This window comes from Mesoplodon mirus, assembly GCF_964341445.2.
Source record: "Mesoplodon mirus genome assembly, contig: HAP1_SCAFFOLD_816, whole genome shotgun sequence".
Taxonomy (NCBI): Eukaryota; Metazoa; Chordata; class Mammalia; order Artiodactyla; family Ziphiidae; genus Mesoplodon; species Mesoplodon mirus.
In genome coordinates, this window is record NW_028295221.1 from 43,367 (window position 1) to 115,455 (window position 72,089).

The 72,089-nt window shown below is 45.7% G+C and overlaps 1 long non-coding RNA gene across 1 annotated transcript; it reads left to right on the forward strand.

Annotated features, from left to right (window-relative positions):
* The first annotated feature begins 28,517 nt into the window (after positions 1 to 28,517).
* LOC309797641 lies at positions 28,518 to 37,935 on the forward strand. The gene is made up of 3 exons (XR_014292743.1): positions 28,518 to 28,674; positions 30,108 to 30,286; positions 37,614 to 37,935. It is a non-coding gene; the product is annotated as an uncharacterized lncRNA (long non-coding RNA).
* Positions 37,936 to 72,089: the final 34,154 nt, after the last annotated feature.

The following is a 72,089-nucleotide window of genomic DNA, read 5'->3' on the forward strand; positions in this document are numbered from 1 at the left end:
AAATTGTATCACAGCATATCTATTCCATCTTGAGAGTGGGGTTGGGGGGTTACGAATGGGGGGCTTTTACTGTGCTTTTATACACTGTACCCTTGAAACTAATTCAATATTTTAAAATTAATTAATTTATTTTGGGCTGCATTGGGTCTTTGTTGCTGCTAGCGGGCGTTCTCTAGTTGCAGTGAGCGGGGGCTACTCTTGGCTGTGGTGCACGGGCTTCTCATTGCAGTGGCTTCTCTTGTTGCGGAGCATGGGCTCTAGGCAGGCAGGCTTCCGTAGTTGTGGCACGTGGGCTCGGTAGATGTGGCACACGGGCTGTAGAGCGCAGGCTCAGTAGTTGTGGCGCGCGGGCTTAGTTACTCCGTGGCACGTGGGATCTTCCCAGACCAGGGCTCGAACCCATGTCCCCTGCATTCGCAGGCATATTCTTAACCACTGCTCCACCAGGGAAGCCCAATAATTCAGTTTTTTATAAAGAGAAGATTCCTAATATTATTCCAAAATTTTAAAAATATGTAGTTGGATAACACTATGAAAAATTAACTGATACATTCTTTTATTATTTCTCTTTGCTCCCTGGATTTTTTTTTCCCCATCCAGTCAGCTAGGCACTGTGAGTTCACTGCATTAGGAAGGTAAAGACTCAGCAGAAATGAGGGAGAAAAAAAGAAAATTCTCAGCTTTGGAATGTTCACGACGGAGGCCACAGTAGAACAGGTGAGAATTCTGTGAACAAAAGATAAATGTCGTCTCAAATGTCAAAAAGTATTCTCTGCACTGGGAGGCAGGAGAGGGAGGGAGGGAAGGACTGAAGGAGAGAGATCAGTGTGGCCAGGGACATGGAGACTGTGCTTGAGGACGATAGGCCCAGGAAGAGAATCAGAATCTGGAGAAGAGTCAGCCTGCACGTGATCATTGCCTCCAGCCAGCACCCTCATCTGAGACCTCGGGAAATTCAGAGAGAGAGTGGGAGTACGTCAGGAGGGCCACGCGCATAGTCTGTGTGGCAGGGGTTGTGGCCATTCCCTGTTTGTGAGGAGTCCCCAGCAATTTGCAGGCCTCTTCTGGAAAATGCTGGCGGACGTCTCTAGTGCTTATGTGAAAGCTTGTTCACAAACCGTGAAAGATACAGATGTAGATGACAGATAGATGCATAGATAGAACAATGTAATTAAATAAAACCTCCAGGAAAGGTTTGGAAAATGCCCTTTATTGCATAGGACGTTTCTATTGTCATATGATGTTAGACTGAGTGCCGGTCCCTTCATCCTCCTTCAGACCACGGCATTCTGTCTGCTACTCTCCCGAGGGTCCTTTCTTCTCCCTGGAAGGGATAAAACAAATGAGGTAGAACAGGAAGAGACAAGAAGCACTCCAAGCTCTGCTGGTCAGGGTTACCCTCCAGCGTTGCCTTAATGCTCAGAGCCACACACACCACAGTGAGCTTGGCTCCAGATCAACTGCCACGCAACGAAGGTTCTGGAACATTTCCATATCTCGGGGGACCTCACTTCCACGTGACTCTCTTTCATATTCCCCTTTGTCACAGAAGGCTAGGTCCAGTGGTCAGGGTGAGACCTCGGCTCAGGCCCAAGGCTCTCAGACCTCAAAGTTGTGGTCCTGCAAGGGCCCCTGTCCTCTCTTCAGACCACTCCTGGCTCTCTCTGCCGAGAAGGAGCTGCTGGCAGTACGTCCTCTAAGAGTTGAGGTCCATCGTGCAGACCCTGAGAAAACTCCTCGGAAAAGGCTCCACCTTCTTGATTAAGTCAACAGAGCTCAGTTCCTTTGGTAGTGCTGGGCGTGTCCCAAGCGGATGCAACTGCAGAGCCATGAGGTCAACCAGCACATGTGTGCGGCCCCTTCCCTTAGACTCCTCTGGGCCCTCGTGACATAGGCTCAGAAGACTGCCAGCCTCAAGCCTTACCTCTTCCAAGGGACGGCCACACCGTCTTCCAGGACTTCTGTCCCATGAATCTCAGTTGCTGTGTGGAAATCAAAAGAGAGAAAAGACCCTACCTGCGGGGTCTCTTCGGGCTGGGGCCTTCCCCCGTGGGCTGCTCTCCCTCATTCTCCTTTTCTTCTTGCTTCTCTTCCTCCTCCTCCTCCTCCTCCTCCTCTTCCTCGGGGGTGCTCTGGATTCCACATTGCCCATCAGCTTGGCCATGGTGAGATGAAAGACACGGCAGCTGAAGCCCTCCAGGACGCCGAAGTTCACGTGCTGTTGGAGGATCTCCAAGGTGGGGAAGACCCGGCAGCAAGCCATGCACCTGAAGCCGGTCTCCATGGTCACCATCCAGTCCGCTGTCTTGGCGCTGGGTCTCTCCTCGACGGCAGGTGACCCTGATGGGCTGCCTGGCTCTGCCCTTTCCTCATACTCTTTCTCCTCCCCAGTGGGCTCACTGTCAGACAGGAGGCTTTCGGTGGACACATCAGAAGAGGGGTCAGTGGCTACTGCGCACACATCCTCAGGAAGGGTCACTTCTTCTATCCTCAGCTGCTTTTCAGGCAACTCCAAGGGTTTCTTTGTCTTCCAGGAGACAGCGACACCCTTGTTGACTTGTACCTGCATGTAGTATATTTTCATGCCCCTTTCCTCTTTGTCTGGGTGCAGATAGTTCTTACAGGGTGAAGAGGGTGAGGAGGAGACACAGTATGATGGGGAAGCGGTCTCTCCTTCTTCCTGATCCTGGGCTAGGGGTGGTCTAGGCTGGGCAGTGTCTCGACGAAACCTCCGGATTCCTGAAAAAGGAAATTAAAAACATAATAACATGCATGGGCCATGCCGGAAGCTGAGGGAGCAGGTGTGGTAGACGAGAGAGGGACATTTGCACGACATGGCTATGTCGTGAGCTTGGTGTCTGTTGGCCGTAGGACGGAGTGGTGTATCTGGTGTCATCTGTGGGCTTTTCGTGTGCGTGGGGGGGATACTGGAGCGGTGTCTGTATACAGGGGTGTGGAGTATGGTGGTGAGGGCTGTGGTATGGGAGGGATGCGGCTGGATGCGTGTACGACGAGGAGTGTGAGTTTGGGAATATCGGTGGTGCATTCCTTGTGGAATGGGGCTGTGGTGCAGGAGAGGAGCATTGTGGATCACGTGCTTGGGGTTTATGTGTGCACTGAGAAGGGCTGTGCCTGGAGGGCGCATGTATGTGTGAGCTGTGTGGACCTGAGCTGGATGGTCCTGCTCTGAGCCTGGAGGTCTATGATGCAGAACTCTGTCCTTCTCTGGAAGCAAAGGCAAAGACAAAGCCTACATTTTCCTCTGAAGATGCTTAATCTGGTCCCTCTTCCCTCCACCTCAAGCCCAGACCTTTCCGGCCCCTGCTCCTTGACTTCCCCACCATGGTAGTAGCAGTATTCACACACACACACACACACACACTCAGCTGGCACCCACGCCCTCGTAACAGCTCAGCCATCCTGCCCAGGCTCTTCCACAGAGCCCTCATCACCTCTGATGACCCTGGATTTCCTCTCAGCCTCCGTGGGATCTGTGTGCCTCCTGCCTCACAGCCAAGCACCCCCTCACCCGAGGAGCCCCGCGCCCTTACCAGCGTAGATGAGCTTGCGTGGAGTAGAAGTACAGAAGAAGTATTTAGAGGCAGAGGAGACCTCCCCTGCCCCTGGGCTGCAGCCTTGGGCCACCACAGTGGATCCAAGCCGAGGGGGATCCTCTTGTGACTTCGAGATTCCTGAGGGAGGAATGAAAGGCTCAGGGTGGGTTCATCAGTCCTCTGTCCACAAATATTTACTGAGTGTGTGACACGTGTCAGGTGCAGTGAATACACACAGTTGAGAGTGTGGTTCCCAGTGGATACTCCAGGATTTAATTCCAATCAATACTTATTCTCTCACTGTCTTGTTGGTAATGTAGGCGTCGGTGGTGACTGTGAGTGTGTGGGAAGAGTGAGTGATGTGTATCAGTTATGTCTGTGGTGAGTGTGGGGTTGGCGTGGGGAGCACAGTGCAGATGTGTCTATCTGTGTCTGTGGCCTTTGTGTGCATGGTTTCTGTTCACAAGTCAGGAATTCTGGGACATGTAACTTTTCCTCATTACACGGTGTGGCTTGTATTTATGGTGTGTGTTGATTCATTCATTCACCAAGATTCAGTGAGCAGCTAGTCCTGTGTATCCGGCACTCTTCCATTGTTGTAGTCTCTGGTAATGCTGCACATTCTAGTAGGGGAAGACACACACTAAACAAAACTACAGTAAATATATAATACATCAGCTGGTGGTAGGTTTATAAGGGTTGCCAGACTTAGCGAACAAAAATACAGGGCACCCAGTTAAATTTCAGTTTCAGATAAACCCAGAATAATTTTTTAGTGTAAGTATTCCCATGCAGTATTTGGTCTGACTTATTTTGAGTGTAAGTATGGCCCATACAATATTTGGGACATCCTGATACTGAAACATTACTTGTTGTTTATCTGGAATTCAAATTGAACTGGATAGCCCATATTTTCTCTGGCAACCCTGACATGGGTTAGTGAGACTGTGGTTTACTGTGGTTGGTACAAAGCGGGTCTGGCATTACTCAAGAATGTGTTATAAGTGTGGTGTGTATGACACGTGACTGGTTTTTATAGAGGTATTTAGAGATGGCTGAAGTTAGCTGTGTTTGTGCGAGAGTTGAGATACATATATATATAGTGTGTGTGTGTGTGTGTGTGTGTCATATATAGATAGTGTGTGTGTCTATATACATATCTCATCTCCAGCGTTTGGTGTTGGAGGAAAGGATTGTGATACAGGTGGGTTGTATGAGAACGTAGTACAAGAGGGATGCGTGTATATACCTCCATGTGCTGTGTGTGGTTTAATAAGGAAGTTATATGTGGGGTGTGTGATATTTTTGCTGTATCAGAGTGTACATGGGTGTATGAGTTACTGTCTCATAAAACACCCCTAACAAGAATTCTGTGTACACTCTTACGTACACCGAGTGTCAGCCAGGTCCAGGCAGGGTGACAAGAACTTTACCACGCAGACTTTCTATCTGGTAAGCACTCTACCCCCATTCATCCCGCTCTTCTCTGCAATACCACAAACACACAGACACACACTCACACACACACACACACACACACACACATTCACACACCCACACACACAGAGGAACATAGAGCAAAATATTCTGAATGGTCAGGGGCAGTCATTGCCTTCCCCAGCCTGTCCCAGCCACTGCCTGAAAATCTGCCTGCTGTCTAGAGCTCCATTCCCAGGGCCCATCCTACAGTCTCCAGGGCCCTGGGCCTGGTAGGAGCTACTGGGCTCTAATGTGGGGCAGAGGCCTCTAGCTGGAGCTCTGGGGTGACCACCCCTCTCCCAGGGCAAGCTACTCGCCTACATTTAATGCACGCAGGCACCCCGTGGCCCGTGGCTCTCAGAGCTCCCTGCAGGACCCTGAGGCCATTTCTCACCCCCGCCCACGCGGTCTCAGTCTCTGGAAAACCCTTCCCTTCCCTTGATCTCCTTTGGGAAATTCTTCCTGTTGAAGGAATAAAACCTCCTTGCTTTCAATATGACACCATCCCTAGACAAACAATCTTCTTCCGAAGTGCATTCCACTTGTCAAGATATTTTTCAACAGGGCCTTCAACTCATGGGGCTTCTCTTTCCACTTTGGTAAAAGAGGCCAAGCAACTCCTGGGTCTCTCTCAGCATCCTTGCATCCTTCACATCCCCACCTCTTGACCCCAGGGAAAGATCCAAGAGAATAAGAGAGAAATCGGGGACTGAGAAAAGCTGCACCTCTAGGTCTGTGCAAGCGGGATGCAGCCTGCTGTGAGTCCGACAAAGCTCCAGGCCCGGCTGCCCCAGGAGAGAGTCCTCAGACCAGCGGAGCTGACCTCCCATCTCCCAGGGGCCATCTGGCCGTTCTGTGCCATCTCACACCACAGGGACCCTCCGGATGGATACGGCAGCATCAGTGAGACAAGGTCTCTCGCTCCCTGCTTCACAGGTGACACGTTCTCAGTCCCCCGCTTCCTAGAGAAGGTTCAGTTTGGCAGAAACCCATGTGCCCCAGACAAGTTGCCCCCCACATACCTCCTCTGTTCTCGGCAGTTTCCTGGGACTCTTCATTTTCCAGATGTTTCCTCTTTTGTCGCCGTTCCATCGTACCAACTAGAAGTCTCCCTTAGAAGATGCCTCAAGAGATGTCCAACTCCTCCTCTTCCCTACAGGTTGGCCCTTGTTGGCTCTTGGGCAATCCGTTGAAATGATTCAGTACAAATAAAAATAGTCAAGTCTCCTAAATGGCTGAAAAACTTGTACCACTGAGTGAACCAGCAGTACTGCCTAGTGCTCACCAGGGCTGTTATGTTTGCAAGGTTGCCAGGCGCACAGCGGAATTCTGTGACCTCAGTGATGACATCAGAGCATTCGGTGGACCTAGGTTGAGCACAGTGTCTGCAATAGCACAGGCCCCATTTTCAAGAACAATTCCTTTTTCCCAGCCGAACCTTTCCCGTGAAAGGGAAAGGTTCATACCATATCTATTATAAATTGTATCATACCATGTCTATTATAAAATGAACAGTTTGATTGGAGATCTTTTTTATTTTTAGTTTCTGCTTTATAACAAAGTGAATCAGTCATACATATACATCTGTTCCCACATCCCTTCCCTCATGCATCTCCCTCCCTCCCACCCTCCCCATCCCACCCCTCCAGGTGGTCACAAAGCACCGAGCTGATCTCCCTGTGCTCTGCGGCTGCTTCCCACTATCTATCTACCTTACGTTTGGTAGTGTATATATGTCCATGCCTCTCTTTCGTTTTGTCACAGCTTACCCTTCCCCCTCCCCATATCCTCAAGTCCATTCTCAAGTAGGTCTGTGTCTGTATTCCCGTTTTACCCCTAGGTTCTTCATGACTTTTTTTTAAATTCCATATATATGTGTTAGCATACGGTATTTGTCTTTCTCTTTCTGACTTAACTTCACTCTGTATGGCAGACTCTAGGTCTATCCACCTCATTACAAATAGCTCAGTTTCATTTCTTTTTATGGCTGAGTAATATTCCATTGTATATATGTGCCACATCTTCTTTATCCATTCATCCGATGATGGACACTTAGGTTGTTTCCAGCTCCGGGCTATTGTGAATAGAGCTGCAATGAACATTTTGGTCCATGTCTCTTTTTGAATTATGGTTTTCTCAGGGTATATGCCTAGTAGTGGGATTGCTGGATCATATGGTAGTTCTATTTGTAGTTTTTTAAGGAACCTCCATACTGTTCTCCACAGTGGCTGTACCAATTCACATTCCCACCAGCAGTGCAAGAGTGTTCCCTTTTCTCCACACCCTCTCCAGTATTTATTGTTTCTAGATTTCTTGATGATGGCCATTCTGACTGGTGTGAGATGATATCTCATTGTAGTTTTGATTTGCATTTCTCTAATGATTAATGATGTTGAACATTCTTTCATGTGTTTGTTGGTAGTCTGTATATCTTCTTTGGAGAAATGCCTATTTAAGTCTTCTGCCCATTTTTGGATTGGGTTGTTTGTTTTTTAGCTATTGAGCTGCATGAGCTGTTTATAAATTTTGGAGATTAATCCTTTGTCAGTTGCTTCATTTGCAAATATTTTCTCCCATTCTGAGGGTTGTCTTTTGGTCTTGTTTATGGTTTCCTTTGCTGTGCAAAAGCTTTGAAGTTTCTTTGGGTCCCATTTGTTTATCTTTGTTTTTATTTCCATTTCTCTAGGAGGTGGGTCCAAAAGGATCTTGCTGTGATTTATGTCATAGAGTGTTCTGCCTATGTTTTCCTCTAAGAGTTTGATAGTTTCTGGCCTTACATTTAGGTCTTTAATCCATTTTGAGCTTATTTTTGTGTATGGTGTTAGGGAATGATGTAATCTCATACTTTTACATGTCCCTGTCCAGTTTTCCCAGCACCACTTATTGAAGAGGCTGTCCTTTCTCCACTGTACATTCCTGCCTCCTTTATCAAAGATAAGTTGACCATATGTGCGTGGGTTTATCTCTGGGCTTTCTATCCTGTTCCATTGATCTATCTTTCTGTTTTTGTGCCAGTACCACACTGTCTTGATTACTGTAGCTTTGTAGTATAGTCTGAAGTCAGGGAGCCTGATTCCTCCAGCTCCGTTTTTCGTTCTCAAGATTGCTTTGGCTATTCGGGGTCTTTTGTTTCTCCAAACAAATGTTGAAATTTTTTGTTCTAGTTCTGTGGAAAATGCCAGTGGTAGTTTGATAGGGATTGCATTGAATCTGTAGATTGCTTTGGGTAGTAGAGTCGTTTTCACAATATTGATTCTTCCAATCCAGGAGCATGGTATATCTCTCCATCTATTTGTATCATCTTTAATTTCTTTCATCAGTGTCTTATAATTCTCTGCATACAGGTCTTTTGTCTCCTTAGGTAGGTTTATTCCTAGATAGTTTATTGTTTTTGTTGCAATGGTAAATGGGAGTGTTTTCTTGATTTCATTTTCAGATTTTTCATCATTAGTGTACAGGAATGCCAGAGATTTCTGTGCATTAATTTTGTATCCTGCTACTTTACCAAATTCATTGATTAGCTCTAGTAGTTTTCTGGTAGCATCTTTAGGATTCTCTATGTATAGTATCATGTCATCAGCAAACAGTGACAGCTTTACTTCTTCTGGAGATCTTTTAATGTCTTTTCTAGAGAGATTTAATCTGAATATTTTAAATGGTCTCCAGTTTCCCTGTGGATTGTTGACATTTTAAACTCTGCACTGCAATTTTCCCTCCATACATGTAATTTTGTCACGGCTATTTCTGTACTTAAAGATGAAGAACTATATAATTGATTTCTTCATTTTTTTCCCATCTCTTTCCAAGGTACTGAATTTGATTGTGTCTTACGAATGAGTGAAAAATGTTAGTCCTTGAGTCAGGACATTGGGCCCTTTACCAAGTAACTCAACCTATCTGGGCTTCAGCTTCTGTATGTGCAATCAAGAGGCTTGGACTAGCTGACTTTTCAAATGCTGTGTTTCTTTGATTCACTCTCACTTACTGATCTGCTCCTTAAGAAGAGGGTCTGTTCTCATAAAGTAACAACAGTCTTTTCCTAACCTTGGGTTGGGCGGAGTTTCACTGGTCGTACTCAGTTTGTTAGTTCTATTTCCTTCTACGTATGCTTAGCTCTAAATAATTTATATAGCTCTTGTGACTATTTTTAGATCTTATTTTTTCCTTATTTTCTTTTACAGTTTCTAATTTGTTATCGCCAGTGTAGAGGAGCCTGATTGATTTTTAACATTTATTGATCTTGTATGTGTGTGCCTTGTTGAACCGTCTTATTAGTTCCTGCTAGTTTATCTGTGGGTTCTTTTGGGTCTCGTAGATAAATGAGCATATTAAATGTAAATAATGTGTTCTTTGGATCAAGTTTATTTTCTTGCATCTATATATATAGAAGCAATATGTTGAATTGATTTAAATATTTCAATACTTACATACCTGTTATCACAATCTAACGTTCTTGATCTTCTTTTCTTTCGATCAATATTACGTTTTCAAGATTTCTCCACGTGAATCCATATAGATCTAGGTCTTTGATTTTTGACCGTTTGCTATTATTTCATCACATGCGTATAGCATCATTTATTTTCCATTCAAGCATTATTGGACAATTGGATTGTTTCCCTCCCTTCTCTAGAACAAACAACGTTTCCTAGAATATCCCTGAAGATGTCTGACAGTCGAGAAGGGCCAGGCTGCCCGAAGGATTGCTACTTGCTTTTAGCCACCTTCCAACAGGCCATCTCCAGCCAGCCATTTGAAGCACAGCGGAAATGAAAACTCCCCCAAATGTGGAGATCTCAGGAGCTTCCTAGAAGGTGGGAGGTTAATGATAGGCATCCTGCTGGGATCCCAGGGGAGTCTGAGCTGGCCTGAAGCTCATCTTCCTGCTCCACCTCTCAAGAGAAATGTGGAGGAAAGAAGACTTCAAAAACTGTGAGTAGGTAGAGGGAGAGATATTGGGGGCCAAAGCTGTGACTGAGGTCTTGGAGTGGGCTGTGAGCACGCAGAGCCTCTAGAGAGCCAGGCTCTGCCTTCTGAGAACTTCTCCCCTAAGGCTGCTCCTAATTCAGGTGATACCAGCCATATAGAGCCGACTTGGCCCACACTGTCACAGAAAGCCTTATCAGAATCTCTTCTTCTTCATACACTCTTGTGTCTGTGACTTGGTTATTGCCTTTGGTGCTCCAGTGATGTGAACCACAGTCGCTCGGGGATGGAGGACACTAGTGACCCATCTTGCTCTGTGGCCTCAGTCCACAGCTTGCGGGTAAGGGAAGAGGCCAAATGAAGGTCAAGAAGGAAAGATGGAGTTTGAAGAGAAGACCTGAGTTAAGGGTGTCTTCTCAAGTCTTGATGAATGACATGTAGATCCAGTACCTGAAGTCCTGCTTGTTCTCAAGGCTGACCACGGGGCTGGGTGCACTCAGTGAAGGAGCCGTATACACTTAGTATTTCCTTGCTTGCTCACACTTGCCCTCCTCTGATAGACCCTCTGCAAGACGGATCTTCCCCTGAAACAACTTTCCACCTGCTGCTGTCATCTCATGAACATTTGCTTCCCCTTCCTAGTGTCCCCCTAGAATGCCATTGCAGCCAATGCATAATGTGATAATCATGCTTCTTACCATATTCTCAGCAACTTCTGATAAATTTTATTCACTTTATTCCATAGTCTTCACACATCAGTAATCTTCCTTAACTTCCTAGCTGCAGGTTAACCCATTCGGAATCATTTCTTTTTCCTTCTCTCCTTTGGCAAATCCTTTCTATCTTTTAAGGTCTTTTTCTTGTCTCTCTACCATCCTGCCTTCCTGAACTTCTTTTTTTTTCCGTTTAAGTAACCTTTCAATCTCCTTCCCCAATTTCCTCATAAACATTTAGAGTTTATTCCTCACACGTTAGACAGCGGTTTACGAATGGCCAGGCATAATGGACTCAGAATGAGTTGGCACCCCCGAGGTACCTGTCTTGCTGGGGAGCCACAGGTGAAGGGCTGGCTGCTGGACACATGTTTGTATGGAGTCAGGCTGAGTGGCCTCAGGGTGTTTGCTGTGCACTTGTGTGTGTTTCTCGCTAGTTGGTTTCCTCGTCCAGCCACCTGTGACCTCCCTCCATCCAGCCCAGGGAATCCTTCTCATCACAGGGGTAGGATGTTTGTCTCATTTTCCATCACATCCTTTCCCCAGAGTTTGGTTGTGAGTTGTTCCCATTCCAAAGACCTTTCCTCTTTGAAGAGAAAAGAGAAAATCTTGTCTCACCTTTTCTCTCACTTCACTTCTGCTCTATTATCTCCTCCGTCCAGAATGGCCCACTGACTCAAATGGGTGTAGATCCGAAGATGGCAAGAAATGCCAGCAATTCTGAGCTAATAATACGGATGGATCAGGAAAACTTGAAAACCTTTATCCCGCCACATTAAATAAAATTGCACGTCCAGTGTATTCAGAGTCTCAGTGTAGACACACAAATGATATAGAAATTGAAGTACACTCTACTCCTTTCCTGATTTATTCTAATCCTCAAAGTTAACATGATGAACTATTTGTTAGGTAAAGTTTCAGACATTTTCTACACATGCACACTTTTCTTTTTCTCACACAAGAGTGTGAACTAGGTCACTTTCAACATGCTGTGATTCTGTGATTCACTGTCTCCCACCGAGTCATCCACTGATAAAGTAATCTGTTTCATGGAGAAATATTTCCAATAGGTAATAGCCAATGTCTGTGGAGTGCTTACTCTGTGTCGGTTTCTTGTAACTACTTTAGAGATCTTTTGTACAACGTACCCATGGACCAGGTACAGTTATAACCCCCAGGTGCCAGATAAGTGCAGATAAGTACAAATAAATACAGAGGCCAAGTGACTTGCCCAAGACACTGGAGCAAATCAAAATCCATGCCTCTGTAATCATTTTGCTCTATTGCCTCTGTCTGGGAGGCTTGATGAGTTGGCAACTAAAACCTTAAATATCCTGTTCCATTTTTACATCTGTGACACAAGCGTGGGGCTGTGATACGGGGTAACTAACCTGACTACTTTTGAAAACCCTTATGCACCTGGATGAAAGTAAGCCAGGGACTGCAAGCTATAGATTGAAGGTTTCCTACCGACTTTTAAAAATAGCTTCTTGAATGCAATTTATGTAACGTCAAGTCTAGGATGTAGTCCAAATAGTAACAGAAAAATGGAGCTATGTAGAAAAATACTTAAAAGTTGACAAGTATTGGGAGTGTAGTATTTTTGGGGCCAGCGTGTAGACCACAGGAAAACTTGCTGTTTCCATCCCAAAGGGAAGAGCCCTATGTTGCAACTGCCAAGGTCCCTGGGGCAGCAAGTGTGCTCACTGCTTAGTAAAGAAGCATCCTGAGTTTGATAGAATCATATGGGAGCCTTACATTTGGTTAGCAGTTCTACATTCTTGATGTAATAATATTTTCAGGGTGTGGGAGGGTATCAAGCTCTGAAAATACCCTTGGAGAGATTTGCTTATTAAGTTTGGCTTTTTCAATCTCCCTACGACTTCTTTACTAAACACCAGGCGGTTTCCTTCACTTTTCAGAACCATGTTGTTTTTCCCTTGTCTAATGAACTTTGAAATACTTTTGGATGAGCTATTAAGTTTGGAAAAAAATAAACCTCTCTTTAAAATAAGGAAGGTAATAACAATGACAAGTAGAAAAAGCTCTAAAACAGAGAATATCCTCCATTCTAGCCAATGCCTGGGAGTGGAAGGTTCGTGCTCGCTGTCCAGGACGTAGAAATAAAAGCTGAGGAGGCGCTGAGGCGTCTCCTGGATCTCTATAAGCCTCCATCATTTCTGCTGAGTAGGGTTGACAGATAAAATATAGGCTGTTTAGTTAAATATGAATGTCAGAAAAACAACGAGTACATTTTGAAGATAAGTATGCCCCAAATAGTACATAGGATCTACTTATAGTAAAAATAATGACTTATTATTCATGTGAAGTTCAAGTTTAACTGGGTATCCTGTATTTTTATTTACTAAATCTGCCAGCCCTACTGATGATCCACAATGGAGGCAGTTCAGGAGCGGTACATGCTGGCTCTCGGACAGTCAGAAATTGCTTCAGCAGATCGAGGTACAGTATGAAATTCTTTTTGGATGTAGCTCAGAAGCCATGGCCAGCCCTTGACTGCAAGTACTGCCTCGGGTTTCCCTGAGGTGGGGTAAACCTTCCTCTTAATGGCCTTTTGGTAAGTCTGGAAGACCATATCCAAGGGGAGCCCCAAAGTCAGTTTCCTCCTCACAACCATGTTTCCAATTCCTGGAATTGGCTGCATGTGACTCACAAGAGATGAGGAGGTGTGTGGAAATTGGGAGTGTCATGGCTTGAACCCTTTGTAGGTAAAGTTTTGCTGTTCTGAGAGTTTGAACAGGAGCAATGTGAAAGACTCCAGGTCCCCAGGTAGATAGAACTAATCCTGTTCTACTTCTGTGTATGTGACAAGTCTCTAATAGTTCAGAGAGCAAGTATCTGGTCTTAGAAAGACTGATCCAAGCTTGGATGTTTCTGGTGACAAGGCAAGGTCCTGAGTTTCAAGTTCACCTTTTATGGTTGAGGAGACAATAAGGTGGTCAGAAGGGAAATCATGGAGGAGACCTTGGCTTCATCCATTGTGCAGGCTTGTATATGTGGTTCTATGTAGATTGTGTTTCAAAGGTGGAGCTTGTTTACAACTATGAACATTCTCCGATGTGCTTTTTGGACCTTCATTCCCAGAGCGAGAGCAGTGCCGAGGCTCTAGAGATGCCATGGATATTCTGAGCTGTCAGTGGCATTTCCCAGGTACTGTTCCCTTGGTGCCGCTCCTTGAAATGTCCAAAGGGATTATCATCTGTCTTGTGGCGGGTCCTAGCATTGTGAAAGGAAGCTGCTGCACCTGGCTCAGAGGATTTCGGATGTGGTGGGAGGAGGAGTAGTACTACGACTCTAAATTGTATCACAGCATATCTATTCCATCTTGAGAGTGGGGTTGGGGGGTTACGAATGGGGGGCTTTTACTGTGCTTTTATACACTGTACCCTTGAAACTAATTCAATATTTTAAAATTAATTAATTTATTTTGGGCTGCATTGGGTCTTTGTTGCTGCTAGCGGGCGTTCTCTAGTTGCAGTGAGCGGGGGCTACTCTTGGCTGTGGTGCACGGGCTTCTCATTGCAGTGGCTTCTCTTGTTGCGGAGCATGGGCTCTAGGCAGGCAGGCTTCCGTAGTTGTGGCACGTGGGCTCGGTAGATGTGGCACACGGGCTGTAGAGCGCAGGCTCAGTAGTTGTGGCGCGCGGGCTTAGTTACTCCGTGGCACGTGGGATCTTCCCAGACCAGGGCTCGAACCCATGTCCCCTGCATTCGCAGGCATATTCTTAACCACTGCTCCACCAGGGAAGCCCAATAATTCAGTTTTTTATAAAGAGAAGATTCCTAATATTATTCCAAAATTTTAAAAATATGTAGTTGGATAACACTATGAAAAATTAACTGATACATTCTTTTATTATTTCTCTTTGCTCCCTGGATTTTTTTTTCCCCATCCAGTCAGCTAGGCACTGTGAGTTCACTGCATTAGGAAGGTAAAGACTCAGCAGAAATGAGGGAGAAAAAAAGAAAATTCTCAGCTTTGGAATGTTCACAACGGAGGCCACAGTAGAACAGGTGAGAATTCTGTGAACAAAAGATAAATGTCGTCTCAAATGTCAAAAAGTATTCTCTGCACTGGGAGGCAGGAGAGGGAGGGAGGGAAGGACTGAAGGAGAGAGATCAGTGTGGCCAGGGACATGGAGACTGTGCTTGAGGACGATAGGCCCAGGAAGAGAATCAGAATCTGGAGAAGAGTCAGCCTGCACGTGATCATTGCCTCCAGCCAGCACCCTCATCTGAGACCTCGGGAAATTCAGAGAGAGAGTGGGAGTACGTCAGGAGGGCCACGCGCATAGTCTGTGTGGCAGGGGTTGTGGCCATTCCCTATTTGTGAGGAGTCCCCAGCAATTTGCAGGCCTCTTCTGGAAAATGCTGGCGGACGTCTCTAGTGCTTATGTGAAAGCTTGTTCACAAACCGTGAAAGATACAGATGTAGATGACAGATAGATGCATAGATAGAACAATGTAATTAAATAAAACCTCCAGGAAAGGTTTGGAAAATGCCCTTTATTGCATAGGACGTTTCTATTGTCATATGATGTTAGACTGAGTGCCGGTCCCTTCATCCTCCTTCAGACCACGGCATTCTGTCTGCTACTCTCCCGAGGGTCCTTTCTTCTCCCTGGAAGGGATAAAACAAATGAGGTAGAACAGGAAGAGACAAGAAGCACTCCAAGCTCTGCTGGTCAGGGTTACCCTCCAGCGTTGCCTTAATGCTCAGAGCCACACACACCACAGTGAGCTTGGCTCCAGATCAACTGCCACGCAACGAAGGTTCTGGAACATTTCCATATCTCGGGGGACCTCACTTCCACGTGACTCTCTTTCATATTCCCCTTTGTCACAGAAGGCTAGGTCCAGTGGTCAGGGTGAGACCTCGGCTCAGGCCCAAGGCTCTCAGACCTCAAAGTTGTGGTCCTGCAAGGGCCCCTGTCCTCTCTTCACACCACACCTGGCTCTCTCTGCCGAGAAGGAGCTGCTGGCAGTACGTCCTCTAAGAGTTGAGGTCCATCGTGCAGACCCTGAGAAAACTCCTCGGAAAAGGCTCCAGCTTCTTGATTAAGTCAACAGAGCTCAGTTCCTTTGGTAGTGCTGGGCGTGTCCCAAGCGGATGCAACTGCAGAGCCATGAGGTCAACCAGCACATGTGTGCGGCCCCTTGGACTCCTCTGGGCCCTCGTGACATAGGCTCAGAAGACTGCCAGCCTCAAGCCTTACCTCTTCCAAGGGACGGCCACACCGTCTTCCAGGACTTCTGTCCCATGAATCTCAGTTGCTGTGTGGAAATCAAAAGAGAGAAAAGACCCTACCTGCGGGGTCTCTTCGGGCTGGGGCCTTCCCCCGTGGGCTGCTCTCCCTCATTCTCCTTTTCTTCTTGCTTCTCTTCCTCCTCCTCCTCCTCCTCCTCCTCTTCCTCGGGGGTGCTCTGGATTCCACATTGCCCATCAGCTTGGCCATGGTGAGATGAAAGACACGGCAGCTGAAGCCCTCCAGGACGCCGAAGTTCACGTGCTGTTGGAGGATCTCCAAGGTGGGGAAGACCCGGCAGCAAGCCATGCACCTGAAGCCGGTCTCCATGGTCACCATCCAGTCCGCTGTCTTGGCGCTGGGTCTCTCCTCGACGGCAGGTGACCCTGATGGGCTGCCTGGCTCTGCCCTTTCCTCATACTCTTTCTCCTCCCCAGTGGGCTCACTGTCAGACAGGAGGCTTTCGGTGGACACATCAGAAGAGGGGTCAGTGGCTACTGCGCACACATCCTCAGGAAGGGTCACTTCTTCTATCCTCAGCTGCTTTTCAGGCAACTCCAAGGGTTTCTTTGTCTTCCAGGAGACAGCGACACCCTTGTTGACTTGTACCTGCATGTAGTATATTTTCATGCCCCTTTCCTCTTTGTCTGGGTGCAGATAGTTCTTACAGGGTGAAGAGGGTGAGGAGGAGACACAGTATGATGGGGAAGCGGTCTCTCCTTCTTCCTGATCCTGGGCTAGGGGTGGTCTAGGCTGGGCAGTGTCTCGATGAAACCTCCGGATTCCTGAAAAAGGAAATTAAAAACATAATAACATGCATGGGCCATGCCGGAAGCTGAGGGAGCAGGTGTGGTAGACGAGAGAGGGACATTTGCACGACATGGCTATGTCGTGAGCTTGGTGTCTGTTGGCCGTAGGACGGAGTGGTGTATCTGGTGTCATCTGTGGGCTTTTCGTGTGCGTGGGGGGGATACTGGAGCGGTGTCTGTATACAGGGGTGTGGAGTATGGTGGTGAGGGCTGTGGTATGGGAGGGATGCGGCTGGATGCGTATACGACGAGGAGTGTGAGTTTGGGAATATCGGTGGTGCATTCCTTGTGGAATGGGGCTGTGGTGCAGGAGAGGAGCATTGTGGATCACGTGCTTGGGGTTTATGTGTGCACTGAGAAGGGCTGTGCCTGGAGGGCGCATGTATGTGTGAGCTGTGTGGACCTGAGCTGGATGGTCCTGCTCTGAGCCTGGAGGTCTATGATGCAGAACTCTGTCCTTCTCTGGAAGCAAAGGCAAAGACAAAGCCTACATTTTCCTCTGAAGATGCTTAATCTGGTCCCTCTTCCCTCCACCTCAAGCCCAGACCTTTCCGGCCCCTGCTCCTTGACTTCCCCACCATGGTAGTAGCAGTATTCACACACACACACACCCCCACACTCAGCTGGCACCCACGCCCTCGTAACAGCTCAGCCATCCTGCCCAGGCTCTTCCACAGAGCCCTCATCACCTCTGATGACCCTGGATTTCCTCTCAGCCTCCGTGGGATCTGTGTGCCTCCTGCCTCACAGCCAAGCACCCCCTCACCCGAGGAGCCCCGCGCCCTTACCAGCGTAGATGAGCTTGCGTGGAGTAGAAGTACAGAAGAAGTATTTAGAGGCAGAGGAGACCTCCCCTGCCCCTGGGCTGCAGCCTTGGGCCACCACAGTGGATCCAAGCCGAGGGGGATCCTCTTGTGACTTCGAGATTCCTGAGGGAGGAATGAAAGGCTCAGGGTGGGTTCATCAGTCCTCTGTCCACAAATATTTACTGAGTGTGTGACACGTGTCAGGTGCAGTGAATACACACAGTTGAGAGTGTGGTTCCCAGTGGATACTCCAGGATTTAATTCCAATCAATACTTATTCTCTCACTGTCTTGTTGGTAATGTAGGCGTCGGTGGTGACTGTGAGTGTGTGGGAAGAGTGAGTGATGTGTATCAGTTATGTCTGTGGTGAGTGTGGGGTTGGCGTGGGGAGCACAGTGCAGATGTGTCTATCTGTGTCTGTGGCCTTTGTGTGCATGGTTTCTGTTCACAAGTCAGGAATTCTGGGACATGTAACTTTTCCTCATTACACGGTGTGGCTTGTATTTATGGTGTGTGTTGATTCATTCATTCACCAAGATTCAGTGAGCAGCTAGTCCTGTGTATCCGGCACTCTTCCATTGTTGTAGTCTCTGGTAATGCTGCACATTCTAGTAGGGGAAGACACACACTAAACAAAACTACAGTAAATATATAATACATCAGCTGGTGGTAGGTTTATAAGGGTTGCCAGACTTAGCGAACAAAAATACAGGGCACCCAGTTAAATTTCAGTTTCAGATAAACCCAGAATAATTTTTTAGTGTAAGTATTCCCATGCAGTATTTGGTCTGACTTATTTTGAGTGTAAGTATGGCCCATACAATATTTGGGACATCCTGATACTGAAACATTACTTGTTGTTTATCTGGAATTCAAATTGAACTGGATAGCCCATATTTTCTCTGGCAACCCTGACATGGGTTAGTGAGACTGTGGTTTACTGTGGTTTGTACAAAGCGGGTCTGGCATTACTCAAGAATGTGTTATAAGTGTGGTGTGTATGACACGTGACTGGTTTTTATAGAGGTATTTAGAGATGGCTGAAGTTAGCTGTGTTTGTGCGAGAGTTGAGATACATATATATATAGTGTGTGTGTGTGTGTGTGTGTCATATATAGATAGTGTGTGTGTCTATATACATATCTCATCTCCAGCGTTTGGTGTTGGAGGAAAGGATTGTGATACAGGTGGGTTGTATGAGAACGTAGTACAAGAGGGATGCGTGTATATACCTCCATGTGCTGTGTGTGGTTTAATAAGGAAGTTATATGTGGGGTGTGTGATATTTTTGCTGTATCAGAGTGTACATGGGTGTATGAGTTACTGTCTCATAAAACACCCCTAACAAGAATTCTGTATACACTCTTACGTACACCGAGTGTCAGCCAGGTCCAGGCAGGGTGACAAGAACTTTACCACGCAGACTTTCTATCTGGTAAGCACTCTACCCCCATTCATCCCGCTCTTCTCTGCAATACCACAAACACACAGACACACACTCACACACACACACACACACACACACATTCACACACCCACACACACAGAGGAACATAGAGCAAAATATTCTGAATGGTCAGGGGCAGTCATTGCCTTCCCCAGCCTGTCCCAGCCACTGCCTGAAAATCTGCCTGCTGTCTAGAGCTCCATTCCCAGGGCCCATCCTACAGTCTCCAGGGCCCTGGGCCTGGTAGGAGCTACTGGGCTCTAATGTGGGGCAGAGGCCTCTAGCTGGAGCTCTGGGGTGACCACCCCTCTCCCAGGGCAAGCTACTCGCCTACATTTAATGCACGCAGGCACCCCGTGGCCCGTGGCTCTCAGAGCTCCCTGCAGGACCCTGAGGCCATTTCTCACCCCCGCCCACGCGGTCTCAGTCTCTGGAAAACCCTTCCCTTCCCTTGATCTCCTTTGGGAAATTCTTCCTGTTGAAGGAATAAAACCTCCTTGCTTTCAATATGACACCATCCCTAGACAAACAATCTTCTTCCGAAGTGCATTCCACTTGTCAAGATATTTTTCAACAGGGCCTTCAACTCATGGGGCTTCTCTTTCCACTTTGGTAAAAGAGGCCAAGCAACTCCTGGGTCTCTCTCAGCATCCTTGCATCCTTCACATCCCCACCTCTTGACCCCAGGGAAAGATCCAAGAGAATAAGAGAGAAATCGGGGACTGAGAAAAGCTGCACCTCTAGGTCTGTGCAAGCAGGATGCAGCCTGCTGTGAGTCCGACAAAGCTCCAGGCCCGGCTGCCCCAGGAGAGAGTCCTCAGACCATCGGAGCTGACCTCCCATCTCCCAGGGGCCATCTGGCCGTTCTGTGCCATCTCACACCACAGGGACCCTCCGGATGGATACGGCAGCATCAGTGAGACAAGGTCTCTCGCTCCCTGCTTCACAGGTGACACGTTCTCAGTCCCCCGCTTCCTAGAGAAGGTTCAGTTTGGCAGAAACCCATGTGCCCCAGACAAGTTGCCCCCCACATACCTCCTCTGTTCTCGGCAGTTTCCTGGGACTCTTCATTTTCCAGATGTTTCCTCTTTTGTCGCCGTTCCATCGTACCAACTAGAAGTCTCCCTTAGAAGATGCCTCAAGAGATGTCCAACTCCTCCTCTTCCCTACAGGTTGGCCCTTGTTGGCTCTTGGGCAATCCGTTGAAATGATTCAGTACAAATAAAAATAGTCAAGTCTCCTAAATGGCTGAAAAACTTGTACCACTGAGTGAACCAGCAGTACTGCCTAGTGCTCACCAGGGCTGTTATGTTTGCAAGGTTGCCAGGCGCACAGCGGAATTCTGTGACCTCAGTGATGACATCAGAGCATTCGGTGGACCTAGGTTGAGCACAGTGTCTGCAATAGCACAGGCCCCATTTTCAAGAACAATTCCTTTTTCCCAGCCGAACCTTTCCCGTGAAAGGGAAAGGTTCATACCATATCTATTATAAATTGTATCATACCATGTCTATTATAAAATGAACAGTTTGATTGGAGATCTTTTTTATTTTTAGTTTCTGCTTTATAACAAAGTGAATCAGTCATACATATACATCTGTTCCCACATCCCTTCCCTCATGCATCTCCCTCCCTCCCACCCTCCCCATCCCACCCCTCCAGGTGGTCACAAAGCACCGAGCTGATCTCCCTGTGCTCTGCGGCTGCTTCCCACTATCTATCTACCTTACGTTTGGTAGTGTATATATGTCCATGCCTCTCTTTCGTTTTGTCACAGCTTACCCTTCCCCCTCCCCATATCCTCAAGTCCATTCTCAAGTAGGTCTGTGTCTGTATTCCCGTTTTACCCCTAGGTTCTTCATGACTTTTTTTTAAATTCCATATATATGTGTTAGCATACGGTATTTGTCTTTCTCTTTCTGACTTAACTTCACTCTGTATGGCAGACTCTAGGTCTATCCACCTCATTACAAATAGCTCAGTTTCATTTCTTTTTATGGCTGAGTAATATTCCATTGTATATATGTGCCACATCTTCTTTATCCATTCATCCGATGATGGACACTTAGGTTGTTTCCAGCTCCGGGCTATTGTGAATAGAGCTGCAATGAACATTTTGGTCCATGTCTCTTTTTGAATTATGGTTTTCTCAGGGTATATGCCTAGTAGTGGGATTGCTGGATCATATGGTAGTTCTATTTGTAGTTTTTTAAGGAACCTCCATACTGTTCTCCACAGTGGCTGTACCAATTCACATTCCCACCAGCAGTGCAAGAGTGTTCCCTTTTCTCCACACCCTCTCCAGTATTTATTGTTTCTAGATTTCTTGATGATGGCCATTCTGACTGGTGTGAGATGGTATCTCATTGTAGTTTTGATTTGCATTTCTCTAATGATTAATGATGTTGAACATTCTTTCATGTGTTTGTTGGTAGTCTGTATATCTTCTTTGGAGAAATGCCTATTTAAGTCTTCTGCCCATTTTTGGATTGGGTTGTTTGTTTTTTAGCTATTGAGCTGCATGAGCTGTTTATAAATTTTGGAGATTAATCCTTTGTCAGTTGCTTCATTTGCAAATATTTTCTCCCATTCTGAGGGTTGTCTTTTGGTCTTGTTTATGGTTTCCTTTGCTGTGCAAAAGCTTTGAAGTTTCTTTGGGTCCCATTTGTTTATCTTTGTTTTTATTTCCATTTCTCTAGGAGGTGGGTCCAAAAGGATCTTGCTGTGATTTATGTCATAGAGTGTTCTGCCTATGTTTTCCTCTAAGAGTTTGATAGTTTCTGGCCTTACATTTAGGTCTTTAATCCATTTTGAGCTTATTTTTGTGTATGGTGTTAGGGAATGATGTAATCTCATACTTTTACATGTCCCTGTCCAGTTTTCCCAGCACCACTTATTGAAGAGGCTGTCCTTTCTCCACTGTACATTCCTGCCTCCTTTATCAAAGATAAGTTGACCATATGTGCGTGGGTTTATCTCTGGGCTTTCTATCCTGTTCCATTGATCTATCTTTCTGTTTTTGTGCCAGTACCACACTGTCTTGATTACTGTAGCTTTGTAGTATAGTCTGAAGTCAGGGAGCCTGATTCCTCCAGCTCCGTTTTTCGTTCTCAAGATTGCTTTGGCTATTCGGGGTCTTTTGTTTCTCCAAACAAATGTTGAAATTTTTTGTTCTAGTTCTGTGGAAAATGCCAGTGGTAGTTTGATAGGGATTGCATTGAATCTGTAGATTGCTTTGGGTAGTAGAGTCGTTTTCACAATATTGATTCTTCCAATCCAGGAGCATGGTATATCTCTCCATCTATTTGTATCATCTTTAATTTCTTTCATCAGTGTCTTATAATTCTCTGCATACAGGTCTTTTGTCTCCTTAGGTAGGTTTATTCCTAGATAGTTTATTGTTTTTGTTGCAATGGTAAATGGGAGTGTTTTCTTGATTTCATTTTCAGATTTTTCATCATTAGTGTACAGGAATGCCAGAGATTTCTGTGCATTAATTTTGTATCCTGCTACTTTACCAAATTCATTGATTAGCTCTAGTAGTTTTCTGGTAGCATCTTTAGGATTCTCTATGTATAGTATCATGTCATCAGCAAACAGTGACAGCTTTACTTCTTCTGGAGATCTTTTAATGTCTTTTCTAGAGAGATTTAATCTGAATATTTTAAATGGTCTCCAGTTTCCCTGTGGATTGTTGACATTTTAAACTCTGCACTGCAATTTTCCCTCCATACATGTAATTTTGTCACGGCTATTTCTGTACTTAAAGATGAAGAACTATATAATTGATTTCTTCATTTTTTTCCCATCTCCAAGGTACTGAATTTGATTGTGTCTTACGAATGAGTGAAAAATGTTAGTCCTTGAGTCAGGACATTGGGCCCTTTACCAAGTAACTCAACCTATCTGGGCTTCAGCTTCTGTATGTGCAATCAAGAGGCTTGGACTAGCTGACTTTTCAAATGCTGTGTTTCTTTGATTCACTCTCACTTACTGATCTGCTCCTTAAGAAGAGGGTCTGTTCTCATAAAGTAACAACAGTCTTTTCCTAACCTTGGGTTGGGCGGAGTTTCACTGGTCGTACTCAGTTTGTTAGTTCTATTTCCTTCTACGTATGCTTAGCTCTAAATAATTTATATAGCTCTTGTGACTATTTTTAGATCTTATTTTTTCCTTATTTTCTTTTACAGTTTCTAATTTGTTATCGCCAGTGTAGAGGAGCCTGATTGATTTTTAACATTTATTGATCTTGTATGTGTGTGCCTTGTTGAACCGTCTTATTAGTTCCTGCTAGTTTATCTGTGGGTTCTTTTGGGTCTCGTAGATAAATGAGCATATTAAATGTAAATAATGTGTTCTTTGGATCAAGTTTATTTTCTTGCATCTATATATATAGAAGCAATATGTTGAATTGATTTAAATATTTCAATACTTACATACCTGTTATCACAATCTAACGTTCTTGATCTTCTTTTCTTTCGATCAATATTACGTTTTCAAGATTTCTCCACGTGAATCCATATAGATCTAGGTCTTTGATTTTTGACCGTTTGCTATTATTTCATCACATGCGTATAGCATCATTTATTTTCCATTCAAGCATTATTGGACAATTGGATTGTTTCTCTCCCTTCTCTAGAACAAACAACGTTTCCTAGAATATCCCTGAAGATGTCTGACAGTCGAGAAGGGCCAGGCTGCCCGAAGGATTGCTACTTGCTTTTAGCCACCTTCCAACAGGCCATCTCCAGCCAGCCATTTGAAGCACAGCGGAAATGAAAACTCCCCCAAATGTGGAGATCTCAGGAGCTTCCTAGAAGGTGGGAGGTTAATGATAGGCATCCTGCTGGGATCCCAGGGGAGTCTGAGCTGGCCTGAAGCTCATCTTCCTGCTCCACCTCTCAAGAGAAATGTGGAGGAAAGAAGACTTCAAAAACTGTGAGTAGGTAGAGGGAGAGATATTGGGGGCCAAAGCTGTGACTGAGGTCTTGGAGTGGGCTGTGAGCACGCAGAGCCTCTAGAGAGCCAGGCTCTGCCTTCTGAGAACTTCTCCCCTAAGGCTGCTCCTAATTCAGGTGATACCAGCCATATAGAGCCGACTTGGCCCACACTGTCACAGAAAGCCTTATCAGAATCTCTTCTTCTTCATACACTCTTGTGTCTGTGACTTGGTTATTGCCTTTGGTGCTCCAGTGATGTGAACCACAGTCGCTCGGGGATGGAGGACACTAGTGACCCATCTTGCTCTGTGGCCTCAGTCCACAGCTTGCGGGTAAGGGAAGAGGCCAAATGAAGGTCAAGAAGGGAAGATGGAGTTTGAAGAGAAGACCTGAGTTAAGGGTGTCTTCTCAAGTCTTGATGAATGACATGTAGATCCAGTACCTGAAGTCCTGCTTGTTCTCAAGGCTGACCACGGGGCTGGGTGCACTCAGTGAAGGAGCCGTATACACTTAGTATTTCCTTGCTTGCTCACACTTGCCCTCCTCTGATACACCCTCTGCAAGACGGATCTTCCCCTGAAACAACTTTCCACCTGCTGCTGTCATCTCATGAACATTTGCTTCCCCTTCCTAGTGTCCCCCTAGAATGCCATTGCAGCCAATGCATAATGTGATAATCATGCTTCTTACCATATTCTCAGCAACTTCTGATAAATTTTATTCACTTTATTCCATAGTCTTCACACATCAGTAATCTTCCTTAACTTCCTAGCTGCAGGTTAACCCATTCGGAATCATTTCTTTTTCCTTCTCTCCTTTGGCAAATCCTTTCTATCTTTTAAGGTCTTTTTCTTGTCTCTCTACCATCCTGCCTTCCTGAACTTCTTTTTTTTTCCGTTTAAGTAACCTTTCAATCTCCTTCCCCAATTTCCTCATAAACATTTAGAGTTTATTCCTCACACGTTAGACAGCGGTTTACGAATGGCCAGGCATAATGGACTCAGAATGAGTTGGCACCCCCGAGGTACCTGTCTTGCTGGGGAGCCACAGGTGAAGGGCTGGCTGCTGGACACATGTTTGTATGGAGTCAGGCTGAGTGGCCTCAGGGTGTTTGCTGTGCACTTGTGTGTGTTTCTCGCTAGTTGGTTTCCTCGTCCAGCCACCTGTGACCTCCCTCCATCCAGCCCAGGGAATCCTTCTCATCACAGGGGTAGGATGTTTGTCTCATTTTCCATCACATCCTTTCCCCAGAGTTTGGTTGTGAGTTGTTCCCATTCCAAAGACCTTTCCTCTTTGAAGAGAAAAGAGAAAATCTTGTCTCACCTTTTCTCTCACTTCACTTCTGCTCTATTATCTCCTCCGTCCAGAATGGCCCACTGACTCAAATGGGTGTAGATCCGAAGATGGCAAGAAATGCCAGCAATTCTGAGCTAATAATACGGATGGATCAGGAAAACTTGAAAACCTTTATCCCGCCACATTAAATAAAATTGCACGTCCAGTGTATTCAGAGTCTCAGTGTAGACACACAAATGATATAGAAATTGAAGTACACTCTACTCCTTTCCTGATTTATTCTAATCCTCAAAGTTAACATGATGAACTATTTGTTAGGTAAAGTTTCAGACATTTTCTACACATGCACACTTTTCTTTTTCTCACACAAGAGTGTGAACTAGGTCACTTTCAACATGCTGTGATTCTGTGATTCACTGTCTCCCACCGAGTCATCCACTGATAAAGTAATCTGTTTCATGGAGAAATATTTCCAATAGGTAATAGCCAATGTCTGTGGAGTGCTTACTCTGTGTCGGTTTCTTGTAACTACTTTAGAGATCTTTTGTACAACGTACCCATGGACCAGGTACAGTTATAACCCCCAGGTGCCAGATAAGTGCAGATAAGTACAAATAAATACAGAGGCCAAGTGACTTGCCCAAGACACTGGAGCAAATCAAAATCCATGCCTCTGTAATCATTTTGCTCTATTGCCTCTGTCTGGGAGGCTTGATGAGTTGGCAACTAAAACCTTAAATATCCTGTTCCATTTTTACATCTGTGACACAAGCGTGGGGCTGTGATACGGGGTAACTAACCTGACTACTTTTGAAAACCCTTATGCACCTGGATGAAAGTAAGCCAGGGACTGCAAGCTATAGATTGAAGGTTTCCTACCGACTTTTAAAAATAGCTTCTTGAATGCAATTTATGTAACGTCAAGTCTAGGATGTAGTCCAAATAGTAACAGAAAAATGGAGCTATGTAGAAAAATACTTAAAAGTTGACAAGTATTGGGAGTGTAGTATTTTTGGGGCCAGCGTGTAGACCACAGGAAAACTTGCTGTTTCCATCCCAAAGGGAAGAGCCCTATGTTGCAACTGCCAAGGTCCCTGGGGCAGCAAGTGTGCTCACTGCTTAGTAAAGAAGCATCCTGAGTTTGATAGAATCATATGGGAGCCTTACATTTGGTTAGCAGTTCTACATTCTTGATGTAACAATATTTTCAGGGTGTGGGAGGGTATCAAGCTCTGAAAATACCCTTGGAGAGATTTGCTTATTAAGTTTGGCTTTTTCAATCTCCCTACGACTTCTTTACTAAACACCAGGCGGTTTCCTTCACTTTTCAGAACCATGTTGTTTTTCCCTTGTCTAATGAACTTTGAAATACTTTTGGATGAGCTATTAAGTTTGGAAAAAAATAAACCTCTCTTTAAAATAAGGAAGGTAATAACAATGACAAGTAGAAAAAGCTCTAAAACAGAGAATATCCTCCATTCTAGCCAATGCCTGGGAGTGGAAGGTTCGTGCTCGCTGTCCAGGAGGTAGAAATAAAAGCTGAGGAGGCGCTGAGGCGTCTCCTGGATCTCTATAAGCCTCCATCATTTCTGCTGAGTAGGGTTGACAGATAAAATATAGGCTGTTTAGTTAAATATGAATGTCAGAAAAACAACGAGTACATTTTGAAGATAAGTATGCCCCAAATAGTACATAGGATCTACTTATAGTAAAAATAATGACTTATTATTCATGTGAAGTTCAAGTTTAACTGGGTATCCTGTATTTTTATTTACTAAATCTGCCAGCCCTACTGATGATCCACAATGGAGGCAGTTCAGGAGCGGTACATGCTGGCTCTCGGACAGTCAGAAATTGCTTCAGCAGATCGAGGTACAGTATGAAATTCTTTTTGGATGTAGCTCAGAAGCCATGGCCAGCCCTTGACTGCAAGTACTGCCTCGGGTTTCCCTGAGGTGGGGTAAACCTTCCTCTTAATGGCCTTTTGGTAAGTCTGGAAGACCATATCCAAGGGGAGCCCCAAAGTCAGTTTCCTCCTCACAACCATGTTTCCAATTCCTGGAATTGGCTGCATGTGACTCACAAGAGATGAGGAGGTGTGTGGAAATTGGGAGTGTCATGGCTTGAACCCTTTGTAGGTAAAGTTTTGCTGTTCTGAGAGTTTGAACAGGAGCAATGTGAAAGACTCCAGGTCCCCAGGTAGATAGAACTAATCCTGTTCTACTTCTGTGTATGTGACAAGTCTCTAATAGTTCAGAGAGCAAGTATCTGGTCTTAGAAAGACTGATCCAAGCTTGGATGTTTCTGGTGACAAGGCAAGGTCCTGAGTTTCAAGTTCACCTTTTATGGTTGAGGAGACAATAAGGTGGTCAGAAGGGAAATCATGGAGGAGACCTTGGCTTCATCCATTGTGCAGGCTTGTATATGTGGTTCTATGTAGATTGTGTTTCAAAGGTGGAGCTTGTTTACAACTATGAACATTCTCCGATGTGCTTTTTGGACCTTCATTCCCAGAGCGAGAGCAGTGCCGAGGCTCTAGAGATGCCATGGATATTCTGAGCTGTCAGTGGCATTTCCCAGGTACTGTTCCCTTGGTGCCGCTCCTTGAAATGTCCAAAGGGATTATCATCTGTCTTGTGGCGGGTCCTAGCATTGTGAAAGGAAGCTGCTGCACCTGGCTCAGAGGATTTCGGATGTGGTGGGAGGAGGAGGAGTACTACGACTCTAAATTGTATCACAGCATATCTATTCCATCTTGAGAGTGGGGTTGGGGGGTTACGAATGGGGGGCTTTTACTGTGCTTTTATACACTGTACCCTTGAAACTAATTCAATATTTTAAAATTAATTAATTTATTTTGGGCTGCATTGGGTCTTTGTTGCTGCTAGCGGGCGTTCTCTAGTTGCAGTGAGCGGGGGCTACTCTTGGCTGTGGTGCACGGGCTTCTCATTGCAGTGGCTTCTCTTGTTGCGGAGCATGGGCTCTAGGCAGGCAGGCTTCCGTAGTTGTGGCACGTGGGCTCGGTAGATGTGGCACACGGGCTGTAGAGCGCAGGCTCAGTAGTTGTGGCGCGCGGGCTTAGTTACTCCGTGGCACGTGGGATCTTCCCAGACCAGGGCTCGAACCCATGTCCCCTGCATTCGCAGGCATATTCTTAACCACTGCTCCACCAGGGAAGCCCAATAATTCAGTTTTTTATAAAGAGAAGATTCCTAATATTATTCCAAAGTTTTAAAAATATGTAGTTGGATAACACTATGAAAAATTAGCTGATACATTCTTTTATTATTTCTCTTTGCTCCCTGGATTTTTTTCCCCATCCAGTCAGCTAGGCACTGTGAGTTCACTGCATTAGGAAGGTAAAGACTCAGCAGAAATGAGGGAGAAAAAAAGAAAATTCTCAGCTTTGGAATGTTCACAACGGAGGCCACAGTAGAACAGGTGAGAATTCTGTGAACAAAAGATAAATGTCGTCTCAAATGTCAAAAAGTATTCTCTGCACTGGGAGGCAGGAGAGGGAGGGAGGGAAGGACTGAAGGAGAGAGATCAGTGTGGCCAGGGACATGGAGACTGTGCTTGAGGACGATAGGCCCAGGAAGAGAATCAGAATCTGGAGAAGAGTCAGCCTGCACGTGATCATTGCCTCCAGCCAGCACCCTCATCTGAGACCTCGGGAAATTCAGAGAGAGAGTGGGAGTACGTCAGGAGGGCCACGCGCATAGTCTGTGTGGCAGGGGTTGTGGCCATTCCCTATTTGTGAGGAGTCCCCAGCAATTTGCAGGCCTCTTCTGGAAAATGCTGGCGGACGTCTCTAGTGCTTATGTGAAAGCTTGTTCACAAACCGTGAAAGATACAGATGTAGATGACAGATAGATGCATAGATAGAACAATGTAATTAAATAAAACCTCCAGGAAAGGTTTGGAAAATGCCCTTTATTGCATAGGACGTTTCTATTGTCATATGATGTTAGACTGAGTGCCGGTCCCTTCATCCTCCTTCAGACCACGGCATTCTGTCTGCTACTCTCCCGAGGGTCCTTTCTTCTCCCTGGAAGGGATAAAACAAATGAGGTAGAACAGGAAGAGACAAGAAGCACTCCAAGCTCTGCTGGTCAGGGTTACCCTCCAGCGTTGCCTTAATGCTCAGAGCCACACACACCACAGTGAGCTTGGCTCCAGATCAACTGCCACGCAACGAAGGTTCTGGAACATTTCCATATCTCGGGGGACCTCACTTCCACGTGACTCTCTTTCATATTCCCCTTTGTCACAGAAGGCTAGGTCCAGTGGTCAGGGTGAGACCTCGGCTCAGGCCCAAGGCTCTCAGACCTCAAAGTTGTGGTCCTGCAAGGGCCCCTGTCCTCTCTTCACACCACACCTGGCTCTCTCTGCCGAGAAGGAGCTGCTGGCAGTACGTCCTCTAAGAGTTGAGGTCCATCGTGCAGACCCTGAGAAAACTCCTAGGAAAAGGCTCCACCTTCTTGATTAAGTCAACAGAGCTCAGTTCCTTTGGTAGTGCTGGGCGTGTCCCAAGCGGATGCAACTGCAGAGCCATGAGGTCAACCAGCACATGTGTGCGGCCCCTTGGACTCCTCTGGGCCCTCGTGACATAGGCTCAGAAGACTGCCAGCCTCAAGCCTTACCTCTTCCAAGGGACGGCCACACCGTCTTCCAGGACTTCTGTCCCATGAATCTCAGTTGCTGTGTGGAAATCAAAAGAGAGAAAAGACCCTACCTGCGGGGTCTCTTCGGGCTGGGGCCTTCCCCCGTGGGCTGCTCTCCCTCATTCTCCTTTTCTTCTTGCTTCTCTTCCTCCTCCTCCTCCTCCTCCTCCTCTTCCTCGGGGGTGCTCTGGATTCCACATTGCCCATCAGCTTGGCCATGGTGAGATGAAAGACACGGCAGCTGAAGCCCTCCAGGACGCCGAAGTTCACGTGCTGTTGGAGGATCTCCAAGGTGGGGAAGACCCGGCAGCAAGCCATGCACCTGAAGCCGGTCTCCATGGTCACCATCCAGTCCGCTGTCTTGGCGCTGGGTCTCTCCTCGACGGCAGGTGACCCTGATGGGCTGCCTGGCTCTGCCCTTTCCTCATACTCTTTCTCCTCCCCAGTGGGCTCACTGTCAGACAGGAGGCTTTCGGTGGACACATCAGAAGAGGGGTCAGTGGCTACTGCGCACACATCCTCAGGAAGGGTCACTTCTTCTATCCTCAGCTGCTTTTCAGGCAACTCCAAGGGTTTCTTTGTCTTCCAGGAGACAGCGACACCCTTGTTGACTTGTACCTGCATGTAGTATATTTTCATGCCCCTTTCCTCTTTGTCTGGGTGCAGATAGTTCTTACAGGGTGAAGAGGGTGAGGAGGAGACACAGTATGATGGGGAAGCGGTCTCTCCTTCTTCCTGATCCTGGGCTAGGGGTGGTCTAGGCTGGGCAGTGTCTCGATGAAACCTCCGGATTCCTGAAAAAGGAAATTAAAAACATAATAACATGCATGGGCCATGCCGGAAGCTGAGGGAGCAGGTGTGGTAGACGAGAGAGGGACATTTGCACGACATGGCTATGTCGTGAGCTTGGTGTCTGTTGGCCGTAGGACGGAGTGGTGTATCTGGTGTCATCTGTGGGCTTTTCGTGTGCGTGGGGGGGATACTGGAGCGGTGTCTGTATACAGGGGTGTGGAGTATGGTGGTGAGGGCTGTGGTATGGGAGGGATGCGGCTGGATGCGTATACGACGAGGAGTGTGAGTTTGGGAATATCGGTGGTGCATTCCTTGTGGAATGGGGCTGTGGTGCAGGAGAGGAGCATTGTGGATCACGTGCTTGGGGTTTATGTGTGCACTGAGAAGGGCTGTGCCTGGAGGGCGCATGTATGTGTGAGCTGTGTGGACCTGAGCTGGATGGTCCTGCTCTGAGCCTGGAGGTCTATGATGCAGAACTCTGTCCTTCTCTGGAAGCAAAGGCAAAGACAAAGCCTACATTTTCCTCTGAAGATGCTTAATCTGGTCCCTCTTCCCTCCACCTCAAGCCCAGACCTTTCCGGCCCCTGCTCCTTGACTTCCCCACCATGGTAGTAGCAGTATTCACACACACACACACCCCCACACTCAGCTGGCACCCACGCCCTCGTAACAGCTCAGCCATCCTGCCCAGGCTCTTCCACAGAGCCCTCATCACCTCTGATGACCCTGGATTTCCTCTCAGCCTCCGTGGGATCTGTGTGCCTCCTGCCTCACAGCCAAGCACCCCCTCACCCGAGGAGCCCCGCGCCCTTACCAGCGTAGATGAGCTTGCGTGGAGTAGAAGTACAGAAGAAGTATTTAGAGGCAGAGGAGACCTCCCCTGCCCCTGGGCTGCAGCCTTGGGCCACCACAGTGGATCCAAGCCGAGGGGGATCCTCTTGTGACTTCGAGATTCCTGAGGGAGGAATGAAAGGCTCAGGGTGGGTTCATCAGTCCTCTGTCCACAAATATTTACTGAGTGTGTGACACGTGTCAGGTGCAGTGAATACACACAGTTGAGAGTGTGGTTCCCAGTGGATACTCCAGGATTTAATTCCAATCAATACTTATTCTCTCACTGTCTTGTTGGTAATGTAGGCGTCGGTGGTGACTGTGAGTGTGTGGGAAGAGTGAGTGATGTGTATCAGTTATGTCTGTGGTGAGTGTGGGGTTGGCGTGGGGAGCACAGTGCAGATGTGTCTATCTGTGTCTGTGGCCTTTGTGTGCATGGTTTCTGTTCACAAGTCAGGAATTCTGGGACATGTAACTTTTCCTCATTACACGGTGTGGCTTGTATTTATGGTGTGTGTTGATTCATTCATTCACCAAGATTCAGTGAGCAGCTAGTCCTGTGTATCTGGCACTCTTCCATTGTTGTAGTCTCTGGTAATGCTGCACATTCTAGTAGGGGAAGACACACACTAAACAAAACTACAGTAAATATATAATACATCAGCTGGTGGTAGGTTTATAAGGGTTGCCAGACTTAGCGAACAAAAATACAGGGCACCCAGTTAAATTTCAGTTTCAGATAAACCCAGAATAATTTTTTAGTGTAAGTATTCCCATGCAGTATTTGGTCTGACTTATTTTGAGTGTAAGTATGGCCCATACAATATTTGGGACATCCTGATACTGAAACATTACTTGTTGTTTATCTGGAATTCAAATTGAACTGGATAGCCCATATTTTCTCTGGCAACCCTGACATGGGTTAGTGAGACTGTGGTTTACTGTGGTTGGTACAAAGCGGGTCTGGCATTACTCAAGAATGTGTTATAAGTGTGGTGTGTATGACACGTGACTGGTTTTTATAGAGGTATTTAGAGATGGCTGAAGTTAGCTGTGTTTGTGCGAGAGTTGAGATACATATATATATAGTGTGTGTGTGTGTGTGTGTGTCATATATAGATAGTGTGTGTGTCTATATACATATCTCATCTCCAGCGTTTGGTGTTGGAGGAAAGGATTGTGATACAGGTGGGTTGTATGAGAACGTAGTACAAGAGGGATGCGTGTATATACCTCCATGTGCTGTGTGTGGTTTAATAAGGAAGTTATATGTGGGGTGTGTGATATTTTTGCTGTATCAGAGTGTACATGGGTGTATGAGTTACTGTCTCATAAAACACCCCTAACAAGAATTCTGTATACACTCTTACGTACACCGAGTGTCAGCCAGGTCCAGGCAGGGTGACAAGAACTTTACCACGCAGACTTTCTATCTGGTAAGCACTCTACCCCCATTCATCCCGCTCTTCTCTGCAATACCACAAACACACAGACACACACTCACACACACACACACACACACACACACATTCACACACCCACACACACAGAGGAACATAGAGCAAAATATTCTGAATGGTCAGGGGCAGTCATTGCCTTCCCCAGCCTGTCCCAGCCACTGCCTGAAAATCTGCCTGCTGTCTAGAGCTCCATTCCCAGGGCCCATCCTACAGTCTCCAGGGCCCTGGGCCTGGTAGGAGCTACTGGGCTCTAATGTGGGGCAGAGGCCTCTAGCTGGAGCTCTGGGGTGACCACCCCTCTCCCAGGGCAAGCTACTCGCCTACATTTAATGCACGCAGGCACCCCGTGGCCCGTGGCTCTCAGAGCTCCCTGCAGGACCCTGAGGCCATTTCTCACCCCCGCCCACGCGGTCTCAGTCTCTGGAAAACCCTTCCCTTCCCTTGATCTCCTTTGGGAAATTCTTCCTGTTGAAGGAATAAAACCTCCTTGCTTTCAATATGACACCATCCCTAGACAAACAATCTTCTTCCGAAGTGCATTCCACTTGTCAAGATATTTTTCAACAGGGCCTTCAACTCATGGGGCTTCTCTTTCCACTTTGGTAAAAGAGGCCAAGCAACTCCTGGGTCTCTCTCAGCATCCTTGCATCCTTCACATCCCCACCTCTTGACCCCAGGGAAAGATCCAAGAGAATAAGAGAGAAATCGGGGACTGAGAAAAGCTGCACCTCTAGGTCTGTGCAAGCAGGATGCAGCCTGCTGTGAGTCCGACAAAGCTCCAGGCCCGGCTGCCCCAGGAGAGAGTCCTCAGACCATCGGAGCTGACCTCCCATCTCCCAGGGGCCATCTGGCCGTTCTGTGCCATCTCACACCACAGGGACCCTCCGGATGGATACGGCAGCATCAGTGAGACAAGGTCTCTCACTCCCTGCTTCACAGGTGACACGTTCTCAGTCCCCCGCTTCCTAGAGAAGGTTCAGTTTGGCAGAAACCCATGTGCCCCAGACAAGTTGCCCCCCACATACCTCCTCTGTTCTCGGCAGTTTCCTGGGACTCTTCATTTTCCAGATGTTTCCTCTTTTGTCGCCGTTCCATCGTACCAACTAGAAGTCTCCCTTAGAAGATGCCTCAAGAGATGTCCAACTCCTCCTCTTCCCTACAGGTTGGCCCTTGTTGGCTCTTGGGCAATCCGTTGAAATGATTCAGTACAAATAAAAATAGTCAAGTCTCCTAAATGGCTGAAAAACTTGTACCACTGAGTGAACCAGCAGTACTGCCTAGTGCTCACCAGGGCTGTTATGTTTGCAAGGTTGCCAGGCGCACAGCGGAATTCTGTGACCTCAGTGATGACATCAGAGCATTCGGTGGACCTAGGTTGAGCACAGTGTCTGCAATAGCACAGGCCCCATTTTCAAGAACAATTCCTTTTTCCCAGCCGAACCTTTCCCGTGAAAGGGAAAGGTTCATACCATATCTATTATAAATTGTATCATACCATGTCTATTATAAAATGAACAGTTTGATTGGAGATCTTTTTTATTTTTAGTTTCTGCTTTATAACAAAGTGAATCAGTCATACATATACATCTGTTCCCACATCCCTTCCCTCATGCATCTCCCTCCCTCCCACCCTCCCCATCCCACCCCTCCAGGTGGTCACAAAGCACCGAGCTGATCTCCCTGTGCTCTGCGGCTGCTTCCCACTATCTATCTACCTTACGTTTGGTAGTGTATATATGTCCATGCCTCTCTTTCGTTTTGTCACAGCTTACCCTTCCCCCTCCCCATATCCTCAAGTCCATTCTCAAGTAGGTCTGTGTCTGTATTCCCGTTTTACCCCTAGGTTCTTCATGACTTTTTTTTAAATTCCATATATATGTGTTAGCATACGGTATTTGTCTTTCTCTTTCTGACTTAACTTCACTCTGTATGGCAGACTCTAGGTCTATCCACCTCATTACAAATAGCTCAGTTTCATTTCTTTTTATGGCTGAGTAATATTCCATTGTATATATGTGCCACATCTTCTTTATCCATTCATCCGATGATGGACACTTAGGTTGTTTCCAGCTCCGGGCTATTGTGAATAGAGCTGCAATGAACATTTTGGTCCATGTCTCTTTTTGAATTATGGTTTTCTCAGGGTATATGCCTAGTAGTGGGATTGCTGGATCATATGGTAGTTCTATTTGTAGTTTTTTAAGGAACCTCCATACTGTTCTCCACAGTGGCTGTACCAATTCACATTCCCACCAGCAGTGCAAGAGTGTTCCCTTTTCTCCACACCCTCTCCAGTATTTATTGTTTCTAGATTTCTTGATGATGGCCATTCTGACTGGTGTGAGATGGTATCTCATTGTAGTTTTGATTTGCATTTCTCTAATGATTAATGATGTTGAACATTCTTTCATGTGTTTGTTGGTAGTCTGTATATCTTCTTTGGAGAAATGCCTATTTAAGTCTTCTGCCCATTTTTGGATTGGGTTGTTTGTTTTTTAGCTATTGAGCTGCATGAGCTGTTTATAAATTTTGGAGATTAATCCTTTGTCAGTTGCTTCATTTGCAAATATTTTCTCCCATTCTGAGGGTTGTCTTTTGGTCTTGTTTATGGTTTCCTTTGCTGTGCAAAAGCTTTGAAGTTTCTTTGGGTCCCATTTGTTTATCTTTGTTTTTATTTCCATTTCTCTAGGAGGTGGGTCCAAAAGGATCTTGCTGTGATTTATGTCATAGAGTGTTCTGCCTATGTTTTCCTCTAAGAGTTTGATAGTTTCTGGCCTTACATTTAGGTCTTTAATCCATTTTGAGCTTATTTTTGTGTATGGTGTTAGGGAATGATGTAATCTCATACTTTTACATGTCCCTGTCCAGTTTTCCCAGCACCACTTATTGAAGAGGCTGTCCTTTCTCCACTGTACATTCCTGCCTCCTTTATCAAAGATAAGTTGACCATATGTGCGTGGGTTTATCTCTGGGCTTTCTATCCTGTTCCATTGATCTATCTTTCTGTTTTTGTGCCAGTACCACACTGTCTTGATTACTGTAGCTTTGTAGTATAGTCTGAAGTCAGGGAGCCTGATTCCTCCAGCTCCGTTTTTCGTTCTCAAGATTGCTTTGGCTATTCGGGGTCTTTTGTTTCTCCAAACAAATGTTGAAATTTTTTGTTCTAGTTCTGTGGAAAATGCCAGTGGTAGTTTGATAGGGATTGCATTGAATCTGTAGATTGCTTTGGGTAGTAGAGTCGTTTTCACAATATTGATTCTTCCAATCCAGGAGCATGGTATATCTCTCCATCTATTTGTATCATCTTTAATTTCTTTCATCAGTGTCTTATAATTCTCTGCATACAGGTCTTTTGTCTCCTTAGGTAGGTTTATTCCTAGATAGTTTATTGTTTTTGTTGCAATGGTAAATGGGAGTGTTTTCTTGATTTCATTTTCAGATTTTTCATCATTAGTGTACAGGAATGCCAGAGATTTCTGTGCATTAATTTTGTATCCTGCTACTTTACCAAATTCATTGATTAGCTCTAGTAGTTTTCTGGTAGCATCTTTAGGATTCTCTATGTATAGTATCATGTCATCAGCAAACAGTGACAGCTTTACTTCTTCTGGAGATCTTTTAATGTCTTTTCTAGAGAGATTTAATCTGAATATTTTAAATGGTCTCCAGTTTCCCTGTGGATTGTTGACATTTTAAACTCTGCACTGCAATTTTCCCTCCATACATGTAATTTTGTCACGGCTATTTCTGTACTTAAAGATGAAGAACTATATAATTGATTTCTTCATTTTTTTCCCATCTCTTTCCAAGGTACTGAATTTGATTGTGTCTTACGAATGAGTGAAAAATGTTAGTCCTTGAGTCAGGACATTGGGCCCTTTACCAAGTAACTCAACCTATCTGGGCTTCAGCTTCTGTATGTGCAATCAAGAGGCTTGGACTAGCTGACTTTTCAAATGCTGTGTTTCTTTGATTCACTCTCACTTACTGATCTGCTCCTTAAGAAGAGGGTCTGTTCTCATAAAGTAACAACAGTCTTTTCCTAACCTTGGGTTGGGCGGAGTTTCACTGGTCGTACTCAGTTTGTTAGTTCTATTTCCTTCTACGTATGCTTAGCTCTAAATAATTTATATAGCTCTTGTGACTATTTTTAGATCTTATTTTTTCCTTATTTTCTTTTACAGTTTCTAATTTGTTATCGCCAGTGTAGAGGAGCCTGATTGATTTTTAACATTTATTGATCTTGTATGTGTGTGCCTTGTTGAACCGTCTTATTAGTTCCTGCTAGTTTATCTGTGGGTTCTTTTGGGTCTCGTAGATAAATGAGCATATTAAATGTAAATAATGTGTTCTTTGGATCAAGTTTATTTTCTTGCATCTATATATATAGAAGCAATATGTTGAATTGATTTAAATATTTCAATACTTACATACCTGTTATCACAATCTAACGTTCTTGATCTTCTTTTCTTTCGATCAATATTACGTTTTCAAGATTTCTCCACGTGAATCCATATAGATCTAGGTCTTTGATTTTTGACCGTTTGCTATTATTTCATCACATGCGTATAGCATCATTTATTTTCCATTCAAGCATTATTGGACAATTGGATTGTTTCCCTCCCTTCTCTAGAACAAACAACGTTTCCTAGAATATCCCTGAAGATGTCTGACAGTCGAGAAGGGCCAGGCTGCCCGAAGGATTGCTACTTGCTTTTAGCCACCTTCCAACAGGCCATCTCCAGCCAGCCATTTGAAGCACAGCGGAAATGAAAACTCCCCCAAATGTGGAGATCTCAGGAGCTTCCTAGAAGGTGGGAGGTTAATGATAGGCATCCTGCTGGGATCCCAGGGGAGTCTGAGCTGGCCTGAAGCTCATCTTCCTGCTCCACCTCTCAAGAGAAATGTGGAGGAAAGAAGACTTCAAAAACTGTGAGTAGGTAGAGGGAGAGATATTGGGGGCCAAAGCTGTGACTGAGGTCTTGGAGTGGGCTGTGAGCACGCAGAGCCTCTAGAGAGCCAGGCTCTGCCTTCTGAGAACTTCTCCCCTAAGGCTGCTCCTAATTCAGGTGATACCAGCCATATAGAGCCGACTTGGCCCACACTGTCACAGAAAGCCTTATCAGAATCTCTTCTTCTTCATACACTCTTGTGTCTGTGACTTGGTTATTGCCTTTGGTGCTCCAGTGATGTGAACCACAGTCGCTCGGGGATGGAGGACACTAGTGACCCATCTTGCTCTGTGGCCTCAGTCCACAGCTTGTGGGTAAGGGAAGAGGCCAAATGAAGGTCAAGAAGGGAAGATGGAGTTTGAAGAGAAGACCTGAGTTAAGGGTGTCTTCTCAAGTCTTGATGAATGAAATGTAGCTCCAGTACCTGAAGTCCTGCTTGTTCTCAAGGCTGACCACGGGGCTGGGTGCACTCAGTGAAGGAGCCGTATACACTTAGTATTTCCTTGCTTGCTCACACTTGCCCTCCTCTGATACACCCTCTGCAAGACGGATCTTCCCCTGAAACAACTTTCCACCTGCTGCTGTCATCTCATGAACATTTGCTTCCCCTTCCTAGTGTCCCCCTAGAATGCCATTGCAGCCAATTCATAATGTGATAATCATGCTTCTTACCATATTCTCAGCAACTTCTGATAAATTTTATTCACTTTATTCCATAGTCTTCACACATCAGTAATCTTCCTTAACTTCCTAGCTGCAGGTTAACCCATTCGGAATCATTTCTTTTTCCTTCTCTCCTTTGGCAAATCCTTTCTATCTTTTAAGGTCTTTTTCTTGTCTCTCTACCATCCTGCCTTCCTGAACTTCTTTTTTTTTCCGTTTAAGTAACCTTTCAATCTCCTTCCCCAATTTCCTCATAAACATTTAGAGTTTATTCCTCACACGTTAGACAGCGGTTTACGAATGGCCAGGCATAATGGACTCAGAATGAGTTGGCACCCCCGAGGTACCTGTCTTGCTGGGGAGCCACAGGTGAAGGGCTGGCTGCTGGACACATGTTTGTATGGAGTCAGGCTGAGTGGCCTCAGGGTGTTTGCTGTGCACTTGTGTGTGTTTCTCGCTAGTTGGTTTCCTCGTCCAGCCACCTGTGACCTCCCTCCATCCAGCCCAGGGAATCCTTCTCATCACAGGGGTAGGATGTTTGTCTCATTTTCCATCACATCCTTTCCCCAGAGTTTGGTTGTGAGTTGTTCCCATTCCAAAGACCTTTCCTCTTTGAAGAGAAAAGAGAAAATCTTGTCTCACCTTTTCTCTCACTTCACTTCTGCTCTATTATCTCCTCCGTCCAGAATGGCCCACTGACTCAAATGGGTGTAGATCCGAAGATGGCAAGAAATGCCAGCAATTCTGAGCTAATAATACGGATGGATCAGGAAAACTTGAAAACCTTTATCCCGCCACATTAAATAAAATTGCACGTCCAGTGTATTCAGAGTCTCAGTGTAGACACACAAATGATATAGAAATTGAAGTACACTCTACTCCTTTCCTGATTTATTCTAATCCTCAAAGTTAACATGATGAACTATTTGTTAGGTAAAGTTTCAGACATTTTCTACACATGCACACTTTTCTTTTTCTCACACAAGAGTGTGAACTAGGTCACTTTCAACATGCTGTGATTCTGTGATTCACTGTCTCCCACCGAGTCATCCACTGATAAAGTAATCTGTTTCATGGAGAAATATTTCCAATAGGTAATAGCCAATGTCTGTGGAGTGCTTACTCTGTGTCGGTTTCTTGTAACTACTTTAGAGATCTTTTGTACAACGTACCCATGGACCAGGTACAGTTATAACCCCCAGGTGCCAGATAAGTGCAGATAAGTACAAATAAATACAGAGGCCAAGTGACTTGCCCAAGACACTGGAGCAAATCAAAATCCATGCCTCTGTAATCATTTTGCTCTATTGCCTCTGTCTGGGAGGCTTGATGAGTTGGCAACTAAAACCTTAAATATCCTGTTCCATTTTTACATCTGTGACACAAGCGTGGGGCTGTGATACGGGGTAACTAACCTGACTACTTTTGAAAACCCTTATGCACCTGGATGAAAGTAAGCCAGGGACTGCAAGCTATAGATTGAAGGTTTCCTACCGACTTTTAAAAATAGCTTCTTGAATGCAATTTATGTAACGTCAAGTCTAGGATGTAGTCCAAATAGTAACAGAAAAATGGAGCTATGTAGAAAAATACGTAAAGTTGACAAGTATTGGGAGTGTAGTATTTTTGGGGCCAGCGTGTAGACCACAGGAAAACTTGCTGTTTCCATCCCAAAGGGAAGAGCCCTATGTTGCAACTGCCAAGGTCCCTGGGGCAGCAAGTGTGCTCACTGCTTAGTAAAGAAGCATCCTGAGTTTGATAGAATCATATGGGAGCCTTACATTTGGTTAGCAGTTCTACATTCTTGATGTAATAATATTTTCAGGGTGTGGGAGGGTATCAAGCTCTGAAAATACCCTTGGAGAGATTTGCTTATTAAGTTTGGCTTTTTCAATCTCCCTACGACTTCTTTACTAAACACCAGGCGGTTTCCTTCACTTTTCAGAACCATGTTGTTTTTCCCTTGTCTAATGAACTTTGAAATACTTTTGGATGAGCTATTAAGTTTGGAAAAAAATAAACCTCTCTTTAAAATAAGGAAGGTAATAACAATGACAAGTAGAAAAAGCTCTAAAACAGAGAATATCCTCCATTCTAGCCAATGCCTGGGAGTGGAAGGTTCGTGCTCGCTGTCCAGGACATAGAAATAAAAGCTGAGGAGGCGCTGAGGCGTCTCCTGGATCTCTATAAGCCTCCATCATTTCTGCTGAGTAGGGTTGACAGATAAAATATAGGCTGTTTAGTTAAATATGAATGTCAGAAAAACAACGAGTACATTTTGAAGATAAGTATGCCCCAAATAGTACATAGGATCTACTTATAGTAAAAATAATGACTTATTATTCATGTGAAGTTCAAGTTTAACTGGGTATCCTGTATTTTTATTTACTAAATCTGCCAGCCCTACTGATGATCCACAATGGAGGCAGTTCAGGAGCGGTACATGCTGGCTCTCGGACAGTCAGAAATTGCTTCAGCAGATCGAGGTACAGTATGAAATTCTTTTTGGATGTAGCTCAGAAGCCATGGCCAGCCCTTGACTGCAAGTACTGCCTCGGGTTTCCCTGAGGTGGGGTAAACCTTCCTCTTAATGGCCTTTTGGTAAGTCTGGAAGACCATATCCAAGGGGAGCCCCAAAGTCAGTTTCCTCCTCACAACCATGTTTCCAATTCCTGGAATTGGCTGCATGTGACTCACAAGAGATGAGGAGGTGTGTGGAAATTGGGAGTGTCATGGCTTGAACCCTTTGTAGGTAAAGTTTTGCTGTTCTGAGAGTTTGAACAGGAGCAATGTGAAAGACTCCAGGTCCCCAGGTAGATAGAACTAATCCTGTTCTACTTCTGTGTATGTGACAAGTCTCTAATAGTTCAGAGAGCAAGTATCTGGTCTTAGAAAGACTGATCCAAGCTTGGATGTTTCTGGTGACAAGGCAAGGTCCTGAGTTTCAAGTTCACCTTTTATGGTTGAGGAGACAATAAGGTGGTCAGAAGGGAAATCATGGAGGAGACCTTGGCTTCATCCATTGTGCAGGCTTGTATATGTGGTTCTATGTAGATTGTGTTTCAAAGGTGGAGCTTGTTTACAACTATGAACATTCTCCGATGTGCTTTTTGGACCTTCATTCCCAGAGCGAGAGCAGTGCCGAGGCTCTAGAGATGCCATGGATATTCTGAGCTGTCAGTGGCATTTCCCAGGTACTGTTCCCTTGGTGCCGCTCCTTGAAATGTCCAAAGGGATTATCATCTGTCTTGTGGCGGGTCCTAGCATTGTGAAAGGAAGCTGCTGCACCTGGCTCAGAGGATTTCGGATGTGGTGGGAGGAGGAGTAGTACTACGACTCTAAATTGTATCACAGCATATCTATTCCATCTTGAGAGTGGGGTTGGGGGGTTACGAATGGGGGGCTTTTACTGTGCTTTTATACACTGTACCCTTGAAACTAATTCAATATTTTAAAATTAATTAATTTATTTTGGGCTGCATTGGGTCTTTGTTGCTGCTAGCGGGCGTTCTCTAGTTGCAGTGAGCGGGGGCTACTCTTGGCTGTGGTGCACGGGCTTCTCATTGCAGTGGCTTCTCTTGTTGCGGAGCATGGGCTCTAGGCAGGCAGGCTTCCGTAGTTGTGGCACGTGGGCTCGGTAGATGTGGCACACGGGCTGTAGAGCGCAGGCTCAGTAGTTGTGGCGCGCGGGCTTAGTTACTCCGTGGCACGTGGGATCTTCCCAGACCAGGGCTCGAACCCATGTCCCCTGCATTCGCAGGCATATTCTTAACCACTGCTCCACCAGGGAAGCCCAATAATTCAGTTTTTTATAAAGAGAAGATTCCTAATATTATTCCAAAGTTTTAAAAATATGTAGTTGGATAACACTATGAAAAATTAACTGATACATTCTTTTATTATTTCTCTTTGCTCCCTGGATTTTTTTTTCCCCATCCAGTCAGCTAGGCACTGTGAGTTCACTGCATTAGGAAGGTAAAGACTCAGCAGAAATGAGGGAGAAAAAAAGAAAATTCTCAGCTTTGGAATGTTCACGACGGAGGCCACAGTAGAACAGGTGAGAATTCTGTGAACAAAAGATAAATGTCGTCTCAAATGTCAAAAAGTATTCTCTGCACTGGGAGGCAGGAGAGGGAGGGAGGGAAGGACTGAAGGAGAGAGATCAGTGTGGCCAGGGACATGGAGACTGTGCTTGAGGACGATAGGCCCAGGAAGAGAATCAGAATCTGGAGAAGAGTCAGCCTGCACGTGATCATTGCCTCCAGCCAGCACCCTCATCTGAGACCTCGGGAAATTCAGAGAGAGAGTGGGAGTACGTCAGGAGGGCCACGCGCATAGTCTGTGTGGCAGGGGTTGTGGCCATTCCCTGTTTGTGAGGAGTCCCCAGCAATTTGCAGGCCTCTTCTGGAAAATGCTGGCGGACGTCTCTAGTGCTTATGTGAAAGCTTGTTCACAAACCGTGAAAGATACAGATGTAGATGACAGATAGATGCATAGATAGAACAATGTAATTAAATAAAACCTCCAGGAAAGGTTTGGAAAATGCCCTTTATTGCATAGGACGTTTCTATTGTCATATGATGTTAGACTGAGTGCCGGTCCCTTCATCCTCCTTCAGACCACGGCATTCTGTCTGCTACTCTCCCGAGGGTCCTTTCTTCTCCCTGGAAGGGATAAAACAAATGAGGTAGAACAGGAAGAGACAAGAAGCACTCCAAGCTCTGCTGGTCAGGGTTACCCTCCAGCGTTGCCTTAATGCTCAGAGCCACACACACCACAGTGAGCTTGGCTCCAGATCAACTGCCACGCAACGAAGGTTCTGGAACATTTCCATATCTCGGGGGACCTCACTTCCACGTGACTCTCTTTCATATTCCCCTTTGTCACAGAAGGCTAGGTCCAGTGGTCAGGGTGAGACCTCGGCTCAGGCCCAAGGCTCTCAGACCTCAAAGTTGTGGTCCTGCAAGGGCCCCTGTCCTCTCTTCAGACCACTCCTGGCTCTCTCTGCCGAGAAGGAGCTGCTGGCAGTACGTCCTCTAAGAGTTGAGGTCCATCGTGCAGACCCTGAGAAAACTCCTCGGAAAAGGCTCCACCTTCTTGATTAAGTCAACAGAGCTCAGTTCCTTTGGTAGTGCTGGGCGTGTCCCAAGCGGATGCAACTGCAGAGCCATGAGGTCAACCAGCACATGTGTGCGGCCCCTTCCCTTAGACTCCTCTGGGCCCTCGTGACATAGGCTCAGAAGACTGCCAGCCTCAAGCCTTACCTCTTCCAAGGGACGGCCACACCGTCTTCCAGGACTTCTGTCCCATGAATCTCAGTTGCTGTGTGGAAATCAAAAGAGAGAAAAGACCCTACCTGCGGGGTCTCTTCGGGCTGGGGCCTTCCCCCGTGGGCTGCTCTCCCTCATTCTCCTTTTCTTCTTGCTTCTCTTCCTCCTCCTCCTCCTCCTCCTCCTCTTCCTCGGGGGTGCTCTGGATTCCACATTGCCCATCAGCTTGGCCATGGTGAGATGAAAGACACGGCAGCTGAAGCCCTCCAGGACGCCGAAGTTCACGTGCTGTTGGAGGATCTCCAAGGTGGGGAAGACCCGGCAGCAAGCCATGCACCTGAAGCCGGTCTCCATGGTCACCATCCAGTCCGCTGTCTTGGCGCTGGGTCTCTCCTCGACGGCAGGTGACCCTGATGGGCTGCCTGGCTCTGCCCTTTCCTCATACTCTTTCTCCTCCCCAGTGGGCTCACTGTCAGACAGGAGGCTTTCGGTGGACACATCAGAAGAGGGGTCAGTGGCTACTGCGCACACATCCTCAGGAAGGGTCACTTCTTCTATCCTCAGCTGCTTTTCAGGCAACTCCAAGGGTTTCTTTGTCTTCCAGGAGACAGCGACACCCTTGTTGACTTGTACCTGCATGTAGTATATTTTCATGCCCCTTTCCTCTTTGTCTGGGTGCAGATAGTTCTTACAGGGTGAAGAGGGTGAGGAGGAGACACAGTATGATGGGGAAGCGGTCTCTCCTTCTTCCTGATCCTGGGCTAGGGGTGGTCTAGGCTGGGCAGTGTCTCGATGAAACCTCCGGATTCCTGAAAAAGGAAATTAAAAACATAATAACATGCATGGGCCATGCCGGAAGCTGAGGGAGCAGGTGTGGTAGACGAGAGAGGGACATTTGCACGACATGGCTATGTCGTGAGCTTGGTGTCTGTTGGCCGTAGGACGGAGTGGTGTATCTGGTGTCATCTGTGGGCTTTTCGTGTGCGTGGGGGGGATACTGGAGCGGTGTCTGTATACAGGGGTGTGGAGTATGGTGGTGAGGGCTGTGGTATGGGAGGGATGCGGCTGGATGCGTGTACGACGAGGAGTGTGAGTTTGGGAATATCGGTGGTGCATTCCTTGTGGAATGGGGCTGTGGTGCAGGAGAGGAGCATTGTGGATCACGTGCTTGGGGTTTATGTGTGCACTGAGAAGGGCTGTGCCTGGAGGGCGCATGTATGTGTGAGCTGTGTGGACCTGAGCTGGATGGTCCTGCTCTGAGCCTGGAGGTCTATGATGCAGAACTCTGTCCTTCTCTGGAAGCAAAGGCAAAGACAAAGCCTACATTTTCCTCTGAAGATGCTTAATCTGGTCCCTCTTCCCTCCACCTCAAGCCCAGACCTTTCCGGCCCCTGCTCCTTGACTTCCCCACCATGGTAGTAGCAGTATTCACACACACACACACCCCCACACTCAGCTGGCACCCACGCCCTCGTAACAGCTCAGCCATCCTGCCCAGGCTCTTCCACAGAGCCCTCATCACCTCTGATGACCCTGGATTTCCTCTCAGCCTCCGTGGGATCTGTGTGCCTCCTGCCTCACAGCCAAGCACCCCCTCACCCGAGGAGCCCCGCGCCCTTACCAGCGTAGATGAGCTTGCGTGGAGTAGAAGTACAGAAGAAGTATTTAGAGGCAGAGGAGACCTCCCCTGCCCCTGGGCTGCAGCCTTGGGCCACCACAGTGGATCCAAGCCGAGGGGGATCCTCTTGTGACTTCGAGATTCCTGAGGGAGGAATGAAAGGCTCAGGGTGGGTTCATCAGTCCTCTGTCCACAAATATTTACTGAGTGTGTGACACGTGTCAGGTGCAGTGAATACACACAGTTGAGAGTGTGGTTCCCAGTGGATACTCCAGGATTTAATTCCAATCAATACTTATTCTCTCACTGTCTTGTTGGTAATGTAGGCGTCGGTGGTGACTGTGAGTGTGTGGGAAGAGTGAGTGATGTGTATCAGTTATGTCTGTGGTGAGTGTGGGGTTGGCGTGGGGAGCACAGTGCAGATGTGTCTATCTGTGTCTGTGGCCTTTGTGTGCATGGTTTCTGTTCACAAGTCAGGAATTCTGGGACATGTAACTTTTCCTCATTACACGGTGTGGCTTGTATTTATGGTGTGTGTTGATTCATTCATTCACCAAGATTCAGTGAGCAGCTAGTCCTGTGTATCCGGCACTCTTCCATTGTTGTAGTCTCTGGTAATGCTGCACATTCTAGTAGGGGAAGACACACACTAAACAAAACTACAGTAAATATATAATACATCAGCTGGTGGTAGGTTTATAAGGGTTGCCAGACTTAGCGAACAAAAATACAGGGCACCCAGTTAAATTTCAGTTTCAGATAAACCCAGAATAATTTTTTAGTGTAAGTATTCCCATGCAGTATTTGGTCTGACTTATTTTGAGTGTAAGTATGGCCCATACAATATTTGGGACATCCTGATACTGAAACATTACTTGTTGTTTATCTGGAATTCAAATTGAACTGGATAGCCCATATTTTCTCTGGCAACCCTGACATGGGTTAGTGAGACTGTGGTTTACTGTGGTTGGTACAAAGCGGGTCTGGCATTACTCAAGAATGTGTTATAAGTGTGGTGTGTATGACACGTGACTGGTTTTTATAGAGGTATTTAGAGATGGCTGAAGTTAGCTGTGTTTGTGCGAGAGTTGAGATACATATATATATAGTGTGTGTGTGTGTGTGTGTGTCATATATAGATAGTGTGTGTGTCTATATACATATCTCATCTCCAGCGTTTGGTGTTGGAGGAAAGGATTGTGATACAGGTGGGTTGTATGAGAACGTAGTACAAGAGGGATGCGTGTATATACCTCCATGTGCTGTGTGTGGTTTAATAAGGAAGTTATATGTGGGGTGTGTGATATTTTTGCTGTATCAGAGTGTACATGGGTGTATGAGTTACTGTCTCATAAAACACCCCTAACAAGAATTCTGTATACACTCTTACGTACACCGAGTGTCAGCCAGGTCCAGGCAGGGTGACAAGAACTTTACCACGCAGACTTTCTATCTGGTAAGCACTCTACCCCCATTCATCCCGCTCTTCTCTGCAATACCACAAACACACAGACACACACTCACACACACACACACACACACACACACATTCACACACCCACACACACAGAGGAACATAGAGCAAAATATTCTGAATGGTCAGGGGCAGTCATTGCCTTCCCCAGCCTGTCCCAGCCACTGCCTGAAAATCTGCCTGCTGTCTAGAGCTCCATTCCCAGGGCCCATCCTACAGTCTCCAGGGCCCTGGGCCTGGTAGGAGCTACTGGGCTCTAATGTGGGGCAGAGGCCTCTAGCTGGAGCTCTGGGGTGACCACCCCTCTCCCAGGGCAAGCTACTCGCCTACATTTAATGCACGCAGGCACCCCGTGGCCCGTGGCTCTCAGAGCTCCCTGCAGGACCCTGAGGCCATTTCTCACCCCCGCCCACGCGGTCTCAGTCTCTGGAAAACCCTTCCCTTCCCTTGATCTCCTTTGGGAAATTCTTCCTGTTGAAGGAATAAAACCTCCTTGCTTTCAATATGACACCATCCCTAGACAAACAATCTTCTTCCGAAGTGCATTCCACTTGTCAAGATATTTTTCAACAGGGCCTTCAACTCATGGGGCTTCTCTTTCCACTTTGGTAAAAGAGGCCAAGCAACTCCTGGGTCTCTCTCAGCATCCTTGCATCCTTCACATCCCCACCTCTTGACCCCAGGGAAAGATCCAAGAGAATAAGAGAGAAATCGGGGACTGAGAAAAGCTGCACCTCTAGGTCTGTGCAAGCAGGATGCAGCCTGCTGTGAGTCCGACAAAGCTCCAGGCCCGGCTGCCCCAGGAGAGAGTCCTCAGACCATCGGAGCTGACCTCCCATCTCCCAGGGGCCATCTGGCCGTTCTGTGCCATCTCACACCACAGGGACCCTCCGGATGGATACGGCAGCATCAGTGAGACAAGGTCTCTCGCTCCCTGCTTCACAGGTGACACGTTCTCAGTCCCCCGCTTCCTAGAGAAGGTTCAGTTTGGCAGAAACCCATGTGCCCCAGACAAGTTGCCCCCCACATACCTCCTCTGTTCTCGGCAGTTTCCTGGGACTCTTCATTTTCCAGATGTTTCCTCTTTTGTCGCCGTTCCATCGTACCAACTAGAAGTCTCCCTTAGAAGATGCCTCAAGAGATGTCCAACTCCTCCTCTTCCCTACAGGTTGGCCCTTGTTGGCTCTTGGGCAATCCGTTGAAATGATTCAGTACAAATAAAAATAGTCAAGTCTCCTAAATGGCTGAAAAACTTGTACCACTGAGTGAACCAGCAGTACTGCCTAGTGCTCACCAGGGCTGTTATGTTTGCAAGGTTGCCAGGCGCACAGCGGAATTCTGTGACCTCAGTGATGACATCAGAGCATTCGGTGGACCTAGGTTGAGCACAGTGTCTGCAATAGCACAGGCCCCATTTTCAAGAACAATTCCTTTTTCCCAGCCGAACCTTTCCCGTGAAAGGGAAAGGTTCATACCATATCTATTATAAATTGTATCATACCATGTCTATTATAAAATGAACAGTTTGATTGGAGATCTTTTTTATTTTTAGTTTCTGCTTTATAACAAAGTGAATCAGTCATACATATACATCTGTTCCCACATCCCTTCCCTCATGCATCTCCCTCCCTCCCACCCTCCCCATCCCACCCCTCCAGGTGGTCACAAAGCACCGAGCTGATCTCCCTGTGCTCTGCGGCTGCTTCCCACTATCTATCTACCTTACGTTTGGTAGTGTATATATGTCCATGCCTCTCTTTCGTTTTGTCACAGCTTACCCTTCCCCCTCCCCATATCCTCAAGTCCATTCTCAAGTAGGTCTGTGTCTGTATTCCCGTTTTACCCCTAGGTTCTTCATGACTTTTTTTTAAATTCCATATATATGTGTTAGCATACGGTATTTGTCTTTCTCTTTCTGACTTAACTTCACTCTGTATGGCAGACTCTAGGTCTATCCACCTCATTACAAATAGCTCAGTTTCATTTCTTTTTATGGCTGAGTAATATTCCATTGTATATATGTGCCACATCTTCTTTATCCATTCATCCGATGATGGACACTTAGGTTGTTTCCAGCTCCGGGCTATTGTGAATAGAGCTGCAATGAACATTTTGGTCCATGTCTCTTTTTGAATTATGGTTTTCTCAGGGTATATGCCTAGTAGTGGGATTGCTGGATCATATGGTAGTTCTATTTGTAGTTTTTTAAGGAACCTCCATACTGTTCTCCACAGTGGCTGTACCAATTCACATTCCCACCAGCAGTGCAAGAGTGTTCCCTTTTCTCCACACCCTCTCCAGTATTTATTGTTTCTAGATTTCTTGATGATGGCCATTCTGACTGGTGTGAGATGATATCTCATTGTAGTTTTGATTTGCATTTCTCTAATGATTAATGATGTTGAACATTCTTTCATGTGTTTGTTGGTAGTCTGTATATCTTCTTTGGAGAAATGCCTATTTAAGTCTTCTGCCCATTTTTGGATTGGGTTGTTTGTTTTTTAGCTATTGAGCTGCATGAGCTGTTTATAAATTTTGGAGATTAATCCTTTGTCAGTTGCTTCATTTGCAAATATTTTCTCCCATTCTGAGGGTTGTCTTTTGGTCTTGTTTATGGTTTCCTTTGCTGTGCAAAAGCTTTGAAGTTTCTTTGGGTCCCATTTGTTTATCTTTGTTTTTATTTCCATTTCTCTAGGAGGTGGGTCCAAAAGGATCTTGCTGTGATTTATGTCATAGAGTGTTCTGCCTATGTTTTCCTCTAAGAGTTTGATAGTTTCTGGCCTTACATTTAGGTCTTTAATCCATTTTGAGCTTATTTTTGTGTATGGTGTTAGGGAATGATGTAATCTCATACTTTTACATGTCCCTGTCCAGTTTTCCCAGCACCACTTATTGAAGAGGCTGTCCTTTCTCCACTGTACATTCCTGCCTCCTTTATCAAAGATAAGTTGACCATATGTGCGTGGGTTTATCTCTGGGCTTTCTATCCTGTTCCATTGATCTATCTTTCTGTTTTTGTGCCAGTACCACACTGTCTTGATTACTGTAGCTTTGTAGTATAGTCTGAAGTCAGGGAGCCTGATTCCTCCAGCTCCGTTTTTCGTTCTCAAGATTGCTTTGGCTATTCGGGGTCTTTTGTTTCTCCAAACAAATGTTGAAATTTTTTGTTCTAGTTCTGTGGAAAATGCCAGTGGTAGTTTGATAGGGATTGCATTGAATCTGTAGATTGCTTTGGGTAGTAGAGTCGTTTTCACAATATTGATTCTTCCAATCCAGGAGCATGGTATATCTCTCCATCTATTTGTATCATCTTTAATTTCTTTCATCAGTGTCTTATAATTCTCTGCATACAGGTCTTTTGTCTCCTTAGGTAGGTTTATTCCTAGATAGTTTATTGTTTTTGTTGCAATGGTAAATGGGAGTGTTTTCTTGATTTCATTTTCAGATTTTTCATCATTAGTGTACAGGAATGCCAGAGATTTCTGTGCATTAATTTTGTATCCTGCTACTTTACCAAATTCATTGATTAGCTCTAGTAGTTTTCTGGTAGCATCTTTAGGATTCTCTATGTATAGTATCATGTCATCAGCAAACAGTGACAGCTTTACTTCTTCTGGAGATCTTTTAATGTCTTTTCTAGAGAGATTTAATCTGAATATTTTAAATGGTCTCCAGTTTCCCTGTGGATTGTTGACATTTTAAACTCTGCACTGCAATTTTCCCTCCATACATGTAATTTTGTCACGGCTATTTCTGTACTTAAAGATGAAGAACTATATAATTGATTTCTTCATTTTTTTCCCATCTCTTTCCAAGGTACTGAATTTGATTGTGTCTTACGAATGAGTGAAAAATGTTAGTCCTTGAGTCAGGACATTGGGCCCTTTACCAAGTAACTCAACCTATCTGGGCTTCAGCTTCTGTATGTGCAATCAAGAGGCTTGGACTAGCTGACTTTTCAAATGCTGTGTTTCTTTGATTCACTCTCACTTACTGATCTGCTCCTTAAGAAGAGGGTCTGTTCTCATAAAGTAACAACAGTCTTTTCCTAACCTTGGGTTGGGCGGAGTTTCACTGGTCGTACTCAGTTTGTTAGTTCTATTTCCTTCTACGTATGCTTAGCTCTAAATAATTTATATAGCTCTTGTGACTATTTTTAGATCTTATTTTTTCCTTATTTTCTTTTACAGTTTCTAATTTGTTATCGCCAGTGTAGAGGAGCCTGATTGATTTTTAACATTTATTGATCTTGTATGTGTGTGCCTTGTTGAACCGTCTTATTAGTTCCTGCTAGTTTATCTGTGGGTTCTTTTGGGTCTCGTAGATAAATGAGCATATTAAATGTAAATAATGTGTTCTTTGGATCAAGTTTATTTTCTTGCATCTATATATATAGAAGCAATATGTTGAATTGATTTAAATATTTCAATACTTACATACCTGTTATCACAATCTAACGTTCTTGATCTTCTTTTCTTTCGATCAATATTACGTTTTCAAGATTTCTCCACGTGAATCCATATAGATCTAGGTCTTTGATTTTTGACCGTTTGCTATTATTTCATCACATGCGTATAGCATCATTTATTTTCCATTCAAGCATTATTGGACAATTGGATTGTTTCCCTCCCTTCTCTAGAACAAACAACGTTTCCTAGAATATCCCTGAAGATGTCTGACAGTCGAGAAGGGCCAGGCTGCCCGAAGGATTGCTACTTGCTTTTAGCCACCTTCCAACAGGCCATCTCCAGCCAGCCATTTGAAGCACAGCGGAAATGAAAACTCCCCCAAATGTGGAGATCTCAGGAGCTTCCTAGAAGGTGGGAGGTTAATGATAGGCATCCTGCTGGGATCCCAGGGGAGTCTGAGCTGGCCTGAAGCTCATCTTCCTGCTCCACCTCTCAAGAGAAATGTGGAGGAAAGAAGACTTCAAAAACTGTGAGTAGGTAGAGGGAGAGATATTGGGGGCCAAAGCTGTGACTGAGGTCTTGGAGTGGGCTGTGAGCACGCAGAGCCTCTAGAGAGCCAGGCTCTGCCTTCTGAGAACTTCTCCCCTAAGGCTGCTCCTAATTCAGGTGATACCAGCCATATAGAGCCGACTTGGCCCACACTGTCACAGAAAGCCTTATCAGAATCTCTTCTTCTTCATACACTCTTGTGTCTGTGACTTGGTTATTGCCTTTGGTGCTCCAGTGATGTGAACCACAGTCGCTCGGGGATGGAGGACACTAGTGACCCATCTTGCTCTGTGGCCTCAGTCCACAGCTTGCGGGTAAGGGAAGAGGCCAAATGAAGGTCAAGAAGGGAAGATGGAGTTTGAAGAGAAGACCTGAGTTAAGGGTGTCTTCTCAAGTCTTGATGAATGAAATGTAGCTCCAGTACCTGAAGTCCTGCTTGTTCTCAAGGCTGACCACGGGGCTGGGTGCACTCAGTGAAGGAGCCGTATACACTTAGTATTTCCTTGCTTGCTCACACTTGCCCTCCTCTGATACACCCTCTGCAAGACGGATCTTCCCCTGAAACAACTTTCCACCTGCTGCTGTCATCTCATGAACATTTGCTTCCCCTTCCTAGTGTCCCCCTAGAATGCCATTGCAGCCAATTCATAATGTGATAATCATGCTTCTTACCATATTCTCAGCAACTTCTGATAAATTTTATTCACTTTATTCCATAGTCTTCACACATCAGTAATCTTCCTTAACTTCCTAGCTGCAGGTTAACCCATTCGGAATCATTTCTTTTTCCTTCTCTCCTTTGGCAAATCCTTTCTATCTTTTAAGGTCTTTTTCTTGTCTCTCTACCATCCTGCCTTCCTGAACTTCTTTTTTTTTCCGTTTAAGTAACCTTTCAATCTCCTTCCCCAATTTCCTCATAAACATTTAGAGTTTATTCCTCACACGTTAGACAGCGGTTTACGAATGGCCAGGCATAATGGACTCAGAATGAGTTGGCACCCCCGAGGTACCTGTCTTGCTGGGGAGCCACAGGTGAAGGGCTGGCTGCTGGACACATGTTTGTATGGAGTCAGGCTGAGTGGCCTCAGGGTGTTTGCTGTGCACTTGTGTGTGTTTCTCGCTAGTTGGTTTCCTCGTCCAGCCACCTGTGACCTCCCTCCATCCAGCCCAGGGAATCCTTCTCATCACAGGGGTAGGATGTTTGTCTCATTTTCCATCACATCCTTTCCCCAGAGTTTGGTTGTGAGTTGTTCCCATTCCAAAGACCTTTCCTCTTTGAAGAGAAAAGAGAAAATCTTGTCTCACCTTTTCTCTCACTTCACTTCTGCTCTATTATCTCCTCCGTCCAGAATGGCCCACTGACTCAAATGGGTGTAGATCCGAAGATGGCAAGAAATGCCAGCAATTCTGAGCTAATAATACGGATGGATCAGGAAAACTTGAAAACCTTTATCCCGCCACATTAAATAAAATTGCACGTCCAGTGTATTCAGAGTCTCAGTGTAGACACACAAATGATATAGAAATTGAAGTACACTCTACTCCTTTCCTGATTTATTCTAATCCTCAAAGTTAACATGATGAACTATTTGTTAGGTAAAGTTTCAGACATTTTCTACACATGCACACTTTTCTTTTTCTCACACAAGAGTGTGAACTAGGTCACTTTCAACATGCTGTGATTCTGTGATTCACTGTCTCCCACCGAGTCATCCACTGATAAAGTAATCTGTTTCATGGAGAAATATTTCCAATAGGTAATAGCCAATGTCTGTGGAGTGCTTACTCTGTGTCGGTTTCTTGTAACTACTTTAGAGATCTTTTGTACAACGTACCCATGGACCAGGTACAGTTATAACCCCCAGGTGACAGATAAGTGCAGATAAGTACAAATAAATACAGAGGCCAAGTGACTTGCCCAAGACACTGGAGCAAATCAAAATCCATGCCTCTGTAATCATTTTGCTCTATTGCCTCTGTCTGGGAGGCTTGATGAGTTGGCAACTAAAACCTTAAATATCCTGTTCCATTTTTACATCTGTGACACAAGCGTGGGGCTGTGATACGGGGTAACTAACCTGACTACTTTTGAAAACCCTTATGCACCTGGATGAAAGTAAGCCAGGGACTGCAAGCTATAGATTGAAGGTTTCCTACCGACTTTTAAAAATAGCTTCTTGAATGCAATTTATGTAACGTCAAGTCTAGGATGTAGTCCAAATAGTAACAGAAAAATGGAGCTATGTAGAAAAATACGTAAAGTTGACAAGTATTGGGAGTGTAGTATTTTTGGGGCCAGCGTGTAGACCACAGGAAAACTTGCTGTTTCCATCCCAAAGGGAAGAGCCCTATGTTGCAACTGCCAAGGTCCCTGGGGCAGCAAGTGTGCTCACTGCTTAGTAAAGAAGCATCCTGAGTTTGATAGAATCATATGGGAGCCTTACATTTGGTTAGCAGTTCTACATTCTTGATGTAATAATATTTTCAGGGTGTGGGAGGGTATCAAGCTCTGAAAATACCCTTGGAGAGATTTGCTTATTAAGTTTGGCTTTTTCAATCTCCCTACGACTTCTTTACTAAACACCAGGCGGTTTCCTTCACTTTTCAGAACCATGTTGTTTTTCCCTTGTCTAATGAACTTTGAAATACTTTTGGATGAGCTATTAAGTTTGGAAAAAAATAAACCTCTCTTTAAAATAAGGAAGGTAATAACAATGACAAGTAGAAAAAGCTCTAAAACAGAGAATATCCTCCATTCTAGCCAATGCCTGGGAGTGGAAGGTTCGTGCTCGCTGTCCAGGACGTAGAAATAAAAGCTGAGGAGGCGCTGAGGCGTCTCCTGGATCTCTATAAGCCTCCATCATTTCTGCTGAGTAGGGTTGACAGATAAAATATAGGCTGTTTAGTTAAATATGAATGTCAGAAAAACAACGAGTACATTTTGAAGATAAGTATGCCCCAGATAGTACATAGGATCTACTTATAGTAAAAATAATGACTTATTATTCATGTGAAGTTCAAGTTTAACTGGGTATCCTGTATTTTTATTTACTAAATCTGCCAGCCCTACTGATGATCCACAATGGAGGCAGTTCAGGAGCGGTACATGCTGGCTCTCGGACAGTCAGAAATTGCTTCAGCAGATCGAGGTACAGTATGAAATTCTTTTTGGATGTAGCTCAGAAGCCATGGCCAGCCCTTGACTGCGAGTACTGCCTCGGGTTTCCCTGAGGTGGGGTAAACCTTCCTCTTAATGGCCTTTTGGTAAGTCTGGAAGACCATATCCAAGGGGAGCCCCAAAGTCAGTTTCCTCCTCACAACCATGTTTCCAATTCCTGGAATTGGCTGCATGTGACTCACAAGAGATGAGGAGGTGTGTGGAAATTGGGAGTGTCATGGCTTGAACCCTTTGTAGGTAAAGTTTTGCTGTTCTGAGAGTTTGAACAGGAGCAATGTGAAAGACTCCAGGTCCCCAGGTAGATAGAACTAATCCTGTTCTACTTCTGTGTATGTGACAAGTCTCTAATAGTTCAGAGAGCAAGTATCTGGTCTTAGAAAGACTGATCCAAGCTTGGATGTTTCTGGTGACAAGGCAAGGTCCTGAGTTTCAAGTTCACCTTTTATGGTTGAGGAGACAATAAGGTGGTCAGAAGGGAAATCATGGAGGAGACCTTGGCTTCATCCATTGTGCAGGCTTGTATATGTGGTTCTATGTAGATTGTGTTTCAAAGGTGGAGCTTGTTTACAACTATGAACATTCTCCGATGTGCTTTTTGGACCTTCATTCCCAGAGCGAGAGCAGTGCCGAGGCTCTAGAGATGCCATGGATATTCTGAGCTGTCAGTGGCATTTCCCAGGTACTGTTCCCTTGGTGCCGCTCCTTGAAATGTCCAAAGGGATTATCATCTGTCTTGTGGCGGGTCCTAGCATTGTGAAAGGAAGCTGCTGCACCTGGCTCAGAGGATTTCGGATGTGGTGGGAGGAGGAGGAGTACTACGACTCTAAATTGTATCACAGCATATCTATTCCATCTTGAGAGTGGGGTTGGGGGGTTACGAATGGGGGGCTTTTACTGTGCTTTTATACACTGTACCCTTGAAACTAATTCAATATTTTAAAATTAATTAATTTATTTTGGGCTGCATTGGGTCTTTGTTGCTGCTAGCGGGCGTTCTCTAGTTGCAGTGAGCGGGGGCTACTCTTGGCTGTGGTGCACGGGCTTCTCATTGCAGTGGCTTCTCTTGTTGCGGAGCATGGGCTCTAGGCAGGCAGGCTTCCGTAGTTGTGGCACGTGGGCTCGGTAGATGTGGCACACGGGCTGTAGAGCGCAGGCTCAGTAGTTGTGGCGCGCGGGCTTAGTTACTCCGTGGCACGTGGGATCTTCCCAGACCAGGGCTCGAACCCATGTCCCCTGCATTCGCAGGCATATTCTTAACCACTGCTCCACCAGGGAAGCCCAATAATTCAGTTTTTTATAAAGAGAAGATTCCTAATATTATTCCAAAATTTTAAAAATATGTAGTTGGATAACACTATGAAAAATTAACTGATACATTCTTTTATTATTTCTCTTTGCTCCCTGGATTTTTTTTTCCCCATCCAGTCAGCTAGGCACTGTGAGTTCACTGCATTAGGAAGGTAAAGACTCAGCAGAAATGAGGGAGAAAAAAAGAAAATTCTCAGCTTTGGAATGTTCACGACGGAGGCCACAGTAGAACAGGTGAGAATTCTGTGAACAAAAGATAAATGTCGTCTCAAATGTCAAAAAGTATTCTCTGCACTGGGAGGCAGGAGAGGGAGGGAGGGAAGGACTGAAGGAGAGAGATCAGTGTGGCCAGGGACATGGAGACTGTGCTTGAGGACGATAGGCCCAGGAAGAGAATCAGAATCTGGAGAAGAGTCAGCCTGCACGTGATCATTGCCTCCAGCCAGCACCCTCATCTGAGACCTCGGGAAATTCAGAGAGAGAGTGGGAGTACGTCAGGAGGGCCACGCGCATAGTCTGTGTGGCAGGGGTTGTGGCCATTCCCTGTTTGTGAGGAGTCCCCAGCAATTTGCAGGCCTCTTCTGGAAAATGCTGGCGGACGTCTCTAGTGCTTATGTGAAAGCTTGTTCACAAACCGTGAAAGATACAGATGTAGATGACAGATAGATGCATAGATAGAACAATGTAATTAAATAAAACCTCCAGGAAAGGTTTGGAAAATGCCCTTTATTGCATAGGACGTTTCTATTGTCATATGATGTTAGACTGAGTGCCGGTCCCTTCATCCTCCTTCAGACCACGGCATTCTGTCTGCTACTCTCCCGAGGGTCCTTTCTTCTCCCTGGAAGGGATAAAACAAATGAGGTAGAACAGGAAGAGACAAGAAGCACTCCAAGCTCTGCTGGTCAGGGTTACCCTCCAGCGTTGCCTTAATGCTCAGAGCCACACACACCACAGTGAGCTTGGCTCCAGATCAACTGCCACGCAACGAAGGTTCTGGAACATTTCCATATCTCGGGGGACCTCACTTCCACGTGACTCTCTTTCATATTCCCCTTTGTCACAGAAGGCTAGGTCCAGTGGTCAGGGTGAGACCTCGGCTCAGGCCCAAGGCTCTCAGACCTCAAAGTTGTGGTCCTGCAAGGGCCCCTGTCCTCTCTTCAGACCACTCCTGGCTCTCTCTGCCGAGAAGGAGCTGCTGGCAGTACGTCCTCTAAGAGTTGAGGTCCATCGTGCAGACCCTGAGAAAACTCCTCGGAAAAGGCTCCAGCTTCTTGATTAAGTCAACAGAGCTCAGTTCCTTTGGTAGTGCTGGGCGTGTCCCAAGCGGATGCAACTGCAGAGCCATGAGGTCAACCAGCACATGTGTGCGGCCCCTTCCCTTAGACTCCTCTGGGCCCTCGTGACATAGGCTCAGAAGACTGCCAGCCTCAAGCCTTACCTCTTCCAAGGGACGGCCACACCGTCTTCCAGGACTTCTGTCCCATGAATCTCAGTTGCTGTGTGGAAATCAAAAGAGAGAAAAGACCCTACCTGCGGGGTCTCTTCGGGCTGGGGCCTTCCCCCGTGGGCTGCTCTCGCTCATTCTCCTTTTCTTCTTGCTTCTCTTCCTCCTCCTCCTCCTCCTCCTCCTCTTCCTCGGGGGTGCTCTGGATTCCACATTGCCCATCAGCTTGGCCATGGTGAGATGAAAGACACGGCAGCTGAAGCCCTCCAGGACGCCGAAGTTCACGTGCTGTTGGAGGATCTCCAAGGTGGGGAAGACCCGGCAGCAAGCCATGCACCTGAAGCCGGTCTCCATGGTCACCATCCAGTCCGCTGTCTTGGCGCTGGGTCTCTCCTCGACGGCAGGTGACCCTGATGGGCTGCCTGGCTCTGCCCTTTCCTCATACTCTTTCTCCTCCCCAGTGGGCTCACTGTCAGACAGGAGGCTTTCGGTGGACACATCAGAAGAGGGGTCAGTGGCTACTGCGCACACATCCTCAGGAAGGGTCACTTCTTCTATCCTCAGCTGCTTTTCAGGCAACTCCAAGGGTTTCTTTGTCTTCCAGGAGACAGCGACACCCTTGTTGACTTGTACCTGCATGTAGTATATTTTCATGCCCCTTTCCTCTTTGTCTGGGTGCAGATAGTTCTTACAGGGTGAAGAGGGTGAGGAGGAGACACAGTATGATGGGGAAGCGGTCTCTCCTTCTTCCTGATCCTGGGCTAGGGGTGGTCTAGGCTGGGCAGTGTCTCGATGAAACCTCCGGATTCCTGAAAAAGGAAATTAAAAACATAATAACATGCATGGGCCATGCCGGAAGCTGAGGGAGCAGGTGTGGTAGACGAGAGAGGGACATTTGCACGACATGGCTATGTCGTGAGCTTGGTGTCTGTTGGCCGTAGGACGGAGTGGTGTATCTGGTGTCATCTGTGGGCTTTTCGTGTGCGTGGGGGGGATACTGGAGCGGTGTCTGTATACAGGGGTGTGGAGTATGGTGGTGAGGGCTGTGGTATGGGAGGGATGCGGCTGGATGCGTGTACGACGAGGAGTGTGAGTTTGGGAATATCGGTGGTGCATTCCTTGTGGAATGGGGCTGTGGTGCAGGAGAGGAGCATTGTGGATCACGTGCTTGGGGTTTATGTGTGCACTGAGAAGGGCTGTGCCTGGAGGGCGCATGTATGTGTGAGCTGTGTGGACCTGAGCTGGATGGTCCTGCTCTGAGCCTGGAGGTCTATGATGCAGAACTCTGTCCTTCTCTGGAAGCAAAGGCAAAGACAAAGCCTACATTTTCCTCTGAAGATGCTTAATCTGGTCCCTCTTCCCTCCACCTCAAGCCCAGACCTTTCCGGCCCCTGCTCCTTGACTTCCCCACCATGGTAGTAGCAGTATTCACACACACACACACCCCCACACTCAGCTGGCACCCACGCCCTCGTAACAGCTCAGCCATCCTGCCCAGGCTCTTCCACAGAGCCCTCATCACCTCTGATGACCCTGGATTTCCTCTCAGCCTCCGTGGGATCTGTGTGCCTCCTGCCTCACAGCCAAGCACCCCCTCACCCTAGGAGCCCCACGCCCTTACCAGCGTAGATGAGCTTGCGTGGAGTAGAAGTACAGAAGAAGTATTTAGAGGCAGAGGAGACCTCCCCTGCCCCTGGGCTGCAGCCTTGGGCCACCACAGTGGATCCAAGCCGAGGGGGATCCTCTTGTGACTTCGAGATTCCTGAGGGAGGAATGAAAGGCTCAGGGTGGGTTCATCAGTCCTCTGTCCACAAATATTTACTGAGTGTGTGACACGTGTCAGGTGCAGTGAATACACACAGTTGAGAGTGTGGTTCCCAGTGGATACTCCAGGATTTAATTCCAATCAATACTTATTCTCTCACTGTCTTGTTGGTAATGTAGGCGTCGGTGGTGACTGTGAGTGTGTGGGAAGAGTGAGTGATGTGTATCAGTTATGTCTGTGGTGAGTGTGGGGTTGGCGTGGGGAGCACAGTGCAGATGTGTCTATCTGTGTCTGTGGCCTTTGTGTGCATGGTTTCTGTTCACAAGTCAGGAATTCTGGGACATGTAACTTTTCCTCATTACACGGTGTGGCTTGTATTTATGGTGTGTGTTGATTCATTCATTCACCAAGATTCAGTGAGCAGCTAGTCCTGTGTATCCGGCACTCTTCCATTGTTGTAGTCTCTGGTAATGCTGCACATTCTAGTAGGGGAAGACACACACTAAACAAAACTACAGTAAATATATAATACATCAGCTGGTGGTAGGTTTATAAGGGTTGCCAGACTTAGCGAACAAAAATACAGGGCACCCAGTTAAATTTCAGTTTCAGATAAACCCAGAATAATTTTTTAGTGTAAGTATTCCCATGCAGTATTTGGTCTGACTTATTTTGAGTGTAAGTATGGCCCATACAATATTTGGGACATCCTGATACTGAAACATTACTTGTTGTTTATCTGGAATTCAAATTGAACTGGATAGCCCATATTTTCTCTGGCAACCCTGACATGGGTTAGTGAGACTGTGGTTTACTGTGGTTTGTACAAAGCGGGTCTGGCATTACTCAAGAATGTGTTATAAGTGTGGTGTGTATGACACGTGACTGGTTTTTATAGAGGTATTTAGAGATGGCTGAAGTTAGCTGTGTTTGTGCGAGAGTTGAGATACATATATATATAGTGTGTGTGTGTGTGTGTGTCATATATAGATAGTGTGTGTGTCTATATACATATCTCATCTCCAGCGTTTGGTGTTGGAGGAAAGGATTGTGATACAGGTGGGTTGTATGAGAACGTAGTACAAGAGGGATGCGTGTATATACCTCCATGTGCTGTGTGTGGTTTAATAAGGAAGTTATATGTGGGGTGTGTGATATTTTTGCTGTATCAGAGTGTACATGGGTGTATGAGTTACTGTCTCATAAAACACCCCTAACAAGAATTCTGTATACACTCTTACGTACACCGAGTGTCAGCCAGGTCCAGGCAGGGTGACAAGAACTTTACCACGCAGACTTTCTATCTGGTAAGCACTCTACCCCCATTCATCCCGCTCTTCTCTGCAATACCACAAACACACAGACACACACTCACACACACACACACACACACACACATTCACACACCCACACACACAGAGGAACATAGAGCAAAATATTCTGAATGGTCAGGGGCAGTCATTGCCTTCCCCAGCCTGTCCCAGCCACTGCCTGAAAATCTGCCTGCTGTCTAGAGCTCCATTCCCAGGGCCCATCCTACAGTCTCCAGGGCCCTGGGCCTGGTAGGAGCTACTGGGCTCTAATGTGGGGCAGAGGCCTCTAGCTGGAGCTCTGGGGTGACCACCCCTCTCCCAGGGCAAGCTACTCGCCTACATTTAATGCACGCAGGCACCCCGTGGCCCGTGGCTCTCAGAGCTCCCTGCAGGACCCTGAGGCCATTTCTCACCCCCGCCCACGCGGTCTCAGTCTCTGGAAAACCCTTCCCTTCCCTTGATCTCCTTTGGGAAATTCTTCCTGTTGAAGGAATAAAACCTCCTTGCTTTCAATATGACACCATCCCTAGACAAACAATCTTCTTCCGAAGTGCATTCCACTTGTCAAGATATTTTTCAACAGGGCCTTCAACTCATGGGGCTTCTCTTTCCACTTTGGTAAAAGAGGCCAAGCAACTCCTGGGTCTCTCTCAGCATCCTTGCATCCTTCACATCCCCACCTCTTGACCCCAGGGAAAGATCCAAGAGAATAAGAGAGAAATCGGGGACTGAGAAAAGCTGCACCTCTAGGTCTGTGCAAGCAGGATGCAGCCTGCTGTGAGTCCGACAAAGCTCCAGGCCCGGCTGCCCCAGGAGAGAGTCCTCAGACCATCGGAGCTGACCTCCCATCTCCCAGGGGCCATCTGGCCGTTCTGTGCCATCTCACACCACAGGGACCCTCCGGATGGATACGGCAGCATCAGTGAGACAAGGTCTCTCGCTCCCTGCTTCACAGGTGACACGTTCTCAGTCCCCCGCTTCCTAGAGAAGGTTCAGTTTGGCAGAAACCCATGTGCCCCAGACAAGTTGCCCCCCACATACCTCCTCTGTTCTCGGCAGTTTCCTGGGACTCTTCATTTTCCAGATGTTTCCTCTTTTGTCGCCGTTCCATCGTACCAACTAGAAGTCTCCCTTAGAAGATGCCTCAAGAGATGTCCAACTCCTCCTCTTCCCTACAGGTTGGCCCTTGTTGGCTCTTGGGCAATCCGTTGAAATGATTCAGTACAAATAAAAATAGTCAAGTCTCCTAAATGGCTGAAAAACTTGTACCACTGAGTGAACCAGCAGTACTGCCTAGTGCTCACCAGGGCTGTTATGTTTGCAAGGTTGCCAGGCGCACAGCGGAATTCTGTGACCTCAGTGATGACATCAGAGCATTCGGTGGACCTAGGTTGAGCACAGTGTCTGCAATAGCACAGGCCCCATTTTCAAGAACAATTCCTTTTTCCCAGCCGAACCTTTCCCGTGAAAGGGAAAGGTTCATACCATATCTATTATAAATTGTATCATACCATGTCTATTATAAAATGAACAGTTTGATTGGAGATCTTTTTTATTTTTAGTTTCTGCTTTATAACAAAGTGAATCAGTCATACATATACATCTGTTCCCACATCCCTTCCCTCATGCATCTCCCTCCCTCCCACCCTCCCCATCCCACCCCTCCAGGTGGTCACAAAGCACCGAGCTGATCTCCCTGTGCTCTGCGGCTGCTTCCCACTATCTATCTACCTTACGTTTGGTAGTGTATATATGTCCATGCCTCTCTTTCGTTTTGTCACAGCTTACCCTTCCCCCTCCCCATATCCTCAAGTCCATTCTCAAGTAGGTCTGTGTCTGTATTCCCGTTTTACCCCTAGGTTCTTCATGACTTTTTTTTTAATTCCATATATATGTGTTAGCATACGGTATTTGTCTTTCTCTTTCTGACTTAACTTCACTCTGTATGACAGACTCTAGGTCTATCCACCTCATTACAAATAGCTCAGTTTCATTTCTTTTTATGGCTGAGTAATATTCCATTGTATATATGTGCCACATCTTCTTTATCCATTCATCCGATGATGGACACTTAGGTTGTTTCCAGCTCCGGGCTATTGTGAATAGAGCTGCAATGAACATTTTGGTCCATGTCTCTTTTTGAATTATGGTTTTCTCAGGGTATATGCCTAGTAGTGGGATTGCTGGATCATATGGTAGTTCTATTTGTAGTTTTTTAAGGAACCTCCATACTGTTCTCCACAGTGGCTGTACCAATTCACATTCCCACCAGCAGTGCAAGAGTGTTCCCTTTTCTCCACACCCTCTCCAGTATTTATTGTTTCTAGATTTCTTGATGATGGCCATTCTGACTGGTGTGAGATGGTATCTCATTGTAGTTTTGATTTGCATTTCTCTAATGATTAATGATGTTGAACATTCTTTCATGTGTTTGTTGGTAGTCTGTATATCTTCTTTGGAGAAATGCCTATTTAAGTCTTCTGCCCATTTTTGGATTGGGTTGTTTGTTTTTTAGCTATTGAGCTGCATGAGCTGTTTATAAATTTTGGAGATTAATCCTTTGTCAGTTGCTTCATTTGCAAATATTTTCTCCCATTCTGAGGGTTGTCTTTTGGTCTTGTTTATGGTTTCCTTTGCTGTGCAAAAGCTTTGAAGTTTCTTTGGGTCCCATTTGTTTATCTTTGTTTTTATTTCCATTTCTCTAGGAGGTGGGTCCAAAAGGATCTTGCTGTGATTTATGTCATAGAGTGTTCTGCCTATGTTTTCCTCTAAGAGTTTGATAGTTTCTGGCCTTACATTTAGGTCTTTAATCCATTTTGAGCTTATTTTTGTGTATGGTGTTAGGGAATGATGTAATCTCATACTTTTACATGTCCCTGTCCAGTTTTCCCAGCACCACTTATTGAAGAGGCTGTCCTTTCTCCACTGTACATTCCTGCCTCCTTTATCAAAGATAAGTTGACCATATGTGCGTGGGTTTATCTCTGGGCTTTCTATCCTGTTCCATTGATCTATCTTTCTGTTTTTGTGCCAGTACCACACTGTCTTGATTACTGTAGCTTTGTAGTATAGTCTGAAGTCAGGGAGCCTGATTCCTCCAGCTCCGTTTTTCGTTCTCAAGATTGCTTTGGCTATTCGGGGTCTTTTGTTTCTCCAAACAAATGTTGAAATTTTTTGTTCTAGTTCTGTGGAAAATGCCAGTGGTAGTTTGATAGGGATTGCATTGAATCTGTAGATTGCTTTGGGTAGTAGAGTCGTTTTCACAATATTGATTCTTCCAATCCAGGAGCATGGTATATCTCTCCATCTATTTGTATCATCTTTAATTTCTTTCATCAGTGTCTTATAATTCTCTGCATACAGGTCTTTTGTCTCCTTAGGTAGGTTTATTCCTAGATAGTTTATTGTTTTTGTTGCAATGGTAAATGGGAGTGTTTTCTTGATTTCATTTTCAGATTTTTCATCATTAGTGTACAGGAATGCCAGAGATTTCTGTGCATTAATTTTGTATCCTGCTACTTTACCAAATTCATTGATTAGCTCTAGTAGTTTTCTGGTAGCATCTTTAGGATTCTCTATGTATAGTATCATGTCATCAGCAAACAGTGACAGCTTTACTTCTTCTGGAGATCTTTTAATGTCTTTTCTAGAGAGATTTAATCTGAATATTTTAAATGGTCTCCAGTTTCCCTGTGGATTGTTGACATTTTAAACTCTGCACTGCAATTTTCCCTCCATACATGTAATTTTGTCACGGCTATTTCTGTACTTAAAGATGAAGAACTATATAATTGATTTCTTCATTTTTTTCCCATCTCTTTCCAAGGTACTGAATTTGATTGTGTCTTACGAATGAGTGAAAAATGTTAGTCCTTGAGTCAGGACATTGGGCCCTTTACCAAGTAACTCAACCTATCTGGGCTTCAGCTTCTGTATGTGCAATCAAGAGGCTTGGACTAGCTGACTTTTCAAATGCTGTGTTTCTTTGATTCACTCTCACTTACTGATCTGCTCCTTAAGAAGAGGGTCTGTTCTCATAAAGTAACAACAGTCTTTTCCTAACCTTGGGTTGGGCGGAGTTTCACTGGTCGTACTCAGTTTGTTAGTTCTATTTCCTTCTACGTATGCTTAGCTCTAAATAATTTATATAGCTCTTGTGACTATTTTTAGATCTTATTTTTTCCTTATTTTCTTTTACAGTTTCTAATTTGTTATCGCCAGTGTAGAGGAGCCTGATTGATTTTTAACATTTATTGATCTTGTATGTGTGTGCCTTGTTGAACCGTCTTATTAGTTCCTGCTAGTTTATCTGTGGGTTCTTTTGGGTCTCGTAGATAAATGAGCATATTAAATGTAAATAATGTGTTCTTTGGATCAAGTTTATTTTCTTGCATCTATATATATAGAAGCAATATGTTGAATTGATTTAAATATTTCAATACTTACATACCTGTTATCACAATCTAACGTTCTTGATCTTCTTTTCTTTCGATCAATATTACGTTTTCAAGATTTCTCCACGTGAATCCATATAGATCTAGGTCTTTGATTTTTGACCGTTTGCTATTATTTCATCACATGCGTATAGCATCATTTATTTTCCATTCAAGCATTATTGGACAATTGGATTGTTTCCCTCCCTTCTCTAGAACAAACAACGTTTCCTAGAATATCCCTGAAGATGTCTGACAGTCGAGAAGGGCCAGGCTGCCCGAAGGATTGCTACTTGCTTTTAGCCACCTTCCAACAGGCCATCTCCAGCCAGCCATTTGAAGCACAGCGGAAATGAAAACTCCCCCAAATGTGGAGATCTCAGGAGCTTCCTAGAAGGTGGGAGGTTAATGATAGGCATCCTGCTGGGATCCCAGGGGAGTCTGAGCTGGCCTGAAGCTCATCTTCCTGCTCCACCTCTCAAGAGAAATGTGGAGGAAAGAAGACTTCAAAAACTGTGAGTAGGTAGAGGGAGAGATATTGGGGGCCAAAGCTGTGACTGAGGTCTTGGAGTGGGCTGTGAGCACGCAGAGCCTCTAGAGAGCCAGGCTCTGCCTTCTGAGAACTTCTCCCCTAAGGCTGCTCCTAATTCAGGTGATACCAGCCATATAGAGCCGACTTGGCCCACACTGTCACAGAAAGCCTTATCAGAATCTCTTCTTCTTCATACACTCTTGTGTCTGTGACTTGGTTATTGCCTTTGGTGCTCCAGTGATGTGAACCACAGTCGCTCGGGGATGGAGGACACTAGTGACCCATCTTGCTCTGTGGCCTCAGTCCACAGCTTGCGGGTAAGGGAAGAGGCCAAATGAAGGTCAAGAAGGAAAGATGGAGTTTGAAGAGAAGACCTGAGTTAAGGGTGTCTTCTCAAGTCTTGATGAATGACATGTAGATCCAGTACCTGAAGTCCTGCTTGTTCTCAAGGCTGACCACGGGGCTGGGTGCACTCAGTGAAGGAGCCGTATACACTTAGTATTTCCTTGCTTGCTCACACTTGCCCTCCTCTGATACACCCTCTGCAAGACGGATCTTCCCCTGGTGGAAGTTGTTTAACTTTCCACCTGCTGCTGTCATCTCATGAACATTTGCTTCCCCTTCCTAGTGTCCCCCTAGAATGCCATTGCAGCCAATTCATAATGTGATAATCATGCTTCTTACCATATTCTCAGCAACTTCTGATAAATTTTATTCACTTTATTCCATAGTCTTCACACATCAGTAATCTTCCTTAACTTCCTAGCTGCAGGTTAACCCATTCGGAATCATTTCTTTTTCCTTCTCTCCTTTGGCAAATCCTTTCTATCTTTTAAGGTCTTTTTCTTGTCTCTCTACCATCCTGCCTTCCTGAACTTCTTTTTTTTTCCGTTTAAGTAACCTTTCAATCTCCTTCCCCAATTTCCTCATAAACATTTAGAGTTTATTCCTCACATGTTAGACAGCGGTTTACGAATGGCCAGGCATAATGGACTCAGAATGAGTTGGCACCCCCGAGGTACCTGTCTTGCTGGGGAGCCACAGGTGAAGGGCTGGCTGCTGGACACATGTTTGTATGGAGTCAGGCTGAGTGGCCTCAGGGTGTTTGCTGTGCACTTGTGTGTGTTTCTCGCTAGTTGGTTTCCTCGTCCAGCCACCTGTGACCTCCCTCCATCCAGCCCAGGGAATCCTTCTCATCACAGGGGTAGGATGTTTGTCTCATTTTCCATCACATCCTTTCCCCAGAGTTTGGTTGTGAGTTGTTCCCATTCCAAAGACCTTTCCTCTTTGAAGAGAAAAGAGAAAATCTTGTCTCACCTTTTCTCTCACTTCACTTCTGCTCTATTATCTCCTCCGTCCAGAATGGCCCACTGACTCAAATGGGTGTAGATCCGAAGATGGCAAGAAATGCCAGCAATTCTGAGCTAATAATACGGATGGATCAGGAAAACTTGAAAACCTTTATCCCGCCACATTAAATAAAATTGCACGTCCAGTGTATTCAGAGTCTCAGTGTAGACACACAAATGATATAGAAATTGAAGTACACTCTACTCCTTTCCTGATTTATTCTAATCCTCAAAGTTAACATGATGAACTATTTGTTAGGTAAAGTTTCAGACATTTTCTACACATGCACACTTTTCTTTTTCTCACACAAGAGTGTGAACTAGGTCACTTTCAACATGCTGTGATTCTGTGATTCACTGTCTCCCACCGAGTCATCCACTGATAAAGTAATCTGTTTCATGGAGAAATATTTCCAATAGGTAATAGCCAATGTCTGTGGAGTGCTTACTCTGTGTCGGTTTCTTGTAACTACTTTAGAGATCTTTTGTACAACGTACCCATGGACCAGGTACAGTTATAACCCCCAGGTGCCAGATAAGTGCAGATAAGTACAAATAAATACAGAGGCCAAGTGACTTGCCCAAGACACTGGAGCAAATCAAAATCCATGCCTCTGTAATCATTTTGCTCTATTGCCTCTGTCTGGGAGGCTTGATGAGTTGGCAACTAAAACCTTAAATATCCTGTTCCATTTTTACATCTGTGACACAAGCGTGGGGCTGTGATACGGGGTAACTAACCTGACTACTTTTGAAAACCCTTATGCACCTGGATGAAAGTAAGCCAGGGACTGCAAGCTATAGATTGAAGGTTTCCTACCGACTTTTAAAAATAGCTTCTTGAATGCAATTTATGTAACGTCAAGTCTAGGATGTAGTCCAAATAGTAACAGAAAAATGGAGCTATGTAGAAAAATACGTAAAGTTGACAAGTATTGGGAGTGTAGTATTTTTGGGGCCAGCGTGTAGACCACAGGAAAACTTGCTGTTTCCATCCCAAAGGGAAGAGCCCTATGTTGCAACTGCCAAGGTCCCTGGGGCAGCAAGTGTGCTCACTGCTTAGTAAAGAAGCATCCTGAGTTTGATAGAATCATATGGGAGCCTTACATTTGGTTAGCAGTTCTACATTCTTGATGTAATAATATTTTCAGGGTGTGGGAGGGTATCAAGCTCTGAAAATACCCTTGGAGAGATTTGCTTATTAAGTTTGGCTTTTTCAATCTCCCTACGACTTCTTTACTAAACACCAGGCGGTTTCCTTCACTTTTCAGAACCATGTTGTTTTTCCCTTGTCTAATGAACTTTGAAATACTTTTGGATGAGCTATTAAGTTTGGAAAAAAATAAACCTCTCTTTAAAATAAGGAAGGTAATAACAATGACAAGTAGAAAAAGCTCTAAAACAGAGAATATCCTCCATTCTAGCCAATGCCTGGGAGTGGAAGGTTCGTGCTCGCTGTCCAGGACGTAGAAATAAAAGCTGAGGAGGCGCTGAGGCGTCTCCTGGATCTCTATAAGCCTCCATCATTTCTGCTGAGTAGGGTTGACAGATAAAATATAGGCTGTTTAGTTAAATATGAATGTCAGAAAAACAACGAGTACATTTTGAAGATAAGTATGCCCCAAATAGTACATAGGATCTACTTATAGTAAAAATAATGACTTATTATTCATGTGAAGTTCAAGTTTAACTGGGTATCCTGTATTTTTATTTACTAAATCTGCCAGCCCTACTGATGATCCACAATGGAGGCAGTTCAGGAGCGGTACATGCTGGCTCTCGGACAGTCAGAAATTGCTTCAGCAGATCGAGGTACAGTATGAAATTCTTTTTGGATGTAGCTCAGAAGCCATGGCCAGCCCTTGACTGCAAGTACTGCCTCGGGTTTCCCTGAGGTGGGGTAAACCTTCCTCTTAATGGCCTTTTGGTAAGTCTGGAAGACCATATCCAAGGGGAGCCCCAAAGTCAGTTTCCTCCTCACAACCATGTTTCCAATTCCTGGAATTGGCTGCATGTGACTCACAAGAGATGAGGAGGTGTGTGGAAATTGGGAGTGTCATGGCTTGAACCCTTTGTAGGTAAAGTTTTGCTGTTCTGAGAGTTTGAACAGGAGCAATGTGAAAGACTCCAGGTCCCCAGGTAGATAGAACTAATCCTGTTCTACTTCTGTGTATGTGACAAGTCTCTAATAGTTCAGAGAGCAAGTATCTGGTCTTAGAAAGACTGATCCAAGCTTGGATGTTTCTGGTGACAAGGCAAGGTCCTGAGTTTCAAGTTCACCTTTTATGGTTGAGGAGACAATAAGGTGGTCAGAAGGGAAATCATGGAGGAGACCTTGGCTTCATCCATTGTGCAGGCTTGTATATGTGGTTCTATGTAGATTGTGTTTCAAAGGTGGAGCTTGTTTACAACTATGAACATTCTCCGATGTGCTTTTTGGACCTTCATTCCCAGAGCGAGAGCAGTGCCGAGGCTCTAGAGATGCCATGGATATTCTGAGCTGTCAGTGGCATTTCCCAGGTACTGTTCCCTTGGTGCCGCTCCTTGAAATGTCCAAAGGGATTATCATCTGTCTTGTGGCGGGTCCTAGCATTGTGAAAGGAAGCTGCTGCACCTGGCTCAGAGGATTTCGGATGTGGTGGGAGGAGGAGTAGTACTACGACTCTAAATTGTATCACAGCATATCTATTCCATCTTGAGAGTGGGGTTGGGGGGTTACGAATGGGGGGCTTTTATTGTGCTTTTATACACTGTACCCTTGAAACTAATTCAATATTTTAAAATTAATTAATTTATTTTGGGCTGCATTGGGTCTTTGTTGCTGCTAGCGGGCGTTCTCTAGTTGCAGTGAGCGGGGGCTACTCTTGGCTGTGGTGCACGGGCTTCTCATTGCAGTGGCTTCTCTTGTTGCGGAGCATGGGCTCTAGGCAGGCAGGCTTCCGTAGTTGTGGCACGTGGGCTCGGTAGATGTGGCACACGGGCTGTAGAGCGCAGGCTCAGTAGTTGTGGCGCGCGGGCTTAGTTACTCCGTGGCACGTGGGATCTTCCCAGACCAGGGCTCGAACCCATGTCCCCTGCATTCGCAGGCATATTCTTAACCACTGCTCCACCAGGGAAGCCCAATAATTCAGTTTTTTATAAAGAGAAGATTCCTAATATTATTCCAAAATTTTAAAAATATGTAGTTGGATAACACTATGAAAAATTAACTGATACATTCTTTTATTATTTCTCTTTGCTCCCTGGATTTTTTTTTCCCCATCCAGTCAGCTAGGCACTGTGAGTTCACTGCATTAGGAAGGTAAAGACTCAGCAGAAATGAGGGAGAAAAAAAGAAAATTCTCAGCTTTGGAATGTTCACGACGGAGGCCACAGTAGAACAGGTGAGAATTCTGTGAACAAAAGATAAATGTCGTCTCAAATGTCAAAAAGTATTCTCTGCACTGGGAGGCAGGAGAGGGAGGGAGGGAAGGACTGAAGGAGAGAGATCAGTGTGGCCAGGGACATGGAGACTGTGCTTGAGGACGATAGGCCCAGGAAGAGAATCAGAATCTGGAGAAGAGTCAGCCTGCACGTGATCATTGCCTCCAGCCAGCACCCTCATCTGAGACCTCGGGAAATTCAGAGAGAGAGTGGGAGTACGTCAGGAGGGCCACGCGCATAGTCTGTGTGGCAGGGGTTGTGGCCATTCCCTGTTTGTGAGGAGTCCCCAGCAATTTGCAGGCCTCTTCTGGAAAATGCTGGCGGACGTCTCTAGTGCTTATGTGAAAGCTTGTTCACAAACCGTGAAAGATACAGATGTAGATGACAGATAGATGCATAGATAGAACAATGTAATTAAATAAAACCTCCAGGAAAGGTTTGGAAAATGCCCTTTATTGCATAGGACGTTTCTATTGTCATATGATGTTAGACTGAGTGCCGGTCCCTTCATCCTCCTTCAGACCACGGCATTCTGTCTGCTACTCTCCCGAGGGTCCTTTCTTCTCCCTGGAAGGGATAAAACAAATGAGGTAGAACAGGAAGAGACAACAAGCACTCCAAGCTCTGCTGGTCAGGGTTACCCTCCAGCGTTGCCTTAATGCTCAGAGCCACACACACCACAGTGAGCTTGGCTCCAGATCAACTGCCACGCAACGAAGGTTCTGGAACATTTCCATATCTCGGGGGACCTCACTTCCACGTGACTCTCTTTCATATTCCCCTTTGTCACAGAAGGCTAGGTCCAGTGGTCAGGGTGAGACCTCGGCTCAGGCCCAAGGCTCTCAGACCTCAAAGTTGTGGTCCTGCAAGGGCCCCTGTCCTCTCTTCACACCACACCTGGCTCTCTCTGCCGAGAAGGAGCTGCTGGCAGTACGTCCTCTAAGAGTTGAGGTCCATCGTGCAGACCCTGAGAAAACTCCTCGGAAAAGGCTCCAGCTTCTTGATTAAGTCAACAGAGCTCAGTTCCTTTGGTAGTGCTGGGCGTGTCCCAAGCGGATGCAACTGCAGAGCCATGAGGTCAACCAGCACATGTGTGCGGCCCCTTCCCTTGGACTCCTCTGGGCCCTCGTGACATAGGCTCAGAAGACTGCCAGCCTCAAGCCTTACCTCTTCCAAGGGACGGCCACACCGTCTTCCAGGACTTCTGTCCCATGAATCTCAGTTGCTGTGTGGAAATCAAAAGAGAGAAAAGACCCTACCTGCGGGGTCTCTTCGGGCTGGGGCCTTCCCCCGTGGGCTGCTCTCGCTCATTCTCCTTTTCTTCTTGCTTCTCTTCCTCCTCCTCCTCCTCCTCCTCCTCTTCCTCGGGGGTGCTCTGGATTCCACATTGCCCATCAGCTTGGCCATGGTGAGATGAAAGACACGG